Raw genomic sequence first — 72,089 nt, forward strand, 5'->3', positions numbered from 1 at the left:
ACACGGTATTTGTGCAGACCAGCGTGTTAGCAGCGGAGGTGGCGGGACGTATTTTGATCCTGGGCATGTGTTGAAAGGACAGCCAAGAGAATTTTCCGGTGGATGAATGTTGAGCATAAGAGAAAGAAGAGGGTCAAGGACGACTGATGATTCTGGGCTGAGCAACTTGAAAGATAGACTTGCTGCCAACGGACATGGGAGCTGTCAACGAAGGAAGCTTTGAGTACCGATGAGGAATCCCGTGTAGACTTGTTGAGCTCACATGTCTTCAGGGCCTCCAGGGGGAAGGCTCAATCTAAACTCTGGGACAGACATATCGGCTGCAGGTATAAGTTTGGGATTCATCGACACGAGCCCGGAAAGAGATTACCAAGGGAGCCCGTGTAAATAGAGAAGGTGGAAGGACCAGGTGGAGCCTGGTGTGCTCTGGCGTTCAGGGGGCGAGAATAAGATGAAGGGGGTTTTGCTTCCCGACGGAGAAAGGCCACTGAGCCAGGAGAGGAATGGAGAGAATGTGTTGTCCCAGAAGCCGAGAGAGCACGTCAAAGAGTGAAAGCTCTGCTCGACGTAGCTGACGGGCTAACATGAGGACCGTGAACCCTACGATGTGCGTGCAACGTGAAGGGCACTTGCGTCCTTGGCTAGAGAAGTTTCCTTGGAGTGAGGGGAGCATAACCCTGATTGGGATGTGTTTATTGGTAAGAGAGAAAAAAAAATGAATATAGACAACTTTTTCCAGGAATTTTGATATAAAAACGACCAAATAAATGGGTAATTTGATAAAGTGGAAGTAGGATAAAGATAATTTTCTTTTGATTTTTATGTTTTATTTTATTCCATTTTAATGATTTTATTTATTTATTCATGAAAGACAGAGAGAGAGAGAGGAGAAGAGGCAGAGACCCAGGCAGAGGGAGAAGCAGGCTCCATGCAGGGAGCCCGACGTGGTACTTGATCCCGGGACCCCAGGATCAGGCCCTGAGCTGAAGGCGGCGCTAAACTGCTGAGCCACCCGGGCTGCCCTCTTTTCTTTCCTTTTCTTTCTTTTTCTTTTCTCTTCTTTTCTTTTACTTTCCTTTTCTTTTCTCTTTTTTCTTTTTTCTTTTCTTTTCCTTTCATTTTCTTTTTTCTTTTCTTTTCCTTTCCTTTTCTCTTTTGTTTCCTTTTCCTTTTCCTTTCTTTTCTTTTCTTTTGTTTTCTTTTCTTTTCTCTTTTCTTTTTTCTTTTCATTTTCTTCTTCCTCTAGGATTCCTCTAATGTAAATGCTACAATACATTTGATGGAGTCACTGAGTTCCCTAAGTCTATTCCATTTTGCATAATTCTTTTATCCTCTCTTTTGTTCTTCTTGATGACTTTCCATTACTCTGTCTTCTAGGTTATCAATTCATTTCTCGGTTTCATTGCAACAAGCATGCTTCTAATCTCATTTTTGCACTCTTCATCTGTGATTGGTTCTTCTTTATGACCATGTTTAGGGTCTCACTAATGTCTTCCATTCTGTTCTCAAGTCCAGTGAGTAATTTTTTTTTAAAGATTCCATCCATTTATTCATGAGAGATACAGAGAGAGATACACAGAGACACGGCAGAAGGAGAAGAAGGCTCCATGCAGGGAGCCCGACGTGGGACTCGATCCCGGGTCTCCAGGATCACACCCTGGGTTAAAGGCAGCGTTAAACCTCTGAGCCATCTGGGCTGCCCTCAGTGAGTATTTTAAATACTCCATCAGGCATATAACATCTGTTTTGCTTAGATCTCCAGCTGTGGCCCTGTCCAGTTCCTTCATTTGGGACAAATTTCTCTGTCTTCTCACTTTGTCTAAGTGAAGCTACATTTCCTGTCCTTGAGGGTAATGGCTTTGTGAAGAAGAGGTCCTGTAGTGCCCTGCAGTGTAGTGTCCCTTGCTCGGCCCGGTGCTTCTGGGCGTATCTCAGTGTGTGCTGAGTGTGCTCTGCTGCTTTGTCCTGACTGGTGTATCCGTCAGGCCAGTTGTTTACGGGGGCTTTCTTTGCCTATTGCGGGCACTCTTTGGTCTCTGGCGTATGTTTAAGTAGGCGTACCAAATAGTCTGCTACAGAAATGAGACCTGTCACCATTGCCACTGGAACTGAGGCTCCGCAAAACTCTGAGTAGGAGACGTGGTGTTGACCGGGGTTTGGGCCCGTCTTCTGAGGGATGCACTGGGACCGAGGCAAGGGTGCCTGGAATGGGCTATTCCACTGGAGCACAGGGGAGTGGGGGTGGTATAAGGAAGTTAGGTGGAGTTTGGTCCTGAGCTGGTTTCTGCAGGTGGCCTGTGCTTACGTGAGGTAGGGAAAGGAAGCCGCGTCTTCCAGTTCCTCTGTGCCTGGAGGAGTCTCTCCATAAATGCTGTCTCTCAGGGACTCAGGTAAACTCCCCTCTGTGCCCCAGGTGCTCTTCAGATTGCCATTTGCCACCCTGTTCTCTCCAAGAGCAGCCCCAATGCTACGGGCTCTCCGAGGGGAGCCTGCTGATCCCTGGAACTCCAGGAACTCATGAAATTTGACTCGTCTTGCCTTTCAGGCCAATTACTATGGAGACTTGCTCTCCCGGTGCACTCCCCGGTGTTAGTCTGTTCCTTGTCCTTCTCCGTGGCCGCAGCTCCCTCCCCGCAGCTCCCTCCCGCAGCAGAGGCCGCCGGCCCCATTTGCTTCTCCCAAACTGCATCTCAGCACTTTGTACCTTTAACGTGGGCTCTTCTCTGCCTTTAGTAATGGAGCTTGTTCTGCTCATCTTCAGGCTGATTTCTGGAGTATTTAGGATGATTTGACAGTTATCCAGTTGTGTTGGTGGGACGAGGCACCATCCTTCTCTGCCACCATCATCCTCCCACTCAAGAAAAAATACTTTTGTGAGGATAAGTTTGACTTAAATTGCCGAATTGATATGCTAATTACCTCTTAGACTTTATCTTACATGACTTTCGTATACCATTTTTACTAACTATCCTCCTCTTCTTTTAAAAATAATTTTTGTGGGACACCTGGGCGGCTTAAGTGGTTGAGTGTCTGCCTTTGGCCCAGGGTGTGACCCCGGGGTCCCAGGATCCAGTCCCACATCAGGCTTCCTGCATGGAGCCTGCTTCTCCCTCTGCCTCTGTCTCTGCCTCTCTCTGTGTCTCTCATGAATAAATAAATAACATCTTTTTAAAAATAGATAAATAAATAAAAATAATTTTTGATTTTCCTACATTTTTCCACTTAACATTTTATAATGAGCTTTCATTCATTTTATTAAATATTCTTATAAAATCCATTTTCAATTATTGTATGAACTTTGGTTAATCTAACAAACACTTCCCCATGATTAGACAAGCTGTTTTCATCTCTCCACGCCCCAACACGCCTGCACTAATACAAGGAATACTGCAAGTATGTTAGGTATCATTCTTTATCTATTTTTCTGGTTTTTTCCTTAGATCAGATTCTTAGATGTAGGATTATGGGGAGATATATATATATATATATATATATATATATATATATATACACACACACACGTATATACACATATATAAATACATATATAATTCATTAAAATAAAGATATCCTTTTCTTCATTTAAAAATGAGTAAATTAGATGAAACCAACAATTCATCAAAGAAATGCAAATAAACAAATGAAAAAATGAAATGAAAATCCATATATATGGTGAGAGCTGGAACTAGATACCGCCGTCAGCTGTTCTTGTTTCCTGCAGTCCGCATATATATGGATTTTCATTTCATTTTTTCATTTGTTTATATATATATATTGTTTATATCTATCTATCTATGTATCTATTATCTATCTATCTATCTATCTATCTATCTATCTATCTATCTATCTATCATCTATCTATATATCTATCTATGGCTTCCTATGGACTAGCTCAGATCAACTTCAGATTTTAAATTTCATTGCTGTAAGCACATGGCTTGAAGAGGCAGTTCTGTTCCTTCCTGCATATGGCCCTTAGGCAGCGAAGCCTTGGCTCTCCCGCCAAACACAGGCCTGGGTGAGGATGAACTGGGGGGGGGGGACCCAGCCCCGTGTTATTAGTGCACAGTGGGGAAGTGGCTGAAGTCATCTCTGTGGTACTGCCCGTTACATCCGTGCACAATGATTGGAATTCCTTGGAGCATGGTTAAATACACCCATCTTGTCATGAAAACTCTTGGACCTCATCTCTTTGTATCCAAATTCTTCCTGGCCTGAGGGTGGTGACAGTGACATGGGAACAATTTATTGAGTTGCAGAGTGCTCATTTGTATCTTGAGTGAAGCAGCAAAACCTGAGGGTGTGGTAATGTGGAAGGGTAGGAGCCAATCTGAGTGCCTGTAGCCTCTACTATGACTTCACTGTTGAGACCTTATAACAAAAATATTTAAAGAAACTGATTTTATTTTATTTTTTTAATATTTATTTATTTATTTATTTGTTTGTTTGTTTGTTTGTTTATTTATTTATTTTATTTATGATAGTCACACAGAGAGAGAGAGAGAGAGGCAGAGACACAGGCAGATGGAGAAGCAGGCTCCATGCACCGGGAGCCCAACGTGGGATTCGATCCCGGGTCTCCAGGATCGCGCCCTGGGCCAAAGGCAGGCGCCAAACTGCTGAGCCACCCAGGGATCCCCAAGAAACTGATTTTAAATGCAAATTAAAGGGCCAGTATTTTCACACACGGGCAAAAGTACAAACACACAAAGCTGTGGTAACAAGGATACTTCTTATACTGCTGGCAATTTACATTGAAAATCTTTTTTTTTTTTTAAGATTTTATTTTATTTACTCATGAGAGACACAGAGAGGCAGAGGGAGAAGCAGGCTCCATGCAGGGAGCCCGATGGGGGACTCGATTCTGGGACCCCGGGGTCATGCCCTGGGCTGAAGGCAGATGCTCAACCGCTGAGCCACCCAGGGTCCCTACATCGAAAATCTTAGAAGAAGGGAAGTGTGTGTGTGTGTGTGTGTGTGTGTGTGTGTGTGTGTTATATTTGGCAGTTGTAACAAAAAATGTAACTGGGTTTTCTTAACTACTAGTAGGATTGAACATTTTTTCATTTGCTTATTTGCATTTCTTTGGTGAATTGTTGGTTTCATCTAATTTACTCATTTTTAAATATGAGTAAAATGATATCCTTATTTTAATAAATCTCTAAATTTTAACATAGCCAAACAAACATTATTTTCCTTTATAATTTCCTTCTAATGCTTCAATGAAAACCAACACCATTCAGCCAGCTTACTATGTGCTGGGTTAAGATGGGTAATTCTTGGTCCCCTGCCTTTAAGGATCTTATAATCTATTGAGGTAGGAAGATGTGTGGATAACCAGAAATAACACAATATAATGAAGACTCCTAACTCTGGGAAACGAACTAGGGGTGGTGGAAGGGGAGGAGGGCGGGGGGTGGGGGTGACTGGGTGACGGGCACTGAGGGGTGCACTTGACGGGATGAGCACTGGGTGTTATTCTGTATGTTGGCAAAGTGAACACCAATAAAAAATTTATTATTAAAAAATGTAGTCATACGGTATGTATAAAAATAGAACATACAGTATGTTCCAGTAAGATCACTGAAAAGGGACCCCCTAGTCCTTGCTGGAGTCAGAGCAGCCTCCTCAGATGTTCATAGATATTTTCCGACATGGGACTATCTGTTAGCAGAGAGTTGAAGTGGGATAATTAGGAGCATCATAGAGCAAGAAGATTGTCAAAAAATGAGTCTGGAAAGCCCTAAAAGCCCAATTTCCTGAGATCAAAATTTGCCCGAAGGTAACCTTGTGTCTCTTTAGAAGGTTAAGAGCTGTGATTGCAATTTTCATTTCTCCTGGTACTTGACTATCCCGAAAACTCTGTCAAATAAATGAAAGGAGACAGACCCCCCCCCCCACCAGTTCAGCCTGTGGAGCTCAGGTGGCCTCGAACCAGCTGCTGAGGATGAGTCACAGAGTATTCCCTGGTGCTTTGTTGCCTGGAAATGGGAAAGGTGCCCCTGACTATGGCTGTGACATTTTGAAGGAATCCCATTAGCAGTCTAATTGAAACTATCCCAAGGTTCACCTCTTGGATCCTTACATTCTTGACCTTAAGAATGAGTTGCAGTCTAAACGTCCAGGGGGAGACGTGGGGTGGGAAGCTCAAACCAGGGATTTTGATGGGTGTCCCCATTGAGCTCAGCTGTGTTTACAGGCTGTTGGGAAGAAGGTCAGGGGCAGGTGTCTTAAAGGGCTCAAGAAGCAGTGAGACGTTGATGATGTTCAGGGAAGTGAGGATGGTGGGTAAGTGGGAGAAGAATGAAGACGGGATGGTTTGGGGTCATAGTGAAGATACTGGGATCAACACATGGTAGATGACGGGTGTTAGTCTTAAACTTGATAAATCTGCTTCATGGGCCTCAAGGACGGAGGATAGCTTTATCTTGTTTCCCGCAGTCCGCAAGCATTCATGGAACCGAGAAAGCAGCTCCATTCTAGGCACTGTCCCTGACCACCAGGAATGTTTCACAAGCACAAACCTTTAAAAATTGAAGCACATTTGAAATTTGAAATTCAGATATCAACATTAGGGTTGTTTTAGTTCCCTTGTGTACTTGGAGTTTGGAGGTTCAGGACTTTAAAATTGCAGTTGAGACTTTTAGTTTCTTCCTAGGAGATTTACCTCCCTGCAGGTGGCTGCCACCAGGTGAGAGCTGGAACTAGATACCGCCGTCAGCTGTTCAGCCTTCCTGCTCTCCGGCAGGTGCAGCTGAACACACACCATCACAGCCCAGATCCTCACTGCGCTCACCTATAAATGAAACACGATGGACAGCGGAAATGAGCCCTCTTACTAAATCACAGATTCCCCCCTACCGAAAGCACAGTTGCAAAACAACAAGGAAATAGGTAAGTGCTAACTGATCCATTACCTGTTGGAGATGATGACTCTGATCTTGTTCCCTGGTAGCATTTCTTCTTCCCCAAAGTCTCTTTTCTGAGAAACTTCCCCGGCAGTTCCACTCTGTCGGTATTTCGTCAGTTTCTTAGGCCAACACATCACTAATTTAGATAAAAGTCTTTTATTGGATGAAGTAGCCTAGTTATAGTGTTTTTGAAGATTCTTTAAACCTATTTTGAAATAAAGTAGGGTGTAAATAATGAGCGGTGCTCTAACTCAGGCTGTCATTCTCCCAGACCTGACCTGACAATCTGAACGCAGCTGAGAAACTCTGGGCCTCGGATGAAGTTCTGGGAAGGACTCATAGAGCCAAAGCTGGGGGTGGAGACTTGAGCAATGATGTAGGGTCTATAAATGTGGACAGTTCACAGCTTACCCCTCTCTTAGGAGAGCATGGTATGTGCTGCACTATCTAGGGAGCAGCAGCACTCTGGGGTTAGTGTCCACCTGTAGGTCTTGGGGTCTCAGAGAAGCTACGGCAGGAAGAATAAATAACAAACTGAATTTGTCCAAAGTAGAGGAGCCTTTGCAACAATCAATCTATTTGAGTAGAGCAAATTCCTGGCGGGCTGAGACTCTCTCTGCTCAAGAGCCATGGCTGACGTCTTAACCACTCATGATGTCCCCACATGCCTGTGCCCATCGAGTCCCAGGACTTCCTCGTGATCCTTCTGAGCCAGAACGCCAGACAGTGGCTGCGTGACCCAGTCTCCCTTGAGGAAAGAATTGCTGCGCAGCTGCCCAAAGTCTGGTCAGTTACTGGCCTAAGGATCCTCCAGGGTCTGGGTCTGTTTCACCTTTTGACCCGAGGTCATGCTCCTCTGGGGAGCCCCTTTTCAGTCCCACAGCAGGGCTGTGGCATAAGGGCCCGGACATTCCTGCCCAATCTGGGACTCCCAGAGGAGGCACTCTGTGCTCCGGAGCTGCTAGATGGGCTGGCAGAGCTGCCTCCCTCTGATCAATCCTACTTCTCCGCCTCCTTTCACAGATGTTACTCCTTAATGACCCTTTTGCTTTCCTGTGTCACATCTGCCAACACAACTACTAGTCAGCTTTGCGAGAAAAGACGTGCCGGCACTTACTGAGCACCTCTCCTATGTCAGGAATCGTTCTAGATTATCGGTCTGTACTCTCTTTTTGAATCTTCACGTGACCTTATGTGCTAGGAACTATTATTATCTTCATTTTTTTAAGATGGAGAAACTGGAACAGATGGCATAAATTCCTTGCCCAAAGTCAACCAACCAGGCTGACTCAAGATTTGAATGTTGACAGGCTGAAGCTAGTGCTTCTAACAGTTCTCCTCGTTCTCCGTATTTGCCAATCCTGGGCCAGTTCGAGCACGGCAGCCACCTTTCAGTACCAGCATGTAAGCAGGCAGATTTGCTAAATTTATATTTCCAGCCCCTAGTACGTTGCCCGGCACATTAAAGGAGCCCAATGAAGTTTTGATGCTGAAGTGAACAAAGGGGAACTGCACATCCCAGCATCCCAATTAGGTAAAGGAACGTAGCACAGAAGACAGTGAATACTGTGGGGAGGAGATAATGACTGTGTATGGAGTAGACGTGACACGGAAGGAGACAACCTACAGATTGTGAGACTGTGCACGAGCTTTTATAATTTTGAGCTCACTCCCATTTTAGCCTCCACTAGTCTGGGGGGACATGCCGATGTGGGAGAGAATATGGAGCAGTTAACTCTACTATGTTGGACCTTGTTGTATGGATCTGTACTTTCCCTTAACCAAAACAGAACAGCGTCCTTTAAACTGTAATTGAGATATTGAAAGTTAAGTCTTTCCTTCTTCCCTTTTTCCTTTCCTTTCCTTTCCTTTCCTTTCCTTTCCTTTCCTTTCCTTTCCTTTCCTTTCCTTTCCTTTCCTTTCCTTTCCTTTCCTTTCTTTCCTTTTGTTATTATTATTATTATTATTATTATTTTTGGAAGGATAACAAGTATTTCTGAAGGGAAGTTGATTTTGTGCTTCAAAGTATTGTTTGGAGTCAGCTACCTTCTTTCTCATCCTTCTTCTCATCCTCACGTTGAAATCCATACTAGGCTGGGAACTCTGGGGGTACAGGTTAAGATTCAGGAACATCCCTAGACATCCACGCCGGTTGTTTGCTTTAGGGATTGGATCCCTGGGGCCCTGCTAGTGACGTTAAGCCATGATATGCTCACAGGTGGCGTGCTTATCAGTTGATGAGGGGTCAGAGGTGCATCTTTGAAATCTATCCCCTTTTGAGAATCTCTGCGCCATTTTAGGTTGATAAGGAATAATATTCTTTTGTTACAAGCTTGTAGAAAGCGTAATTGATAGGATATACATATTCATGTGCTTCATAATAGGGATTTAATATCCATTTCTTTTTTTGTTTTCTTTTTGTTTTTTTTTTTTGGTCTTTATTTATTTATTTATTTTTAAATATCCATCTCTTTAATCTTTGATAGAAATGCTATCTTAAAGCTTTACTTTAATTGTATTCTTAAGAGCCAAAGAAGCGGTTTTTCGCTTCTGTCTTGGGCTGTTGTGTTTTCATTTCCACCGTTTTGCCAGTTTCCATCACTGACATTTAAGCTTTTGTGCTCCCTTCAATGCAAATAACAGGAAATGCTACAACCAAATCCAATGCGGGTTAACTAAGAAGCAGACTTTCTAATTTGAGATTTGACACCCATCTCACCCTAGCATAAGGTTTGGTAAATATTCAAATGGATTATATTTCTTGAAGGGACTTCTATTGAATTTTAGAAAGAAAGATCAAAGCGTTGAGATTTAAGTTCTGATTCTGCATATTTCCTTCTTAAACTATACTGAAATCCTCTGAATATTTTTCCCACAAGAAAGTTTTAATGAATCCTCAGTAAGTCATTTCCACTAGAGATTTTGTCTTTATTACAGTGAAGAGACTAGATATCTTAATTCATGGTTGGGTTCCTGTTCCAGGGCATCTAAATGCTCTATTTTTTAGAACATGAATGATCAATTGGCTAACTATATTTCGTGATTTAGTATAACTCCCTATAATTCATATAGGGAAGACTTTTAACTAGTTTCTTCTCCATATCCTTGGAACATGGTCTAAAAGTACAAATATACCCTGGAATGTAATAAGGATGATAGCAGTAGCAAAGCAACATTAATTGTGGCATCTAATGTTTATTGAGTGCTTAATATGTCCTAGGTACTTTGCCAAGAACTTTACACGTATATGCACGTGTATATATATGTGTCCGTCCATGCATGTGTTTTCCATCTAAGCTTCATAACAACTCCAGAAAGTAGTTACTATTATTACCCAGAAACTGGAGATGAGAAAATGGAAATTCAGAAAAAATATATATATAACTTGCCCAAAGCAATGCTATAGTGACCTATCTGGAATACTGTGCCTCTGATTCATTTCAGATCACAGGTTCTTGACCATTAAGTACTACAGCTAACAAAAAAAAAAAATAGAGGTTGCTATAGAAGGTCTATTGTAAAGAATATATTTATCTGGGGACTCCTAGATCTCAGCATTAGAAGAGACCTTAAAGGTCATTTAATCCAGTCACTAATTATTTGTGGAATGAGATTTATTTAGTTAAGGTCTTTGCAAGTGCATGGCATGGAGGAGAGGAGACCGGTTTCTGTCATGGATTGGACAACTTGTTATAGGTCTTCTTAAAAAATCTCTTTGTGTCTGAGCTTTTTAATGCATAAAATGCTCATAATGACATTAGCCAAACTATCCCAGAGCTGATACGTGAGTTGATAGGTGTGGAGATGCTTTGAAAAGCATCATATATTACATTACTGTATTACAGAGATGCCTTTACGTCCTTACCCCATAAGGAAATTCCAATTGACTTTGATGAAGGTCTTGAAGGAAGCAGTCCCTTCCCTTATCTGCACATTTAATTACAATAAAACATCGTAGAAAGATGTCTGTGTCCTGTACAAACCTCTAATGTAATATGTATATCATCCAGGTTATATTCAGAGATTAATAGTATGTTAAGATTAAAACATTAAGTAAGAATTATCACACGTTAGTACATCTGGAGAATATTTATAGCATTAAATTTTTTGAAAAATCATTCCTAAAACTTCAAAAGCCAGTCTGTGCTTGGCCTAACCCTCCTGCTAAGTGATTAGATTGAACACAAATAGAGAGGATGGTTACGTTTCTATTGACCCTGAAGTAAATATCAAAGGACACAACAATATTAAATTCCAGACATAATAATCCAACTGTATGAAAATACCTGAATCCCGAGTAACTGTGTCTCCTTGTAAAAAGTGACCACATTAAAGAAGGATAAGACATGTCTGACAGATGGGAACGTCACTGTCTTTAAAACTCATCCCTTCCCCCAAGCAGGAAAGACAGGAGCATGGACTTTTTCAACGTCAGCTGCTAAATTCTTATTTTATAAAAAAAAATAATAATAAAAATAAATAAATAAATAAATAAATTCTTATTTTATTCTGCTTGGTACAAAACAGCATTAGTTCATTCATTCAAAAAGCCATTTTTTGAGTACCCGCTATATACTAGGCAGCATGGTAGGCTCCAAAGGGTGCCGGACATAAATCGTAGAGATTTTTCCCTGAAGAGTCCACAGCCCAGGGCAATAGGTAGACACAGAAACCAACTTCGTAGAGAGAAATTGCTAAGGGGGACATTGTCCTTGAAACATGGTGGGACCAGAATACGGATGGCAAGTGGAAAGGGCATTCCCGTGTGGGAGGTGACGTGCCTGAAGGGACGGAGGCCACGGAACTCTGGAGCACCCAGAACAGTTCTGTGCTGCTGATTCTGAAGAGTTTGAAGGTCACTGAAGGAGATGAACCTTAAAGGGGGTTAGAGTCTTGACGGTGGCCTGGAGCCGAGGGGGAGGTGCAATGTGAGAGAGGCTGTGGAAGCGCGGCCTGTGCCATGCATTCTCCGACGTGGGCTTCGGCGTTGTGGGCCACTCGCCTTCAAACTTGCCTGTCCCCATTCTCTTATTATTGCCCTAGTTTTTGAGTCCTGCCTCTCCCTCTGTTGCCCCTCCCCTGCCCCGTCATTGACTCCTCGTCTACTTGCTCTCCTAGGGTGAGCACATTTATGGTTGCACGTGAATGACCCCCCGAGTGTTTGCCTCCAGGCCAGTGGGCTCTGCTCAGCCTCTGAGCATTCTCTGAAAATCTTACCAAGGATGGACGTTATAATGGGCCGAATTATGTCACTCTCCCGGTATCCCCCCCAAATTCATGTGTTGGAGTCATAATCTCCAGTACCTCTGAATGTGACTATATTTGGAGATGATCTTTAAAGAGATTATTTCGTTGTTGAAGTTAAAACGGACTTACTAAGGTGGCCCTAATCCAATACGTGTGGTGTTTTTGGAAAAAGAGATTAGGGTAGAGCATGGACACACAGAGGGGACCCTTCATGGAGGCACAAAGGGGAGACAGTAATTCACAAGCCATGAAGACAGGCCTCGGAAGGCTCTAGCGCTCCCGACACCTTGAGTTTGGACGTCTAGCCTCCAAAGTTGTAAGAATATTAACCTTTGTTGCATAAGCCCCGACGTCCGTGGTGCTGTCCCAACTAGCATAGACGTCTCCCGCCCGACACACCTAAAGTGAAACTGCACCATTGCTTCCCTCCCGGGCATTGAAAACCAGACATTTATAGGGGATAAAGCCCAGAGGTAGCCTGAGAGGGAGTAGACCTCCCCCTACAACGTGCACCAGGGCAGCCAAATATGGGAAGGACACTTATGAGTCCCTGGGGATCAGTACCAGGCTGGAAGTCAGGATTGACGTCAGGGCCATGAAAGGGAAGTAAGAATATAGAGATAAGCAACTAGAAAAAGTAGTCACCACATGAAATCCCACATCCACATACACGTTTCCCGACTTTCTGTCATGTGACTAATACGCATTTTGGGGGCAATCGCAAAACATGTTACTATCATATTATATTATTATTATTTAATATGCTTTTTTTCACTTGTCAACGTGCTATGACTATATTTATTTTTCAGTAGATATAGACAGACAGACAGATAGATAGACAGTAGATAGACATACAGATAGATAGACAGGTAGACAGACAGACAGATAGGTAGATAGATAGACAGACAGACAGATAAATAGATAGAAAGACAGACAGATAGATAGGCAGATAGATAGACAGATAGACAGACAGACAGACAGATAGATAGACAGACAGATAGACAGATAGATAGGTAGATAGACAGACAGACAGATAAATAGATAGAAAGACAGACAGATAGATAGGCAGATAGATAGATAGACAGGTAGATAGACAGATAGACAGACAGACAGACAGATAGATAGGCAGATAGATAGACAGGTAGATAGATAGACAGACAGACAGATAAGTAGATAGAAAGACAGACAGATAGATAGGCAGATAGATAGACAGGTAGATAGACAGATAGACAGACAGACAGATAGACAGATAGACAGACAGATAGACAGATAGATAGGTAGATAGACAGACAGACAGATAAATGGATAGAAAGACAGACAGATAGATAGGCAGATAGATAGACAGGTAGATAGATAGACAGACAGACAGATAAGTAGATAGAAAGACAGACAGATAGATAGGCAGATAGATAGACAGGTAGTTAGACAGATAGACAGACAGATAGACAGACAGATAGACAGACAGATAGACAGACAGATAGATAGACAGATAGATAGATAGACAGACAGATAGACAGACAGACAGATAGGCAGATAGATAGATAGATAGTCATATAGGATCTATCCCCAAGCTAATAGCATCTCTTGCCTGAGTTATTTCCATGGGCTATTACCAAATCTCTCTATTTTTTTTCTCGCTTTCTGGCACCGTTGACCATTTAGCCACCAGAGCACTATTTTTAAATGACGCTTACAGTGTAATAAAGGACTAGATCGTCTCGTTCCCCTCCCTAAACTCTGCCTCCGCCTCCCATCTGCTGGCTGCTCGCTGCACTTCAGACACAATCTGTGCTTCTCGCCAGGACTGCAGTGTCCCCGGGGCTGCTTTCTGACCACATCCCACCCTGAACCACTCTTGGTTTTCAGCCTGTTGTAAGGCTTCGGGGCCTGTGGGTTTCCCGGTTCCCTCTGCAGAGCCCTCTTCTCCCTATTCTTTGAACGACTTGCTGTAGTTCAGTTCTGGGATGGCGTGCGGCCTCATCACTGGTGTTGCCCTTCCTGTGTAACCTAATGAGAAACGTCGTGGGGTCACTGTCTGTCACAGTCCCCTGTGTTGCTCCTTAGTCCCCTTAACGCCCGGTGAAGCGGCCCCTGTGCGATTCTGGTCTGTGCGGGCGGCTTTCCTCCGCCAGGGCGGGGGCTCTGCGGGCCTTGCCTGTGGCGCCCGTGAGCACCCGGCACGCGGTGGGGCTTTCTGTACCGAGACTGTCCCTGGCATCTGGTTCTTACTTCGGGGCCACGTCTCCCTTAACTCCAGTCCTACTAATTCTCTCAAATGGGACATCTCGATGGACTAGTGACTAATCAGCCCGTGATCACACATAACTGGTGTCATGCATTTGGTATCTTTTTATTTTTCGGGGGGGAACTTGCTATCACTCAGCTATGACCACAACGGCCATTAGCTCAGTCATACGTGTAGCCAAGGAACAAAGGAATCAGACCCAGTCTTCACTGTGGAGTGGAAGTTGTCTCTTAAATCCACTGTATTTTTCGGTTGGGGGATAGTTCATGCACCCACGGAAGACAAGGGGATGCTATAATCAATGCCTCCATACCCATCAGCTAGCTTTATTGCTTTTAATATCGTGGATTTTGTGGGTTTTTTGTTCAGATCTTTTCTAAGAGGTCAAACATTATAGTTGACAGTCCCTGTAAACCCCTTTTAATCCCTTTCCCTTTCTTTTGAAATCTCTTGGTGGTACCAGGACGAGGGAGGGGAGGACTGTTTTTTGAATAACTGAGACCGTCCGTAGCCCTCATTTTCTGAAGGGTGTGACGTCATGTGAAAGGTAATTTCTGGTGGCAGAAGAATTGTATTCTGGCTCAAGAGTTTCAGAGGTGAACAGGCAAAGATCCCTGCGCCCCCTCGGTGGGTCCCTTCCCTGTTCCTCAGATCTGGCCTTGCTCAGTGACCAGGACCCGCTTGGGGTACGCTTGGGCCCGAAGGACACACAGTGAGGTCTTAGTCGCCGGTCCCAGAGATGCGATGGGGACACCTCCCGGGAGGGGTGTTACTGGGCTGGAAGCAGGAAACTGGCCCGGCCGCGGCCGCCGCGCACCTGCTGCCTCCCGGGACGTCGCAGGGTGTGACCAGGGCCTCTGAGCCCCGTTCGCGGCTCTGTCACTAGCCTCTCACTTTCCTCGTCTCGTAAAGGAAAAGGAAATTGTCCTGGGCCAGTATTTTTTTTTAAATTTTAATAGCAAAGTGCTTTTATTTATCTATTTATTCATAATTTATTTATTTATTTATTTTTAGTGCTTTTATTTTTTTATTTTTTTATTTTTTTATTTATTTATGATAGCCACACACAGAGAGAGAGAGAGAGAGAGAGAGAGGCAGAGACACAGGCAGAAGCAGGCTCCATGCACCGGGAGCCCGACGTGGGATTCGATCCCGGGTCTCCAGGATCGCGCCCCGGGCCAAAGGCAGGCGCCAAACTGCTGTGCTAATAAAATAGGAAAAGATGAATTTTCCTGGCCTCAGTGATACAGTGTGGCTCTAGGCAACAAGGGTCAAGTCCCTCATACTTCCCTAGATCCGCGCGCTCAGCCGTCACGCTGGGTTGAACCGTGTCCCGTCCAAATGTGAGTGTACCCGGAGCTCCAGGGGTGACCTGATTTGGGAAATAGTGTCTGTGCAGACGCAGGCGGTCAAGACGAGGTCAGAGTGGATTGCAAGGGATCCCTCACCAAGGACTGGCGTCCGCACCGGGACGGGGACACGCCGGGAACAGCCTGGATGAAGGAGAGGGAGAGGGGGCCGGGGTGGTCCCTCCACAGGCCCAGGGCCATGCGGGACTGCGGAGCCCCCGTGAGCTAGAGAGGCTGGGCTCTGTCCCCCGGGGGACCAGGGCGCAGGGGGGCTCAGGCCCGGGTTCAAGGCGTAGCCCCTGTGGCTGTGACCCTGAGGCAGCCTTGTCCTGCGCCACGGGGCAGCCTCACCCACCAGGGCATTGGCAGCGGGGAGGCCAGCAGAGGCCTGAACATGGTCCTGCAGGACGCTGCATGGCCTTGGCTGCGGACTGCGCGGGGCCCACCTGCGGGCGTGGGGGGGGGGGGCGTGGGGGGTGTGGGGCGCGCAGCAAGTGCGGCCCCCGGGGCAGGCCTCTCCCTGCAAACTGACTGGGGGGCCTGGCGGGGGCAGCAGGCTTCCTCGCAGAGCCCATTGGTTGCAGACGCAGAGTGGACACGTGCTCACTCTGTGATCCTTGCTCGGCAAGCTCATGGTGACGGGCAGCCGACAGGGAAGGGGCGCAGTGAGGGGGGCAGCGCGCGGGGGCACGTGTGTGGAGCCCCGTCCTGGGCTTGCACACCCCACCCTGGGCTTGCACACCCTGCCCTGGGCTTGCACAACCCACCCTGGGCTTGCACACCCGTCCTGGGCTTGCACACCCACCCTGGGCTTGCACATCCCGTCCTGGGCTTGCACACCCTGCCCTGGGCTTGCACATCCCGTCCTGGGCTTGCACACCCGCCCTGGGCTTGCACATCCCGTCCTGGGCTTGCACATCCCGTCCTGGGCTTGCACACCCCACCCTGGGCTTGCACATCCTGTCCTGGGCTTGCACATCCTGTCCTGGGCTTGCACATCCCGTCCTGGGCTTGCACACCCCGCCCTGGGCTTGCACATCCCGCCCTGGGCTTGCACACCCTGCCCTGGGCTTGCACACCCGCCCTGGGCTTGCACATCCCGTCCTGGGCTTGCACACCCCACCCTGGGCTTGCACACCCGCCCTGGGCTTGCACATCCCGTCCTGGGCTTGCACATCCTGTCCTGGGCTTGCACACCCTGCCCTGGGCTTGCACACCCGCCCTGGGCTTGCACATCCCGTCCTGGGCTTGCACACCCCGCCCTGGGCTTGCACATCCCGTCCTGGGCTTGCACACCCTGCCCTGGGCTTGCACACCCGCCCTGGGCTTGCACATCCCGTCCTGGACTTGCACACCCCACCCTGGGCTTGCATATCCTGTCCTGGGCTTGCACACTGCATCCTGGGAGGGCTTGGCATCCCCCTGGTTTTGGCCTTCGTCCCTACCAGTCGCGGTCGCAGCAGCGCAGGTCCTGTGGCTCCTCTGAGGGTCATCCTTTCAGGCGCCCACGTTTGGGCCCAGACACTCACGGTGCACAACACTCTCTGAGCCGCGGGTCCCGCATCCCTACGGGGGCTGAAGCACACAGGCATGGGAGGACGCATCGCCCCGGAGCCCAGGGCACCCTCCACCCCCCCGCCTGCACACCTGGGGGGCTCCTCCGCATCCGGGCACCCCGCAGACACGCTGTCAACTTGTTTGCCGACAGCGGGAGTGACGCTAAGTGTGTGTGTGTCGGAGGAATGCGCACGACTCTGCGGGATCCTTACAGTGTCACCCGGGGGTTCAACGTCTACACAGCCTCCAGCAGGGATGGTGAGTTCTGTGCACCCGCCGTCTGTAGGCTGCGGGTCGGGTGGGACCGGGTCCAGGAGGCCTCGGGTCATCAAGGGGACTGCTCCCCCACCTCGGGTCGGGGTTCGGGGCACGGGAGCTGTTGGGCACCGCAGCCGTCGGGCACCGAGGGGGCTCCTTAGTGCATCCCCCGCGGGTGTCCTCCAGGGGCTGAGGGGACCCAGGGCCACACCGCAGGCACTTGGCGCCGCTTGCTCAAGGCCACTCCTCAGTGTGAGCTCTTAAGACCCCAGTAGGGATCCTTTGCAATGGGCCAGTGTTTGAGTTTCCTTAATTTGATGAGTTTATTGTTTTTTAAGATTTTATGTATGTAAAAAAAAAAGATTTTATGTATGTATCCATGAGCGTCACAGAGAGAGGCAGAGGGAGCAGCAGGCTCCACGCAGGGAGCCCGACGCGGGACTCGATCCCGGGACCCCTGGGCTGAAGGCGGCACTAACCGCTGAGCCCCCGGGGCTGCCCGGGCAGCGGGAATCTGGAGGAGAGGAAGCGGTGACCGCAGACCCGCCGGTCCCCCCGCCGTGTGCTTCCCGGAGAGGGCGCGGCGGTGGGCTCCAGGACGGCGGGGTTCCCGGCGCCCGGGTCATTCTCCTGCTGCTACACAATAAAACCACCGGACTTAGTGGCGGAAAAGAGCAGTCACGCCGCTCGCCGCATCCTGTGGATCCGGGATGTAAAAGGTGCGTGGAACTAGGTTGCTTCTGGCCCGAGATGTCTGGAGCTGCGCCCCCTCCCCCCCGCCCAGGGCCCCAAGGCTCAGGGGAGCCCGACGGCTGGGGCTGTCTGCGTGGCCTCTGGCAGGTCCGGGACCTGGGCCTCAGCGGGACCCTCGGGTGCAGCGCTGGCCTGGTGGGTGCCCGGCCTCCCTCGAGCGCCCGGCCTCTGTCCCATCAGCACAGCCCGGCAGCCCAGGTGGAAGCCGTGTCACCCTCCGTGTCCGGAGGGCCTTGCAGGTCCCAGGGCGGCACCTTTGCCCCAACGCAGCCCGTCCGCTCAAGGGGAGGCAACAGCGTCACGTCCCAGTGGGCAGAGCGCCAGCCTCGCATTCGGAGCATCGGCGGTGGCAGCGGCCTGGGCACCTGCAGCCTCACGGGAGCCCTGCCGAGCGGCTGGAGCGGGCTGGGGCGCAGGCCTCCCCACGGACGTTATGTCAGAGGACATTAGAACCAGAGGGAGGCCCGCTGTGCACGGCGACGGCCTCGTGTCTAAAAGAGGCGGCGAGACCGGACCCGAGGACCCCCACCCACAGCAAGTTGTCGCCTTGTTTGTGAGCTTTACGGTCCGTCGGGGGGCACGTTTGTAGGAACATCAGTACAGATCCGGGGACCGTGCTTGGGCGTCGGGGCCGGCGGCTCTCAGAGGCCTGAGAAGCGTGACCTGAGCTTGGAGAGAGGAGAGCGGCTCCGGGGGCAGGAGCGGGGAGGCCTTGCGGCTGGAGGCTGTGCCCCCCCCCCCCGTGTACTGCGGGGGCACTTTATTTTCTCAGTATTCTTTAAAATACGCCCACAGCGGAGCGCCTACGACACGATGACGTTGCTTAGGAAGCGCCGTGGCGTGACTCCAACCTCGACGCTCTGGGACGTCTTGAACGTGAAGAACCACGAACGGTGCGGACAGACTCTCGTTGCCCTTTGCAAAAGAAAATGCAAACAAAACACCCAGATTTCCTGCTTTGAGGACTTATTTTGGTTCTAGGTTCTGGTGGCTTTGATCGCACCGGTTTGGTTTTTGAGGCAAATTGATCGAAAACTGTTGTTTCTGCTTTGTTGACCTAGATTGCGCTTCGCCTAAGGGAATTTCCCTCCGGACTGATCGACGACGGGCTGTCGCGGGGCCGCTGCGGGGGAGGGTCGGCCAGGTGGGAGCACACCCAGGAGACCCCAGCACGCCTCCGCCCCTGCCCCTGGAGGAGGTGGAAGGAAGGGAACTGGTCTCTGCCTTGGACATACGTGGCCTATTTACGACTCCTCGCCTCCGCGTCCGTGGCTGCTGTCGCAAGGGTCCCAGACGTGGCTCCAAATCCATCTTAAGGCCCCCAACAGCCACCGGTCATGGTAGAGCTCCCGGTGTTCATGCCACCAACGTGACGACCTCCGTAGGCCCCTAGCAAAGGACCTGGGAGAACATCCTAATGTCTGCTTCCACTCACACACGAGTGAGAGCTGTTTTCAGCTTTGCTGGAGGTCACGATGGGCCATCAGAAAGCGATTTGGAGCGAACTTGCCCCAACCTCGCGCCCGTTCCCGTGGATGCTTTCGCCGAACACTTAGAGAGAGACGACGGCATCGAGCTAATGCATTTTCCGGAAAACGAGCTGGGATCGTACTTGGTCATAAGACCCCCGAGTCCCGGTAAGCCCGAGTGAAAGACTGAGCTGCCCGGCTACGACACAGCTGATTAGGAAGGATGTCAGCTCCGCCCGAGTCCAACAAACCCATAATCCGAGCCCCGGACAGGTGAGGGCGAGGCTTACCGGGTGTTTCGGAGCCAAGGTCCCGCGAGTGGCTCGTTGGGCAGACGGATGCCTTTCAAGAGCTGCTCTGCGGGAAGGAAGCCTCGCCCCAGCCTGCTCGCGTAGGGGCCGCCCGGGGACGAGGGTCCGCATCACGGAATTTTGGAAAATGTGTGGTTAAGTTCAAGTCAACCGGTTTCTGTGTTGCGAGACAGGGACAGGCCCCAAGGTGCGCTAACGCGTGTCCCAACTCTACAGAGCAGCGTTTCCCATTTCCCAGACCTCCTGAACCACAACCCCTCTCCCTGCCGGGTGACGCCCCGCCCGTGTGGCTCCCCGGGGACCGCTGACCCGTTACTCAGCTGACTCAAGGTCACGCTTAGCTGACGACGACCGTCGCGCACCCCCTGCCGCGCTCTCCCCACCGAAAGCCCACAGGATGGTAGAGGACGCCCCCCCCCCCGTTACACGCCTTAGGCTCGCTCGGTAGGCGGCCCTCAGGGGTGCTTGCTGGGAACCGGGCTCAGAACCCCCCTGGGCGGGGAGACCGGGTCGGGGAGGGCGGGCAGCTGGCCTGGGGCAGCGGGAGGGCCACCTCCAGGGTGAACACACGCTCCTGCCACGGCTGCCAAGGGGCTTCTGGCGCTTTCCATGCTGAGAGCTCCCTGAGCCACCCTAGGAAACCCCAGGGGACCTGGCCCCGCTCGTGCCGGGGAAGGCGCGCCAGGGGCCAAGCTCACGTCGGTCCCCCTGGAGGGGGCTACGAAACTGCCGGGGCCGGCGGCTCCTGACACCTGCCACAGAGCGGCCGGACCCACCGGGCTCGGGGGATACGACCAACACTCCCGGGCGTGGAGAAGAGGGAGCAGCAGCTCTGGGAGGCGTTGATCGCCGCCCACAGGCTCCCGGGGAGCCCCGGCACGGCTGGCCACGAGCCGCCCCCAGAGCCCGAGGGCCCCCCAAGGGCGCGGTCGCTGCGGGGAGCGGGAGGGCCACCTGGTGTCAGCCCGCGGGCTCCCGACGGCATCCCTGTCCGAAACACTGAGGCCACCGCGGCCCGGGCGCTGGCAGGCAGCCCGAGAGTTCAGGAGCCTTGGAAGGCGTCAAGATCCAGGAGGATTTAGCAGATCCTTGACTATAATGAAAAATGTTCAGAAAAAGGTCCGTGTCCACCATCCGGTTACAGGAATCACAGTAAAGAAATCGTCCAGGAAAACACTTTGCGGTCAACGAAAAAGACCCAGAAGGAGGGGGTGTTCTCTTACAGAGGGAAAGCCCTATTAAATCCCAGGGCACGTGGCCACGGGACCCTTGAAACACGGCCACGGGACGGTGAAACGAGAGCTTTAGTCTAATGTGATCGTAAGTAATTTGAATTCACGGTAAACGCGAGTGGCTGCGAAGGGCAAGTGTCTGCGTGGACGGAGGGCGGAGGAGTGAGGCTCCCCTTCCCCTCCGCGCAGGTCCTGGTGGCTTCACCCTACACTGAAATCCTAAGGAGCAGGTGCTGGCTCCCTCGAGGTGGGAACGTGCAGTCCCACGGGGGCAGGAGGGAGAAACAGGGCTTGCAAGGTCGGGGGGGGGTCAGGGGAGCGGCGCCCCAGGACCTGGGGACACCTGAGGCTGCCCCAAAAATCGCCCACCGCAGCCGAGTTCTGAACCGGATGAGAAACCGGGAGAAAGATTAAGCGATTAGTGGCAAAGCATCCCCGGCCTCAGCACCTTCCTCCCCAGTGAGCTGCCGCCGCCAGGTGTGCCGAGCATCCCGTGCTGGTGCGGCTCCTGGGGACATGGGCCAGTCAGGGCGGTGCCCCCGTCCTCGTTCTCGGGCGGGTGACCTCGGAGTGGGGGAGGGTGACTGCGGGGTCAGGGCGGGTGACCACGGGGTGGGGGCAGGTGACCTCAGGGTCAGGGCAGGTGATCTCGGGGTTGGGAAGGGTGACCTCGGGGTCAGGAGGGTGACCTCGGCTGGGGATGACCTTGGGGTCAGGGAGGGTGACCTTGGGGTCGGGGCGGGTGACCTCAGGGTGGGGGAGGTGACCTCGGGGTCAGGGAGGGTGACCGTGGGGTGGGGGTGGGTGACCTTGAGGTGGGGGAGGTGACCGTGGGGTCAGGGAGGGTGACCGCAGGGTTGGGGCCGGTGACCGTGGGTGACCTCTCACAGCGGGGAGGACATAAGCTCTGCAGGTGGCCCCCCGGGAAGGGCGAGGCTGGGGCGGCTCCACAATCGTGCAAACAGATGCCTGTGACCTCCGGGGGGGAGTAAGTCTAGTTCGTAGGTGGCTGCAGACCCTCCAGGCCCAGCTCCCCCCAGGACACAGCAGGGGGCGGCCGTGACTGTCGTGGAGCCACCAGCTCGTGACGCCTCGGGCCCCGCGGTCGCTGCTCTCTCTGGAGCCCTGGCAGCCGTCTCTCCGCCAAGTCCTGCTCGTTCTTCTTACGGGTTGTTTGTGTTTATTTATTGGTGAGCGACAGAGAGGGGCGGGGACCGAGGGGGGACCGAGGCGGGGGAGGAGCAGGCTCCCCGTGGGCCCAGGTGGGGCTCGATCCGACCCGGGTCACGCCCTGGGCCGCAGGCAGACGCTCCAGCGCCGAGCCCCCGCGTCCCTGGGCTGCGCCCTTCTTCCCACTCGTTCCCACTCGTTCCAAACCTGCTCGTGGGACTTCCCGCCCGTTGGTGCACCGGGTCTTCCCCAGAGTCCGCCCCGTGCCAGCCACGTGCCTCTGGGCCCCCCAGCACGTGCTCGTCCACGTGAGCAGCTCAGCAGGGTCGTGTCCTCAGCGCGGAGGCAGGTGCACTCGGCGGGGCTCTGCCGGGCCCCCCCGACGGCCTGGGAGTGTGGGGGCCTCCGTCCAGGCGGCCTCGCCCACTCTCAGCCTCGGCCTCCGCTTGCCCACAGCCTGGACCTGGATTCCACGGGACACGATTCCCTGAGATGCGGCTGGAAAAGCCTGGATGCCACGGGCGCGGCGTCTGCCGGCCGGGTGACAGTGCTGCCCAGGCTCGGGCGGGAGGGAGGGAGGCGGCCGTCCTGTTGCGGGGACCCCTGCCCGCCCTCGGGTCCGGGAGCCGGGACCACGACATCCCCATCAACCCAGTGGAGCCCTTGTCACAGCGCTTGGCCCCAGCGTAGGGGACACCACGTCGCGTGTTCCGGTGTCCGACGTTTGTCCGGCGCCCTGTCCCCGGGCGGTGAGTGGCCGCGGACAAGTCCCCGTGGGCCCCCGGCACTGCAGGATCGCCCGCGTGAGCACTGCATCGCGCAGCACGACAGCCCACGGCCTGCGGGAGAAAGCAAACAGCGTATTTTCCTTTTCGCTGCTCCCCGCCTGCCTCTAATACTGTGTAAAAGCAAAACGTCTAAAGATCACCCGACGTGCCCGCTCCCGTGGTGCGGACGTGGGCAGCTTGGCTCCTGGCTGTCCTGCGGGCGTCGCGGAGGCGAGCAGATCTTCTCTGCGTGGCTCACGGGCCTCTGGCGTGGGGACCCTGGACATCTGTCCCTGGATGCTGAGAACTGGTTCTCCCGTCGGTTCCCCCGAGCTCGGAACGGTGTCCGGCACACCAAGGGCCATGAGGTACGCGGGGTCTCTGGGGGGTGGGCTCCCGGGTGAAGAGGGGTTTACAGGAGCCTTTAGTTCTGGTAACACCGTTTTATGTCGCGTGTTTCCCTGGTGGCCCGGCCGAGGAGCCGCCCCAGGACGCGCGCCCAGGTCCTTCGTTCCCATCAGAGCCTCTTTCCCGATCCGACGTCTGAGCAGCTGGGCGCGAGCGCGCTTCATGGTCCCGGGCCGAGCGATGGCAGGGGCTTCCGTGCGGCCACCACGGCACAGGCCTGGGCCGCCGCGTCCACCCAGAGGGCGGGTTAAGGTCGCGGCCACCGCCTGCCCCCCCCCCCCCCCGACTCCAAGCTCTTAGGCCTGGTGCGGGTTAGGGCCGCCGGCTCCCGTGGAGGGACAGAGTGGAGTCTCCGTGGGCGGCCCGGCGGGTGTGGCCACTGTTCACCTGCGTGGCTGTCGCCCAGAGCATGGACACATGTGCCCGGCTCGCCCGCGTCACTGGGGAGCACCTGGTCGGGCCGGGACCGCGAGCCCTGGGCTCCTGGCATCTGTTTCTGTGACTTCATTTTTGTCTTGTATTTGTTAGTTTTAGATTCCACATATGAGTGAGATCCTACAGCATTTGCCTTTCTCTGTCTGACTCGGCTTGGTCGATCATGGAGGATCCAGATTGTCACAAATGGCAGGATTTCCTCTCTTTTTTTAATGGCTGATATTCCATTGTATCTCTCTCTCTCTCTCTATCTCTGTCTCTCTATCTCTATTTCTCTATCTCTCTATCTCTATCTATCTCTATATCTATCTCTATCTCTCTCTCTATCTCTATCTCTTTCTATCTCTATTTCTCTATCTCTGTCTCTATCTCTATCTCTCTCTCTCTCTATCTCCATCTCTCTCTCTATCATCTCTATCTCTCTCTATCTCTATCCATCTCTATCTCTATCACATTTTCTTTACCCGTTTATCCATTGACGCACGCTTCCGTTGTCCGCACGTCCTGGCTATTGTGAATAGTGCTACAGTGAACGTCGTTCGCATCACGAGCATCAGCACGTCTTCGAGGCGGTGGACTTCTCTCCTTCCCATATACGCCCAGAAGTGACATCGATGGATCACATGGCAGCTCAGTTTTATTTTTCAAGAGATCTTTGTATTGTTTCCCATAGTGGCCGCCCCAGTTTACATTCCCCCCCGCAGGACACCACAGTCCGTGCATTCTCGCCAGCGCCCATCTCTTACCTGCTTGAGAAGAGCCTTTCTAACGGGCGAGGGGATGTCTCACTGTGGTTTTGACTTGCATTTCTCTGACGATGGGTGACTTTTCATCTCTTTATGTACCAGCTGGACATGTGTATGTCTTGTTTGGGAAAATGTCTATTTAGGCCCTTGGCTCATTTTTTAATTGGATAATTTAGGAGGATCTGTTATTTGTTTCTGCGTCAAGTTGTAGGAGTAAAATTTAGATGTTGATCCCTTGTCAGATGAGTGGCCTGCAGATCCCTTCTGTGACTCTATGGGTGACTTCTGCTTTCTACTGATCATTATTCTGTTGTGCAGAAGCTTTTTAGCTTGCTGTAGCCCCAACTTGTTTATTTTCTATTTTGTTGCTTGTGCTTTAGGTGTTATATTAAAAAAAAAAAATCATTACAAGACCAGTGTCAAGGACCAGGCCCCGTATGTTTTCTTCTGGGAATTTTGTGATTTTAGGTCTTACATTTAAGTCTTTAGTTCATTTTGTGTCAGTCAGTTCTTGTGGGTGGTGTAAAACACAAGTCCAGGCTCATTCTTCTGCATGTGAATATCCAGCTTTTTCCAAAACTATTTATGGAAGAAACTAACTTTTCCCCTTTGAGTATTCGCAGCTCCCTCATCCTTGACTGTGTGCGTGTAAGTTTATTTCTGGGCTCTTGATTCTGTGTCTGTTTTTATGCTAGTTTCATACTGTTTTAGTCACTATAGTTTTGTGAAACAGTTGAAATTAGGAAGTGTGATGCTCTAGCTTTGTTTTTCTTTCTCAGGTTCCCTTTGGTTGTTCAGGGTCTTTCGTGGTTCTATATGAATTTCAGAATTTTTTCTCTTGTTTTTTTTTTTTTAAACACCATTGAATTTTGATAGGGATTACATTGATAGTATGGACATTTTGACATTGACTCTTCTGATTCATGAACGTAGGGCATCTTTCCCTTTTTTCGTATCTTCTTCAATTCCTTTCATAATATCTTACTGTTTTCAGTGTACGGATCTTCTACCTCGTTGGTTAAATTTGTTCATAAGTATTTTATCATTTTTGATGCTATTGTGAATGAGATTGTTTTCTTTGTTTCTTTTTCAGACGGTTTGTTTTAGTATATAGAAATCAGCTGAGTTTTGTATGTTGATTTTGTATCACAAAATTTTACTAAATTTGTTTATTCTAACAGTTTTAGGGTGAAGTCTTTAGGACTTTCTATATAAAAGATCATGTCATGTGCAAAGAGAGAAAATTTTATTTCTTTGATTCTGATTTGGATTTTTTTTTAAATTCCAGAGTAGTAAGCATTTGATTTGGATGATTTTTCAAAAATTATTTCTTGCCTGATTATTCTGGTCAGGACTTCCAGGACTATGTTCAATGGGAGGTGATAAAAGTACGTATCCTTGTCTTGTTCCTGATCTTAGAAAAAGAGCTTTCAGTTTTTTTACCATTAATATGATGTAAACTGTGGGCTTTTCGTATGTGACTTTTATTATGTCAATGTAAATTCCTTCTATATCCAATTAATTGAGAATTTTTTTGTTTTATTTTATTTAATTTTTGAGAATTTTTATCATGAAAAACTGTTGAGTTCTGTTAATGTTTTTTCTGTATCTACTGAGAAAAATATTCCTTGAGATCCATGTACTGGAAAATACATTAGCTCTAGTACATTTATTTATTTATTTATTTAAAAAAATTTTTTTTAGTTTATTTATGATAGTCACACACACACAGAGAGAGAGAGAGAGAGAGAGAGAGAGGCAGAGACACAGGCAGAGGGAGAAGCAGGCTCCATGCACCGGGAGCCCGACGTGGGATTCGATCCCGGGTCTCCAGGATCGCGCCCTGGGCCAAAGGCAGGCGCCAAACCGCTGCTCCACCCAGGGATCCCTCTAGTACATTTATTATTATAATTATTGTTGTTTTATTAAAGTATAGTTGACACACAAGGTTATGTTGTTTCAGGTTATGAGTGCTAGTATTTAACTAGATCCCAAAGGTTATCAGGAAGACTTCTACTGAGTCTGAGCTGTAGAAAAATAAAGATATGTTAAGGGCTTTCTGAGAATAAATCAATTTTAATGTAGACCGGGGGGGGGTGAGGTGCAATAGAGATTTTTTAAGAAAATGACAACTGCCTACAATAACAGAAGGTTTTGTTGACGCAATTTTGGTAGATATATTTTAGGAAGAAAAGACCACTAAAGTCCAGGAAAATTCTTTTTTTTTTTTCCAGGAAAATTCTTATTGATATTTCCAAGTCAGCAATGAGTGCAGGTAGTATTTACAGACACATTTGACTCCTAATACTGTGCCCACTGGTATTATAAAATATACATGCTTGTGTTGTGAGTAAGTAGCTCAAGAATGTAGAAAATTCTGAAGTTGTACCTTTAGTAGATAACATGCAGTTCATAAAAGAGTCGGTATCTTTAAAAGTAATTTAAGGCATGAAGCACTTTCAGCGTGTACGCTTTTGAAGGAAGTCATGGATTTGGGAGAACAGCTAGTCAAGGGATAAAGCAGATGTAGGGAGGGCCTAGAAAATACCGCTATTCTCTCTGGGCTCCTAACTCTTTTTAAGAGAACTGTTTCTCTGAAAAGTCAATTGGCAAATAAGTTACTGGCCTGTCAGCAACCTCTTTGACATAGGATGTAGCAACTCCTTACTAGACAAGTCTCTGAGACAAGGAAACAAAAGCTAAAATGAACTATTGGGGGCACCTGGGTGGCTCAGCGGTTGAGCATCTGCCTTCAGCCCAGGGCGTGATCCTGGAGTCCCGGGATCGAGTCCTGCGTCGGGCTCCCTGCATGGAGCCTGCTTCTCCCTCTGCCTGTGTCTCTGCCTCTCTCTGTGTGTGTCTCTCATGAATAAATAAATAAAATATTAAAAAAATAATCTATTGGGACTTCCTCAAGATAAAATCTGCACAGAGAAGGAAACAGTCAACAAAACCAAAAGACAACCTTCAAAATGGGAGAAGATAATTGCAAATGACATATCTGATAAAGGGTTAGTATCCAAACTCTCTGAAGAACTTATCAGAATCAATACCCCCCCCAAAAAAACCCCAAATAATCCAGTTAAGAAATAGGCAGAAAATATGAAGAGATATTTTTCTGAAGAAAACATATAGATGCTAAGAGACACAGGAAAAATAGTCTCAACATCCCTCATCATCAGGAAAATACAAATCAGAACTACACTAAGATATCACCTCATACCTCACACACATTTTAGTCAGAATGGCTAAAATTAATAACACAAACAAACAGCAAATAACAGGTGTTGGCGAGGATGTGGGGAAACGGGGGCCCTCTTACGCTGCTGGTGGGAATGCCAACGGGTGCAGCCACTGTGGAAAACCAGGTGGAGGGTCCTCAAAAATTTAAAAATAGAGCTACACCAAGACCCAGCAGTTGTATACTACTAGGCATTTACCCAAAGGATACAAAAATACTGATTCGAAGGGACGCATAAACCCTGACGTTTGTAGCGGCTTTATCAACAACAGTCAAATTATGGAAAGAGCCCAAATGTCCATCAACAGATGAATGGATAAAGAAGAGGCGGTACATGTACATGATGGGATCTCACTCAGCCGTCAGAAAGGATGAAATCTTGCCATTTGCAACGACGTGGATGGAGCGAGAGCGTATGATGCTGAGCGGAATAAGTCAATCAGAGAAAGACAAATATTCATTCATATGTGGAATTTATCTTGACAGCTTCTTCTTCTGAGTCTAGGTTTTCTCACCTGTGAAACCACAGGGTTTCTCTGGGGATCTCTGTTAAAAGTGGGAACCAACTCAAAGCCCCTGAATTCAAGTTGAGTGAAACGGACAGAGCCCAGACCCAACCATACAGGGTGGAGTGGGGACAGGTGACAGGAACTCTCCATTCCTGGAGAACCGGGGGCCGGGTCTGATGATCCCGGGGCCTACAGTGCAGCCTGGGCACATGTATACACACAGAGGGTACCTGATCCTCTAGGTGGCTGCTCGAGTGTCCACTGCTCTTTATTCTTTTATTTCACTGAAGGAGCAGGTCGGGCCCCGAGCCTCACATCGTGCACTCAGCAGCGTTGGTGTCACACTTGCCATGTGACCTTCAGTGGCCTCTGGGTCCAGACACAGGGAGTCTGTGTGGTGAACACGGCTAGGCATGCTAACCCAGTCATACATCATTGAGAGTACATGTTTTCTGGATATTGGGGCTCCCTGAGTCCTTGGGCACCAGGTTATAATAATTCTAGAAGTTTCTTTGTGGCTCAGTCAAAATAAGAAAGGGATTTAGGGGACCCCTGGGTGGCACAGCGGTTTGGCGCCTGCCTTCAGTCCAGGGCGTGATCCTGGAGTCCTAGGATCGAGTCCTGCATTGGGCTCCCTGCATGGAGCCTGCTCCTCTGCTGCTCCCTCTGCTCTGTGTCTCTCTCGCTCTCTCTCTGTGTGTCTCTCATGAATAAATAAATAAAATCTTTAAAAAAAAGACAGGGACTTAATACTGCTTACTCTAATATTTGTTCTCTGAAGATCAGCTTCTAGGATCTTCTAGGTCCATAGGAAATGTGGACCTCATAAAGAAATTTATGGTACACCACTTTTCTGAACTGTCATGGAAATGTGTAGAAAACACGACTGCCTCCTTCCTCCCCACAGCGGTCATATCCACGTGCTTAATATTTACAAAGCTCTGAAAAGTGACTCTCTATGGCACAAAAGCATGCAAAGATAAAGGAAGAAAGAAGACACAACCTTGGAAATAGGAAGATTTTTTCTACTTAACAATCTGAAGCTATGTTAATGACAGATAAAACCATATAACATCTGGGCTTCATTGCTCAGAAAAGTATTTCCAAGTACTCTTTCTTACGTATACCTAGAAGAGGAGTAAGAGTCATAAGCTGAATTATTGCTACTTTGCCTAACACGTGAGGGGAGTCTCATCTTAGATTCTGGACCATCCATTGCTTTTTAAGTTCTTCCTTGCCATTGCTTTAAATTCTATATATTGTTCTTATTCCAAACGTGTATGACACAGCTTCAATATCAGTACATTTCCTTCAAACCAAATATACTTCACTCTTGTGTTTGCCCGATGAGAAAATAATTGGCTTTAAGGGAGAAAAGGAGCTGCTGGTTAAGTCCTTTCCCGGGCTGGCCACCAGGTCTCTATCCCACCTAAGTGCGTGTGAGCTAAGTTTCATTGATCAAATTCATTTAATATCAAATAAAGTACATTCATTAAAATGCAGCCGCCTAAGGAGCCTCGGTGTCCACCGACAGATGATGGATAAAGAAGATGTGGTTTATGGATACAATGGAATATTCCTCAGCCATTAGAAACGACAAATACCCACCATTTGCTTCGACGTGGTTGGAACTGGAGGGTATGATGCTGAGTGAAATAAGTCAATCGGAGAAGGACAAACATTTTATGTTCTCATTCATTCGGGGAATATAAAAAATAGTGAAAGGGAATAAAAGGGAAAGGAGAGAAAATGAGTGGGAAATATCAGAGAGGGAGACAGAACATGAGAGACTCCAACTCTGGGAAACGAACTAGGGGTGGTGGAATGGGAGGTGGGCGGGGGTGGGGGTGACTGGGTGGTGGGCACTGGGGGGCACTTGATGGGATGAGCACTGGGTGATATGCTATATGTTGGCAAATTGAACACCAATAAAAAATAAATATATAAAAAATCAAAAAAAATTAAAAAAAAATGAAATGCAGCCACCTTCAGTTTCACTTTATTGAACTCCCACACAGCCAAATGCAGCAGAAAAATGACAAAGAAGAAAGTGTCCCTGGTACCCCGCCTTCTGTGAAGAAGCCGTGAGAATGCCTCTGTGCCTTGATTTCCTCAACACCATTAAGAATGGAGTAGATTTACTGATTCCTTTTGGTTCTAGTCTACAGGGATTGATTATTCTCAGGATGCTTCCTGGCATTTGTATTAAAGGTAGACCAATAAAATAAATTTTTTTAATTGGCTACTTGCATTTCTATTTGGTTTTAAAGACATGTTAGAACTATCCCTGGTTCGGGGTTGCCTTTTATTATTGCAATTGGCTTTTGGAGAGCATTGATGATATTCCGTGATTCAATATAGATATATATTCATGCGCGTGTTTATCTCTCCATAGGTGAAGCTGGCAGAAAAATACTCTCTTAAAATGCAGAATCGATACATTACTGCAGCATCATTTACATCAATCTGAGCTGTCCCAAATTTATCCAAATTAAATCTAAACCCAGACATTGAAATGGTATCATGGTAACTAACCCTTAATCACAATGCAGACAATTTTGCTAAGGGAGACAAGGCTATTATTGAGAGAGAATATTTATATTAATATCAATATCAATATTGATAAATTGGGAATTAAGGAAGCCTGCCGTCGTCTACAGACCCTCCGTACCCTCACTTGGTGTAGCAGTAGCCGGCACTCCAGGTGGCGTTGAAGCTTATGCAGAAGCGACACTCCTCCTCCTCCACCGTGATGGTGACGTTGGTCAGCTCAGCTCACAGCCCGCGCCGCAGGTGGCCCTCCAGCAGCAGAGGAGGAAGCAAAACCGGACCGACCTCATCCCACCTCATCCCGGGCTGGGAAGCAGACAATTAGAAACTCAAGATACTTTAACTGTCGTGGACTTCGACCCAATCAGGTTGAACTAAAACAAACCTCCCCAGACTCCACAATCACATCCGAGTTTAGCAAGCCTGTTTTGGCAAAAGAAAAATAGGTTACAGATGAGAACGCCTCATAGAATTCTTTGAGTGAAGGTGTATTTTTTAGGGATTATAATTCCACCAGGGGGATGTAAAATCAATACACAGAACTCGGTTGAATTTCTATACAGCAACAGTGAGACAGAAGAAAGAGAAATTAAGGAGTCGATCCTATGTACAATTGCAACCTAAACCATAAGATACCCAGGAATAAGCCTAACCGAAGAGGCAAAGGACCCCCCGTACTCAGAAAACTATAGAACATTCATGAAAGAAATTGAGGAAGACACAAAGAAATGAAAAAAAACATTCCATGCTTATGAATTAGAAGAACAAATACTGTTAAAATGTCTGTGCTACCCAGAGCAATCTATCTCTCCATTCAATGCAATCTCTATCGGAATATTATCAACTTTTTTCACAGAGCTGGAACAAATAATCCTAAAATTTTTATGGAACTGAAAGAGACCCGGAAGAGACCCCAAATAGCCGAAGAAATGTTGAAAAAGAAAACCAAAGCTGGCGGCATCACAATTCTGGGCTTCAAGCTGTATTACAAAGCTGTGAACAGACACACAGATCAATGGGACTCAGAAATGGGCCCTCAACCATGTGGTCAACTAATCTTTGACAAAGCAGGAAAGACGATCCACTGGAAAAAAGACAATCCCCTCAACAAATGGTGTTGGGAAAATTGGGCAGCCGCATGCAGAGGACTGACACTGGACCATTCTCTTACACCAGACACAAAATAGACAAAATGGGTGACAGGCCTACATGTGAGAGAGCAATCCATCAAGATCCTAGAGGAGAACACAGGCAGCAGTCTCTGTGACCCCAGCCACAGCAACGTCTTCCTAGACATGTCCCCGAAGGCAAAAATAAACAATTGGGACTTAAGATAAAAAGCTTTTGCACAGGAGCACCTGGGTGGCTCAGTCGGTTAAGCTTCTGCCTTTGGCTCTTGGAGTCCTAGGATTGAGCCCCTGTATCAGGATCCCCGCTCAGTGGGGAGTCTGCTTCTCCCCCTGCCCCTCCCTCTGCTCCTCTCTCTCTTGCTCACACTCTCTCTTTCATTCTCAAATAAATAAAACCTTAAAAAAGCTTCTACACAGCAAAGGAAACAGTCAACAAAAGCAAAAGACAGCCCACAGAATGGGAGAAGATATTTGCAAATGACCTATCAGATAAAGGGTTAGGATCCAAGATCTATAAAGACCTTATCAAACTCAACACCCAAAGAACAGATAATCCAACCAAGAAATGGGCAGAAGACATGAACAGACATTTCTCCAAAGAAGACCTACATGTGGCCAACAAGCATATGAGAAAACATCCACATCACCTGCCATCAGGGAAACACAGATCAAAACCACAATGAGATCCCACCTCACACCAGGGAGAATGGGGAAAAATAACAAGGCAGGAAACCACAAATGTTGGAGAGGATGCGGAGAAAGGGGAACCCTCCTGCACTGTTGGTGGGAATGTGAACTGGTGCAGCCACTCTGGGAAACTGTGTGGAGGCTCCTCAAAGAGTTAAAAATAGACCTGCCCTATGACCCAGCAATTGCACTGCTGGGGATTTACCCCAAAGATTCAGATGCAGTGAAACGCCGGGACACCTGCACCCGTTGTTTCTAGCAGCCATGTCCACAATAGCCAGACCGTGGAAGGAGCCTCAGTGTCCATAGAAAGATAAAGGGATAGAGAAGCTGTGGTCTCTGTATACAATGGAATATTAGTCATAAAAAAATGATATCTTTACCATTTGCAACAACATGGGTGGAACTAGAGGGTATGATGCTGAGTGAAGGAAGTCGGTCAGAGAAAGACAATTATCATACGGTGTCACTCATATGTCGAATTTAAGAAACAAAAGAGGATAATAGGGGAAGGGAGGGAAAAAAAAAACAAGATGAAATCAGAGATGGAGACAAACCATAAGAGACTTTTAATCATAGGAAACAAGTTGAAGATTGCTAGAGGAGAGGTGGGTGGGGGATGGGTCCTGGGTGACGGGCATGAAGGAGGGCACGTGATGTCATGAGCACTGGGTGTTATATAAGACTGATGAATCACTGAGCTCTACCTCTGAAACTAATAATACTCTATATGTTAATTAATTGAATTTAAATTAAAAAGAGAAGAAAAAAATAAAATGCCACAGGAGATTACCTTAAAATGAAAATGATTAGTCTGGAACAAGGCAATTGTCATTGTTAATGGCCCCTTCATTCTCAGTTTTAAGGATCATTTTTATTTTAATGAAGCAAATTTTGTGCATGAGAACTCATTTTTTGATTTTTGAGTTAACCTAAATATGGGCATATGATTTTGTTCACTTTTGATTAGTAGAGGAATATTTCAAAGACCCAGTTAATTGGTCTATAAAATTAGTTTTTCGCTATTCCTGTTTGTAATAGATACATAAATTTTGAGAAACCAAAGAGTCATAACTAGACTCCCCACAAGGCAGTAATGGGAAGCTCTTCCTTAAGAGTCTCAATTTGTTTTTTAGATCTTGAAAATCAATAATTCAAAAAATAACTGCCTCCAATTAGTCATTCTAGAATCAGAGACCCGTAGTATTGTCTTGGTTAAGGAATGTCATATTCAGGCAAATCTCAAATACGCCATTTACACAAAACCATGGGTACCTAATACCTGGTCAGTTTGTTGGGTATTAAAATGTTCCAGGGCTTAACTCGTGCTTAAAGTGAAGAAGTTTTGAATAGAGTGATCGAATCTTTTTAAAAACTGTCTAAACACAACATATTAGGGAGAAGAACATTAAAAGAGATAATTTTTCAGAATCAAATTCAGTATGATAGCTTATCTACTCCTTTACTTTGTTGGTTTAAACATGACTATAAATTTTTCTTTGGCATCTTTCATTTCGTGAACTCAGAATCTCTTCCAAGTGTTGACTTTGGCTATGGTGAGAATGGCGGCTCAGAAAGATGAATAAAACATTCCTCGGGCACCTGGGAGGCTCAGTTGGTTAATCATCTATCTTCAGCTCAGAGCATGACCCCGAGGTCCTGGGATCGAGTCCCACATCGGGCTCCCTGCATGGAGCCTGCTTCTCCCTCTGCCTGAGTCTCTGCCTCTCCCTCTCTCTCTCTCTCTCTCTCCCTCTCTCATGAACAAATAAATAGGATCTTAAGAAATTCTTCAAAGAGTAGATTGAAATTTCATGACCTACATCACCAACCTTATAACTCTTTGGGCTCTTGCCCCAACAGTCTCACTAATCCCAACCCCACTAACCAATTTAGCGACAGATCACTGTTCTATCTTTAATTCCCTAAATGTGCCATTCATTGATCCTTTTTCCCTCGTATCTACCCTGGAGCCAAAACTAAAGACAGGGAACAGTGTGCACAGATTCTTCACCCTTCGTGACCCGTGTCAGGTGCCGTTCCGTCTGGAACACTAATGAAAGCAGAGCAATGCTATAAAGGAGAGCCTCCTCCGCCTCCTCTCTGACTGCCCGGGCCTCTGGCCTACGCTGCTCTGGTGCGAGTCGTTTCCTTGTCTGTCTCCATGGCGTGTCTGTGTGTCTCTCTCTTCAAATAATGCATTTAAAGGTAGGAGTCAAAACTTATTGATGCAGATTTCCTTAGCAGTTAGCAAAGGCTGTATGTAGTAGGCATATGATAAACGTTAGTTAATACATGAAAGTGAAACTACAAGTATTTAGTACGCCATGAGACGTGGACACAGATGGACATATATTACTAATGCACTATTCTAGTTTTCTAAATATATTTCTTAATTCAATTTTACTGGCTTTACTTTTCTCTCTTTTTTTTCCAACTTTTTTTATATTTATTTATTTATTTATTTATTTTTTAAAGATTTTATTTATTTATTCATGAGAATATACAGAGAGGAGAGAGAGAGGCAGAGACACAGGCAGAGGGAGAAGCAGGCTCCACGCAGGGAGCCCGATGTGGGACTCGATCCTGAGTCTCCAGGATCATGCTCTGGGCCGAAGGCAGCGCTAAACCACTGAGCCACCCAGGCTGCCCCCCAACTTTTTTAAAATGGAAGTTTAGATAATTTATCTTACACCTATTTTCTTTTATAATATAAGCATGTAAACCTACAAAATTACTGTTAAATCGCTTTGGATTCATTTTCAAATCTTAATTTATGTTGAGTTGTCATTATCATTCAATTAAAAGTATTTTCTAATTCTTCTCTTGTGTTATTCCTCGACCCATGGGTCATTTGAAAGCATGTTGTTGAATTTCCAAATTCTGGCTATTTTTAAAGATTTTTTTTTGTTATGGATTACTTAATTCACTGTGTTTAGAACACATACTTTATATGATTTCTATCATTTAAAATATTTTTGAGATACAGTTTTTAGCCCAGTCTAGTCTATGCATTACTTTGTTGAACTTTTCTATGCATTTATAAAGAATGCACATTCTGCTCTTGTGGGGTGGAGTGTCCTACGAATGTTTGTTAACTTCATTGATAGTGTTGCTTGACTCTATATACATTCTCACTTTCTGTCTGCTTGTTCTAGTGATTCCTGAGAGAAATGTTGAAATTTCCAACTATCGTTTTATCTGTTTATCTTTTGAGTGTATTCGGATTTTTTAAATATATTTTGAAGCTCTGTTATTAGGTGCATGCATATTTTGGATTTTTATTTTTGATGAATTGACCATTTTATTTTATGCAGTGTTCCTCTTTGTGTATAGTGATGTTCCTTGTCTTGAGTTCTACTTCGTCTGATATTAATGTGGTCACTCTAATTGTGTGATTAGCATTTGCAAGATCTATCATTTTCCATCCTGTGTCTATTTATTTATTTATTTATTTATTTATTTATTTATTTATTTATATTTATTTATTTATTTTTGTGTGTGTCCTTATATTTAAAGTGCATTTCATCCAGGCAGCATATAGTTCAGTCTTCCTTTTTTTAAAAAATTTTATTCATTTATTAGAGGGGGTGGGGCATGAACACAAGGAGGAGCAGAGGGAGAGGAAGAAGCAGACTTCCCACTGAGCAGGAAGCCCAACCACATGGGGCTGGATCCTGGAACTCCAGGATCATGACCTGAGCCAAAGGCAGACGTGTAACAGACTGAGCCACCCAGGTGCCCCTTTAGTCTTCCTTTAAAAAACAAAACAAAACAAAAAAAAAACACATCTAATCAGATAATGTTTGCCTTTTTGTTGTGGTGCTCATCTTTGCATTTAATATAATTTTGATATTCTTGGGTTTATATTAATCATATTGTATTTGCCTTGTCTATCTTCATTTTCCTATTTTTCCTGCCCTCTTTTGAATTTGTTATTTTTTAGTGTTTGTTTTATCTCCATTACTGGCTTATCAGATTTATTTATTTATTTATTTATTTATTTATTTATTTATTTACTTGCTACTTACTCTCAAGTTTAAAAGACGTATTTTTATCTCAAATAATATTATTCCACTTCACATATAATGACAATATCCTATAATATTATATTTCCATTTTTTTCCACCTTCATCCTTTGTGCAAATTGTTGTCATTTATTTTCCTTTGACTGGAAAAAAAAGTCTTTGTTTACCCACATTACCTTTTCAACATACATTATTTTCCTTCTGCCCAATGAACATCCTTTAACATTCTTTGTCATGCACATTTTCCAGCAATACATTCTGCCAATTTTAACTTTACTAAAAGTTTCCTAATTCAGTTTAAATGTTCAAAGGGTATTTTTCCTAGTTATAGAATTCTGTGTTAGTCAGTTTGTTGGCTGGTGTTTTATCTGAGCACTTCGTCTTCATTGTTTGCCATGTTTCTGGTTAAATTCTAACCCCCTCTATGTAATATGTCTTGTTTCCTCTGACTGCTTTTAAGATTTTATTTTTATCATTAATTTTCAGCATGCCTTGTTGAATTTATGCAAATTCATGACAGGTGCGGTGTGAGTTGCCTTGGGTGTATCCTGCTTGGATTTCAGTGAGTTTCTTGGAGGTACAGGTTTATAGTCTTCATTACATTTGAGAAAATGTATGGCTAATTGCCAAATACTGCTAATCACTGCCTTGAATAAACAATTCAGTTATTCTTTGGCCTCTGTCTCTTGGTGTTCTGAAATATCTGTCATGTTTATTTTAAAAAGAATCAAAAGCAAGGTTTAGAAAGAGATCAGTCTCAATTTTGATAGGGTGAAAGATGAGCATTTTTAATATAATATAATATAATTTTATATAGTATAATAATAATCTTCTTAATGTCATGCTCCTCTGCTACATACTAAGAAACTAATAGGAACAAAGAAGACACTCAGTAGGTGTTGGCGGTTTTTGTTTTTGTTTAGCGAGTGAATAACGTGCTTTTTTCATTCAAAGAATGAGACAGTATGAATTTCTCAGAAATACTGAAATGAACGGGGAGATAGTCAAGCCAGGGGAAGGTGAGGCTTCACAGAAGCAAACCACACAAGACATATTGTCAGAGGTTTCCTCAAATCTCAGTCCAGACTCCAGTAAAGGTGTCTAACTAGGAGTGTGGGACAAGGACAGCAGGGAGCCCTGCCCACCCAGGCTGCATGACTTAACAGAAAAGCAGATTTTTGGAACCCGACTATATTAGTCTGCTAGGGATGCCATAACAAAGTACTACAAACTGGGCAACTTAAACAACAGAAATGTTTAGTCTCACAGCTCTGGAAGCTAGAAGTGCAAAATCAAACTATATCAAGAGCTGGTTCCTTCTAAGGACAATGAGCAAGAATCTATCCCAGGCTTCTGCCCTAGATTCTGGGGGTTTGCTGGCGATCTTTGGAGTCCTTGGCTTGTGGACTATCCCCACGATCTCTGCCTTCATGTTCACATAGCATTCTTCCTGTGTGCATGTCTGTGTCCAGATTTCCCCTTTAATAAGGACATCAGTCATGTTTGATTAGGGATCTGCGCCACTCCACTGTAACCTCATCTTAACTAATCGTATCTCTGATGACCCTGTTACCAAATAAGGTCACATTCTGATGTAGAAAGGGTTAGAACCTCAATCTAGGACTTTTGGGGGCACACGGTTCAACCCATAGCACCAACAGATCTTTTTTTTTTTAATAAATTAATTTTTATTGGTGTTCAATTTACCAACAGATCTGAATTGAATTCTTTTTCTCTTAAGTGTGACATGTTTTCACATCTGAAAAAGGGGTTAATAGTGCTTTCCCTTCAGGGAAATTGTAAAGATTAAATGAGATAATGTTGGCAATGCACTTAGCTTGGACCTGACGTGTCATACGCACTTAATATATGGTGGCTTTTACTGTTTTATGCTAAGTGCTCACTGATTGATTGAATATATTGCGTTCCTGAATATAACTGAGAAAGAGGTTCATTTTTTCATTTGATTCCCTGTCCATTAGCAATAGATCTGGCCTCTGTGAAATGTTTGCCAGTTTCCCTCTCAGATTGTTTTCTGGAGAGGCAGGAAGATAACTACTGAGTCTCAAGTGCTTAAATAATTAAGCCAAAGCAAGAGAAAGTTGATAATAAACACTTTTCTGTGCATTATAATTGCAGAGCAATATCATGTAGACAGTTAACCCTGGAGGCTTTATCGATTTAACCGAAAACTAATCAACTAACAACTCAGAACTACTGTTGGAAGCACTTCTCCAGAGAGCCACTGTAATTAGCAGCTGGCACCCTTCTGAGCAGTGGAGCTGCCACCCTGGTTGCGTTGGGTCAAGTAATTTTTCAGCTGAGTGATCATCCCAGAGGACATCGTTTCCCTTAATACAACTCCCTGAATTTCACTGACCACAGCAAATTAGTCCCATCTTTACTCCTCAGAATGGTCAAGACTTTAACCTGAGCCTTCCTTCTCTTAGAATGCGAAGGGCACACATTTAGAAATTCAGAAAGTTTAAAGGAGCAGTGTGATCATCGTGACTGTTCACGTGGTCAAGTTAGAGTCTCAGTTGCCTGGACCTGCTTCTCCCGCGTGTAACTGAGACTGGTTTTCAGTTTGTTCATTTATTTCTTCCATGATTTTCTGGATGGACTGTCTTTCATGAATAAAAAGAATGCCTTGTTTTCACTCCTGGTTTTCGTATGGAGGGATTTTCCTTAGGACCCGTACTAGCCTATCTCAGAATCTTTACTATTGTACCTTTGCAGGAATGGAGGGTTTTACCTGATTGTAAACTTGGAAAGAAATGCTGGGTCTGCGTGGCCTTGCTCTGCCTTTCTTTCTCTGAGACACAGACTTGCCTACAGAGGACGTTCCTCGACTGTTCCTTTTCTTTTGTAAGGGAAGACGAGCTTCGATGTCAGTAGGTGTCCCCTTAATCCTGGGGTTAGTTAGTAGGCCAACGTTGCTTCTCACAACTCTGTGTTCCAATTTAATTTCCACCAGTCAGGAGGGGGACATGTAGGATTCCTTCTGATACCCTCTTGGTTCTATTTCTCAAAATTTTGAGGACTCAGGAAGGGATGTGGGGTGTGGTTTATTTGGCTCTTATAGGAGACAATGTTGGCCAGCCTCTGAGAGTTATCAACAAAGTTGGTCTATTTATTGGCTGAATTGAGATAATCTGATCGAGAACAATTCCCATGTATCTCCCATTACAATCTCAACCGGGAATTAGAGAATGTCCGCTTAGAAAGAACAAGTCCAACAAGGCAATTGAATATTAGACACTCAAGATCCTTAGAAAAAACAGGATGAAGAAGTAATATTTATGAGTAGTGATTTATTAAATGCCAGATCCCTGTGGTGAGCATGTTGTTCGCATAATTTCATTTAATATTGAAAAGGCTGTGGAACCTAGTAAAAAGAAAATATGTCTCTTTACCTTGGTTTGTAAGAAAAGGGGGGGGGAAGCTAATCCTTTGTCATTAAACACAGTCTTGTAAAGAGTATGCTAACACTAAGTGGACCATCTCTAGGCACAGAACCGAGTTTTTCTAGTTTCTTTCTTAGGTGAATGACTCTTCTAATACTAATCCCAAACTTGACCTGGTGAGTTGCTCATGGTTTAGTGATGGAAAAAATGTCAGAAATGATGAAATCCTAGTACTGACTTCTTTTTACAGAGGAGGAACAGATCCAGAGGTCAAGGAACTTGCCCAAGGTCACATTCCTGCAACGGCAGAGCTGGGATGAGAAGTGAGGTCTTCGAGACCCCACGCTTGTGCTTCTTCTACTCTGTCCTGTTGTCCTCTTACCAGGCGGTTATTGATAGCAACCAACCACTTCCACCACTTATTCTATTTTTAGGGCTATCTTCTGGAGGTGAATGGGAAAATGTCTGCATCCAAATATAGCACTCTAAGGTGTGCCCTTCACTTAGTGACTATTTATTTCTCAGTAGCTTACAACATTCCCACCATTGCAAAGAATTGGCATCTACTCCCTTTCCTTTAGGATGCCGGGCAGCACAAAACTACCTGAGGGCCGCTGCAACTTGTCTTTTTGACAAGATAGATAGTATCTCAGCAGAATAATATTCTGTAGCATGGATCACTGGGGCAGGATATATGATAGTAATTGGGATGCTCGTCATGCACCCCATTACACTTTTAAGTCCGCTGAGATTTACCTTTTTCCAATTACCCTGTCTTTTTGGCAATTTGTTGAAATTCTCCAATGGTGTAATCATTTCTTTGGTGCTCTGCCTTTGGTATATTTAAGAAATTTAGTGCACATATGTAGCTGCTGACAGTTACTTTGGAATGATTCGAGAATCATTTGGAAGTAAGTCCCAACATCAAGGCCACCTTCTCTGGGAGTGTTAGGAGGCTGTTCTTGATTTCCCCAGACTGGACCAGGGCTCACCTTTGGCCTTCCATGGACCTTGCATTTCCCTCTATCAGAGCCCTTAGCACTTTTGCAGTGTTGCTGTTGATGAGTTTTTCCCCTTTCTTGAAAGGTGGGTTCCTTTAAGGTGAAGTTTTTAAAGTTAGATGGACATGGGTTCAAGTTCTCATTCTGCCACTTACCTGCAGTGCATCTTTGGGTAAGTTACGTAAACTGTTTAAATCTTAGCTAGCTCATATGTACAATGGGCATAATCATATCCTTCAGAGAGAATTTTCGAGTATTAAGTGAAGATCTGGGTGTCAAATGCACGGCATAGGATTGTAGAAAGGAAGCATTCAAGGAATGCCAGCCAGTATTTACGTCGTTGTTCTTGTCCTGGCATACTTATGAAATTTCCCTTTCATTCTCCAGATTGTCCTCATTTAACTCATAAATTACGTGGTTTCCTTTATATGACATAAGCTGTTAAAGACATAAACTTCATTACTGTCCACGAAAACACTTATCTAGGTGTACAGACCATAAATAAATGTTTTAATACCCACTCGGGTAAATAATTTCTTTCAAATTAATGTATTTGGCTGACTGAATTTTTGCCCATGCATGTTTTATTCCTAATTCGAGGTGAAGACTTATGTGGTGGCTTGTTTTGGCGGCCAAATCCCCTCCATACCCAGAAGGTTGTACACATCACATACACAAATCTAGAGCATGGCAAACTAAGTGGAAACAATAGGTAGCGAGGCTTGACGCATTTAAGTGCTATGCCATGGAGTTCTCATTCTTATACAAAGAGTAAGTCATATTGAACATGACACTAATGAAAGGGAGTTAATTTTATCTCTCTTCATGGCCTAGGAAAGATTATGCAGATACATGACCATCGTGGTTCCTCTTTATATTTCCAAGCAAGGCCATATAAGTACGTCCCAAAGACAATGAATCTGGTTCACTTTGGAATCTTATAAAACATTTTTTTTTTAAGCAGAGTTCTTTTTTTTTTTTTAGTATATATATCAACATATATATGTGTTGATTAAATACATATATTTATAATCAACATTTTTATTTATTTATTTTTTAACATTTTTAATATGATTCAACATTTCCATGTCTATTTTACAACTTTAAAAAAAAAAAACACTTTAAAAAAATTATTATTAACCCAGGGCAAAGCACAATGCCTGTCACATGTTAAGTGCTCAAAGTGAATGCATGTTGAGTAAACAAATGACCCTCTTGTATTCTGATGTTATTTCCCATATTTACCTAATATTATAGTTATGTTGACCCATCTCACTCTCTTTCTTCCGGGAACTTCTAGTCCAGGAGACCTTGATTGCATCCTCACCAGATAGAGAAGTAGATGTGAGATCAGTGATACAGATGCAACACAGGCTTGGTCTGGCCTCTGTCTGGCTTCTCCCCAGATACCTGTGACAAAGCCAGTTCAGGCAGCCTCCAGAGACGTTTATTAACACCCGGGAGGACCAGACTGCAACCGGCAAGGGTCAGGATAAGTCCCAGAGCGTGTTCCTGAGCTTGCGCACACATGCACATGGTTCCTTCCGAGAACTAAATGGCTCGGGCCTGATCTTCTCTGGTTCACACTGAAGCGGCTATGCTAGTTGTTAAAATACGGACGCACTTTTTCTCCAGCGTAAATAGTTCTGCCCTTAGCCCCCTGAATAACCCCACACAGGTGTCCTGCCACAGCAGACCCTCTCTAGGACCCCCTGGAGCTCCCCACGTCCAGCAGCTGAAGGCTTACCGGCACCATTCGGGTTGCTCTGGTGCTAGCTTGCCGGCTGCTCCGGGTTTAAGCACCACCGCCTTTCCTGGGAGGAACCGGCCTGCTCTCTGAACTCCTTTTGGTCTTGGAGATCTCTCCGTCTTCCCCTGCCGGCCGGGGTTCTGTTTTGGTCGTGCCAGCTCCATGTCGGAAACCTGGTCCCACCCTTCCTCACGGTACCCAACATCCTTGTCTTTCTCTGTCCGACCCGTACCTGCTGCTGCCCACATATGGCCTGTCTGCCAGGAGCTGAAGCTTCCTTCCCGATCCAAGCTCCTCTCAAAGCTCCTGTGAATGGGTGGGCCGTGGGCCCCCTCTTAGAGCAGACTTGCCGGGCTTCCTTAGTAGAGCAGACGTGTCCTGTATTTTATGATTGTAACTTGCGTTCTACGCTGACTTCATCAGAACATTCTAAGGATCCTGATTTCAACCCTTTTCCCCCAAAAAAGTGCAAAAGTATGATAGGACTATTTTTTCAAATCACATTGAGTATCTTTTTTTTTTTTTTTTTTTGCACCCTTAAAACCTGGCAGCTCTTCCTGCCCTGAGGAAAATAATTTTACTTTCATTTCTTTGTGTTGCTCTTACTTCATCCTATTCTTTTTCTCTATCTGGGCCAAGTCTTTTTCCTTCGTCTACGATGATCACATAGCCTGCAGGCCACTAGCTGGTCAGCACCAATTTCCTGCTACTTAGGACACAAATAATATTTACTGAGTGAATGAATGAATGAATGGATGGATGAATAAAAGAAAAGAATTTGCTCCATAGAATCCTCTTTCTCTTTAAGATCTGATTCAGAATACAACAGGGCTTTGAGTCCAAAAAACACGAAACTATGATAGAAGCTGAGCCCAGCTCTGGGGAAGCCAAGCTGCTCTACAATGCTGCTGTCCTCTAGATTTTTTTTGTTGTTGTTGTTGTTGTTGTTTTTTTTTTTTTTTTTTTTTTAGCAATTAGTAAAGTGCCAGTCTGTCTCAGATGCGCTAAAGAGAACCAAGAGAAGATGTTTTTGTCCACACTTGAGCCAACGTGTTAAAGGAACAGGTGGCACACTTGGAGTGGGGGCTGCGAGAGAGTGGAGATGAAAAGTGGTTAATATTTATTGAGCAACCACCATGTACTTTTTAAGATATGATCTCATCTTATCCTCACAGTAACCTTGCAAAGTAAATTCTGGATAATCATGGTCAACCAGGCTATATCGAATCTTTGAGTTATTAAATAGCAGAACTCGAATGAAAGCCTAGGCCTCTCCACACAACACCATTCTGTCCCTCGCTGCTGAAAGCATCACGGTGGTGGCAGCAGCAGGGATCAAAGCCAGAGGACCCAAGGGGAGGGCAGCGCTCCAAGACAGCCAGGCCCACTCGTTCTCTAACTCCTTCTCTCTCTCTCTCTCTCTCTCTCTCTCTCTCTCTCCTTCATGCCTTCCATTCATTCTAGACCATTTCTGGCCTAGTTTTAGGCTTTCAGGATACCAATGAGCTGGTGAATGATGTAAACCCTGTCCCTGACCCTCCTACAGTGCTATCCCAGGATAGATGATAGAGACTGAAGAAGTAATTTCAAGCTTGATGTAATTATTAAAGTTACTCTGGAAGCACGTAAGGAGATACTGGAAGATGGCAGTTGTTGGCGGGGTGGGGATCACCAAGGGCCTTGTGAAGATAGCAATATGTGGGTTGAAATGTGAAGGATAAGAATAATGTAGCTGCGCCAAGAGTTAGGGGAACAGTTGTTTCAGGCAGGAGAAACTGCTAGAGGATGGAGATGGGATGCATTCAAACGTGTAATGAGATGGCTTGTCATTCCAAAGGGAAAGCCAGAGGATCCCAGTGTAATGTCATTAAGGAGGGAGCCTGTCGCAGGAGGGAGAGGTCATGAGTGCTCAGGAAAAGCTATCATCTGGAGAAATATTTGGACAGAAAATGGAGCAGTCACACAGGCTGGTTTGATTACAAATAGGTGAAGGAGGCAGAGGCAGAAAGTAAGGATAATGACACAAGCAAATGAAGGGCTGCGGAGGGACGCTTACGGTTGAATCATTTGATAAAATCTCCATCTGCAGCGGCAGCTCTGACTTCGCCGGTTTTGAAATTGCATTTGGAATGAGGATACAGTAAAATGGTAAGAGAGCCACCCTGCGCTGGCAAGGAATATACTGAGTGGCAGTTGGGAATGTGATCAAATCCAGTCTCCCCAGTTTTCCAATTATAAACTGTTTCCCAAAAGTGTAGGTAGGCAGGCTGATTAAAGTACATGCTCCAAAATAGCCAAACGCTTCCTCCAATGTCGAAAATCCAAGCGAGTCCTCCATCACAGAACACTTTCCGTATTAAATATTAATCAAAATAATTTCATTTTGCAGACTCAATACTTAAAATATCAATTTAGATGATGGATCATAGTCTTTGAAGCTGGAAAAAAAAAAAAAAGCAAATGGATCTCTCTCTCCACTCCTTGCATTTGCAGACAAGGTAACTGGAACCTGGAAAGGGTAAGTGAGAGCTCGCCATCACCACGCTAGGTTTGGTAGTTAAACCAGAATATTGCATTTTCCTTGATAAAAATAAAGAAAAGTAGGTTGCTACTGAGCTTCCACTTTAACTGAGATGTCCACTGATGGGATATGGAACTTTTCCCGATATTTTGTCCCTTGACAAATATTTATTTTTCTGCCTTTTACCTCTACTGAAATCTCCATACTGAAGTGATTATGTTAGGAGTTAGTTGGACATTTAGGTAGTCAGGGTCAGGGCCCCATCAAGGGCAGCTGGAGTAGGGACAGCTAAGACAAGGCGGCATGAACACCCTGTCTTGCAGCTTGGACAGGACCACACTAGCATTCTGTTTTGAAGCCTTTGCAGAAGTCACTTGTGCAAGACATCCTAAAATAAGACAATTAACCACAAAGCATTTGTCACTATCATGGGCAAGAGGCATGAAAGACCTAAGCCTCCAAGATGTCGGTCAAAGAAGACCATCAGCACGGAGGCATTAGCCTAATAGGTAGACAGATACGTGGCCAAAGCCCTGATTGGCATGACTCAGCATGCTCTGATCGCTTCAGAGACTTCCACAAACCAGCTGGAGAGCCAGGCTTTTTTTTTTTTTTTTTTTTTTAAGATTTATTTATGAGAGACCCAGAGAGAGAGGCAGAGACACAGGCAGAGGGAGAAGCAGGCTCCATGCAGGGAGCCCGATGTGGGACTCGATCCCGGGACCCCGGGGTCACACCCTGAACCAAAGGCAGACGCCCCAGCGCTGAGCCACCCAAGCGTCCCGAGAGCCGGTTCTTATCTCACAGAGTTGAAGAATGAATCTTGTGGACAAGAGGGAGTGAGTAAAGTGATAGAGTTTTATTAAGCAAGAGTAGAGAGAAGGGTCTCAGGAGTAAGAGGGGTCCCGACAGGGTCACCACCAAGGGCTTTTAGGGTTTGTCTTTTATTGAAAACCAGGGAACTTGAATCCTTTTAGCATCTCTATTGAATCGCCCTTGAGCAAGGACTGATGGTAACACTTTAAGGCTTACTGCCTTTTAAGGGTCCTGTAATTTTTGTTGGTCACAAGTAACTGTTCTAAGAAGACCCCACCTCCGACACCCAGCGCAAGGTGGTCTGGTTTGTTCCCTTACCTCTGGTTTCCTTACACCTCCACACTTTTGGGATTTCCGAGTCTGATCCCATATCCTCCTACCTACCTCCTCCTACCTAGCCCTGCCTGCACCTTATTCATGAGGAGAAGAGAGTGTTTATACACATGGCAAGTGGAATTAACTGTGGATCATGGAATATCCCAGAACCATGTGCTCTCCTATGTGTCATGGCAATATGCCCCTTAAGCTTGAAAATCATGAGATAATAGCCCCGCTTCCCCCTCTTTTACACTCAACCCAGATCAAGTTCCTGTTTTGACCTCAGTTCTCTCCTGGTTACAAAGTGTTGTGGCCGAGGCCGGGTTTAGAGACACACTCTAGTCTTAGGGATTTTACCGTTCCGATCATTCTGGGAATGAGTAGACAAAATTGGACATTTGTACTGACGCGGGAGAGCGAGGTTCTTGTCTCACAGGGTTGAAGAACGAATCTCGCAGACAAAGAAGCGTAAGTAAAGCGATAGAAGCAAGGATACAGGGAAAGCTCTCGGGCGTGAGCGGGGTCCCGACAGAGTCGCCAACGTGGGCCTCCACGGACAGTCTTTTATTTAGAACTGAGCTAAGCTTGCGGCCTCATCATTCGTGTGATGTCTTGGCTTGAGGCAGGCCTGGTGATCACGTCTTCAATGGCTTCCTTTTCCGACTGGTTACTCTTCGTTGGTCACAGACGACGGTCATCAAAGAAATATCTTCCCTACACCTAGGGCAGGTTTCCATGTCTCTGGTTTCCTTACAATCTCAGCATTATGGGGGATTTTGTGAGCTTGATTCCATGTCTCCCTACTTATCTCTCCCTACCTAGCTCTGCCCGTCCTTTATTCAATATTGCGGATAAAGGGGGCAATTAAAATTGCTAGTAGAGTTGGAATCCATATTTCTGGAGTGCATCTTGAGGATAAAGAGAAATGAGACAACCAACACCGGGCGCCTAGAGCTATTTCTCCCTTTGTCAGGTAGGAGGATGCTGAAAATCAGAAGGATGAAGCCAGTCAGAGGGGTCCGCTGAGCTCTGACTTGAAGTTAGGGGGATGCTGAAGAACCTAGTCAGAGCTTTCTCTATCTTCAGGATTCATGTTAGTCCATTTCTTTAGTAAGATGAGAGCAAGTGAGAGAAAAAGTGGGATATATGTGCTACACACCGGTTATAGGGAGCCAATGGCCCAGAACCCATTAGTAAATCCTAAGTAACTTCTCCGTACTGAGCCTACTGCAGATACTTCCGATCCACCAGGGCATTCATTTCCCCTCTGAGGCTCAGAATCTTTTTCAACCCCATTTTTTTTTTTTTATCTAAACACTAACAAATGATGGGAGTTAGCGCATGAGATGAAACTGAGTTCCAATCCTTGTGCCAAGTTGTATGGCACGGAGCAGAGGGGCATCAGTAGTGCTTGGAGCATCCGGGGTGACCCAACAGAAGAGATGCCACGAGCTGGGCATTGAAGGGTGAACACATTCTGGGTAAGAGGAGAGTAATCTTGGGAAAGAGTGTTAGAGGAATGGCGCATAGAGGCGGCGATGAGCGTAGCTATTTCTGGGAGATGCAAGATGCTGACCTGGAGAGAGGAACAGGTCTGAGTAAGGAGTAGGAGGAAATGTAGTTGGACAAGACGAGTGAGTCAGGTTATGCCAAACATTCTGAATTTGTGGTAGGAAACCAGGCGGGTGCCTGGGATGCCGGGCTTAATGGCACGAAGCTGGATTCTTCTATCTTCTGCATCCAGGTGGTACGTCCGTCCGTGAGAAAACAAGGCCGAGAAAGGCAAATAGCACGTTACTGTTATTATGAAAATAGCTTTGGCCTCATGAATCCCCTGAAATGGTCTCAGGGGCAGCTAGAGAACGGAGGTTCTTGACCCTGCTAAGGAGTTTGGAAGGAGGAGGAGGTAAAACAAGGGTGGTGACATAAATCGGCGTACGTGTTAAGCGATTACCTTGGCTGATGGACTGTGAGGGGCTCGTGGGCAGGAGTCCCTCGGGCAGAAGCGGCAGGCGTACCTGGGGGTTGCATCTTCGTCCTGGGGCCGCCGCGCTGGAAGGGGCCGGAGGCGGGCCTGGCTGCACAGAAGAGACCTCTTAAGCGAAGAATCAGTGGTTCGTTCCTGTGTCAAACGCATCCCTTCCTGTTGTGATGGAAAAGAAGAAAAGAAGATCAAGAGCAAATTTTTTTTTTCTAAAAATTAGGTAACCCATTAGTCTACTGTCTTAACACAGTGAATATTTTGCTTTTTTTTTTAAAGATTTTATTTATTTATTCATAGAAACACAGAGGGAGAATGAGAGGCAGAGACCCAGGCAGAGGGAGAAGCAGGCTCCATGCAGGGAGCCCGACGTGGGACTCGATCCCAGCACCCCAGGGTCACACACTGGGCCCAAGGCAGGCGCCAAACCGCTGAGCCCCCCGGGCTGCCCTTGCTTTTTTATATTAGCTGACATTGCATCGATATTTTTATAAGATTGCAATCAATGTATGCTTTGCTCTGTCGTATGCTATTGTAACCTATCCCACGCACACACGATTGTCCCTGCTTCTATATAATTTAGTTGTTTTTTTTATATAATTTAGTTTTGAAGGCCTGATTTCTTGTATCTTTTTACTATGTCCTGATTTATAAAAACTCTGTCTTCAAGGGTTAACATTTCCATTATTTACATTGTTTCCTCTTCTAGACAATGCTGTTAGGATTCTCACAAATGGGGGCACCTGGGCGGCTCAGTGGTTGAGCATCCGCCTTTGGCCCAGGTTGTGACCCCAGGGTCCCGGGATCGAGTCCCACGTTGGGGTCCCTGCATGGAGCCTGCATCTCCCTCTGCCTGGGTCTCTGCCTCTCTCTCTCTCTCTCTCTGTGTGTGTGTCTCTCATGAATAAATAAAATATTTTTTTAAAAAAGGATTTTCACAAATGTATGTTTTCAGTTGTTTTAAACCATTCTGTGTTTAGGATAGATTCTTAGATATGGAACAAAGGAATCAAAAAGTATTGCTTTTTTCTGAACTTTCCAACTTGGGTAAACGTTCCTCTAGGTATTAAGGAGTATCCACTTCAGCAAGAGAAATACACGAGTCACATCCATGGCCCCAAACGTTGGAGTCATTCTTGGGGAAAAAGGGTGAAGGGTTTATAGATGCTTTTTGTTCCAGCCTTGCGATGTGTCTATGAATTTGGAAATAGTTAGATATCAAAAATCAAACAAACCTTTTTCCTGAGGCCAAAAGGTGAGACATAAACGCTAAGAACATAGAGACACCCAGAGCATGGACGAGCGTCTCTGTTTCACATCTTCCGTCTAATCCTTCAGTAAATCCTCTCAGTTTACTTGTCAAAATCAAATTGAGCCAGAATCTGCTGCTCCCCAGTGTCTTTATCATTAACAGCCGCTCCTGCAGGATCGTTTCGGTGGCCCGCCCACCAGTCTCCTTGCTTTAGCCCTGAATCTACCCTCTTGACAGAAGCTGGAGTCATTCATTCATTCATTCATTCATTCACAAATATTTATTTATTTTTAGTGGTGGGGGGGCAGGAACAAAGAGAGAGGGAGACAGAGAGAGAATCTCAGACTCTTACCTGAGCACACACCTGACTCGGGGCTCGATCCCGTGACCCTGAGGCCGTGACCTGAGCTGAAACCAAGAGTCAGACACTCACCAGCTGAGCCACCCAGGTGCCCTCGGAGTGATTATTTGAAAGGAGAAGCTAAATCCCGTCAGCCTTCTGTCTAAAATCCTCTAAGGGCTTCCCTTTTTACTTTCTTTCTTTCTTTCTTTCTTTCTTTCTTTCTTTCTTTCTTTCTTTCTTTCTTTCTTTCAGGTTTGATTGATTTTGTTTTTTTTTTTTTACAGCTTTCATTGATTTGTTTGAGAGAGAAAGACAAAGAGGGAGAACAGCAGGGGGAGAGGGAGAAGCAGACTCTGCCGGGCGGGGAGCCTGACGCGGGGCTGGATCCCAGGACCCCGGGGATCGAGACCCGGACCGAGGGCCGACTCTGAACCAACTGAGCCACCCAGGCGTCCCCGAGTTTCCCATTTTAATCAGAATCAAAGCCAAAGCTTTTGAAGCCTACAAGTAGAGTGATCCTATAGTGTATGATCCAGGGTGGAGCTATCTGGGGACGAAACAGGTGCTGCTAGTAATTACGTCCAGATAACAGCGTGAATGCACCCCGCCAGCTGCCTAGGCACGGTCTTCTGAGGCCCCATCTGTGCTCTGCTGTCACCTCCTCATCTCGTCTCTATCACCCTCTGCCCCCGGCCCGCCCCCCGGGGCCTCACAGACGCTCCTCGCTGACCCCCCAACCACCACCTCTGAGGCTCCTCGTCCACACAGCCTCAAGCTCATTCTTCGGGCCCCGTCGGGTCTCCTTGCAAACACGGCTGTATTAGACGTGCTCTTCCGACCATTCCTGTGAGGTAGCCCCCGCCCTCAGCTCCCAGCTGCTCCACCTTCCTCTGGGCGCTTCCCGGCCTGTGACACACTCGCTTCTCGCTGTGTTTTGTCGCTTTCCACTGGAGCGAGCGTTCTCTCCGCTGTCTATTCCCAACAGTTAAGCAGGGCCTGGCACACGTGGGCTCAATGATCCTTCGTTGAAATAGCGAAGGAATGTGGGACGGTGAGCTGTGTCTGTGTCTCTCACCCTGGGGTCATGCCCTGGGCCGAAGGCAGATGCTCCACCGCTGAGCCCCCCAGGCTGCCTCCTCCCTGAATCTTTTCGGCGTAAAATCTGCCTGCCAAGTATATTTCAGTAACAAGCACACCTCTTTTTAGTCCTTCAATTAATTTTTTTCAAGACAGGTTAAGTGTTTCCTAGAGCAGCAGCCAGCATCGCCTTTTAGCCTCTTTGCCTCTCTCCCTGCCCTCCTGCCTCATGCCTCTTATGTCACAGAGGAAAGGAATGCTCTGACGTGTCACGCGACGCCGTCTTCGTCACATCGTTCTTGTCCTGAATATCCTTAGACGCTTCTAGTGGTCCTTTGATTCTTTAAAGCACAACTCAAGCAACTCCACCAAATGCCCCTTTTTGACTCACTTAAGCCGAGTTCACCGCTCCTTCCTTCGTGCCGTCAATGTCCTTTATTACATATCTGACATGCTCACCATATTCTATTGCAAATGTTTCCAAAATATCTTCCCCATTAGACAATGTAAAGACAAGGACTTTAAGGGCAAGGACGACACGGTATCCCCTCTGCTCGACAGCACCCGGCACAAACTAGACGATACAAGGTCAGAGAAACTAGAAATGACGTGTCGAGGTGGCTTCAAGGTCTAGGAATCATAGAGACGTTCTGGCAAAAGACATGATCTCACGTTGATACCTCTAAACTGATGCACCTGAAATATGCTGTGTCTCGGTCATGCTCTTTGATGCTGAGAAGGGGATGGAATAAGGAAGGGCTTACTTTTACATGGTCCTTGATTTCATTAGCATGTAGAACCCTCGCCCTTATTGATCAGCACATTTTTGTTATTTATTCTCCAAAGAGTTTTTATTTGCCATTGTTTTCCCTTCGTACTTCAACAGGTGATGCTTTACTTCCTCGGTTGATAAAGCTTTTACCTGTTGACCCTTGCAGGATGAGAGGATGAGACGGTGTATCTAATCCTGAGAAACAAAAAGCCTAGCACATACAACACGGTTGGCAACTTCCCGTGGGAAAGACAGTGGGACATTGTGGTGACGCAAGGGATGTGTGGCCAGACAGAAGCAAGCGCTGGCTTCATAATTTTCTTATAAAATGTGTGACTTTGGGAACCTTTGAACTTTACTCACCTATTAAACAGAATGATTTCAGTTCTATAAGGCAGTTATGAGAACGTGGTATAGTGCTCAACACATAAGCCATTGAGGATGTGGCTACACCATCATTTTTAGGGAGCCTGGATTTAATGGGAAGGCAAAGATCGTGCCTGAAATGTTTGGAAAACCATCCTGGCGGGGTGCGACTGAGAAAGTCTGTTTGTGGGATTCAAGGGTCAGGAAAACTTCCCAAAACAAAGGACTAATTTCTTGAGAAGGAGGAGAAGGACCTCAAAGGGTGAGCAGGAAGGGACTAGACTGGAGGAGATGGAGCCTTCTCAGGAGCCAGTGGTAGTCTGCAGGGGTTGGATGAGTAGTCATGGACTGCAGGATCTTGAGGCCTCGTCCAGTGTCTGGAAACACAGTGTGTTGCTGCTGTTCTGCTCCCCCCCCGGTGAGGACAGCTAAGGCCAGCAGTGCAGAGTACTGGACCAAAGACCGCACAAGTGCAGAGAGTCCTGGACTCCCAGCCTTTCCTGGTTCCCTCAAGGCTCCCCGTGGAGCTTCCCGGGCCCAGCGCATCAGAGCTGCACACTCTTCCAGCTGTCGGGCCAGAGAGAGGATATTTGCAGCTAAGGATCCGTGGGGCTTCCCTTCAGCCCGGCCTGGTTGACGTGCAGAGCCAGGCTGCGCTAACGCTCTCTGTGGTCAGCTACAGGAGGCCTTCGGGGAAAGTGAGGCATGGGAGAGCTTCCTTCAATTCCTGCTCAAAAGCAGCAGTGACAACTCATACGTGCGGATGGAACAATATAGCATCTGGCTGCTCTCTGCAAGGTTGCAAAGGAGGGATGCCCGAAAGCCTTCCCCAGCGCAGGTCAGCGGTAGCTCACCAAGTTGATCCGCAGCTCTGCCATCTGAGGCTTGACTGGAGGTGGACGTTCTCAGCCATAACCACTTGCAAATCGGCCGTTTGTGATCCACTTCCTCAGCCATCCGCCCTCTCCAAGAGCACCAGGCAGCTCATCTCCAGGTTTGAAATGCAGTGACTTTCTCAGATTCCTTGCGTGAGGTGCCTCAGCTTTTCTCTCCTTCGAATTTCTCTTTTGGAAGCTGTTGGTTGCTTTTCTTACGGTTGCTTGAAGGTGGGGAATGTGTGTTGTTTATCTTCCTAACCTGCCCATCACTGTCACTTCCATGTACGAATATTTGAACTGATAGATGATGGCTTTGCTCCTCCCACATGAGTCAGGGAGTTCAACAGCAAGTCACGTTGCTTGGTCTTCCTAATTTGAGCTCATCACACATTCCTGATGGGCCTTTTCTTCTAAGCACAAGCTTGTGTCTTTAATTGCTATCACTGTCAACGCAGACGGCCCTGATGGCCACAACATCATCCATAATTTTGGAAGAGCAATACTCTTGCTTGCTTCTGGTTTCTTGTAGAAACCTTGAGCCATCAGGACTTACGGAGCTGAAGGAGAGGTTTAAAGCGCCCGTCCACCAGAAGCCAATAGAATTGCAGTCTCCTATCAGGGAGGTTGAGTGACGCAGTGACTTCGGCCGGGTCATTTGTTTTCATCCTTTTGGAGATGAACAAACAAAGCACTGGGGAATATTTGCCTGGGAGGTTTGCCGTAAGGGGCAAATGAAAATATTTTTGTGAAAATGCTCTGTGGTATGTCAAGAGCTGTACAGGTTGGTTCAGTGGGAAATTGCTGGGCTCCCGCGCTGGCCTGTGTCTTAAGATGGAGAAAGTTCAATAGAGGAAAAGCAGGAGCATAAACTGTACAAATATGTTAAAACAGAGGAGTCCGGGGGGGGGGGCGCAGGGTCGGTCAAGCATCCAGCTGCCGGTTTTGATTTCAGTCCTGGTCTCGGGGTCCTGGGACTCAGCTCGGCATCGGGCTCCGCACTCAGCACAGAGTCTGCGTAAGACTCTCCCTCTGCCTCTGCCCGTCCTCCTCCTGCGTGCGTGCTCTCTCTAAAATAAAAATAAATCTTAAAATATATATTATTTTCGTTAAATATGACTTGATTTTGTGCAGGAAACCATGTTGTTAGTCTCCATCAGTGGTGTCTAAGGTATTTCCTATGGCTACGTGAATGGGAATTACAGAAGAAAGCATTCCTCGGTCGTATAAACTTGGAAAATACTGAATTGAAGTTCTTCATCAAGATTCTATTCTTAGGGGCATCCCCGGTGGCACAGCAGTTTAGCACCACCTGCAGCCCGAGGTGTAATCCTGGAGACCCGGGATCAAGTCCCGCATCGGGTTCCCTGCATGGAGCCTGCTTCTCCCTCTGCCTGTGTCTCTGCCTCTCTCATGAATAAATAAACAAAATCTTTAAAAAAAAAGAGATTCTATTCTTAGAACTTCTGAGACCTTGGAATATGCCAATTTTATTGAGAAATTCAAAAAAAATTGTGTGTATTGTATATCCTAAACATATATGAATATGAATTGCCCTCCCCACTTCTCTTTTTCCCCAGAGCATCTTGGGTTAGGATTCCATAGAACATGATTTTATTTTATTTTATTTTATTTTATTTATTTTATTTTATTTATTTATTAATTAATTAATTAATTAATTATTTATTTTTTAGAACATGATTTTAAAAATGCTGCTCCAGAGGACATGCAGAGCTTTTTTTGTGACCCACATATTGAGCTGAAAGACAGCCCTGGACTAACCGTGTGGTGGCCACAAGTGTACCTGTTACAGACACTATGTTCCTGAGATGGGACCCGGATGCTTGGTCAGGTCTTCAGTTGATTTGGCCGAGGAGGCCCTCAGCGGGGCCGTCAGTACCCTCAGCAAGAGGGGGGCTAACGGGGAGATCCAGATGGTCATGCCTCGGTGTGGACTGGACGGGGTAGAGAGAAGTTCTAGGCTTTTCTACGATTACTCCAGTGCAACCGTAGAAATCAGTCCTGCTAACTATGCCTGGCATTCGCCTCCCATCGCTTGCCTTTCTGCACTAGACCTAGGAGACGACTTAAAAGAATGTGATTTCATGGAATTCTGTTGGGGCAACACTTTCTTGTCATTCACGTTTTGCTGTCAGAATCTGCAAGATATGTAGACCAGCGGAAGCCGCAGATCGTGGGCTCTAAAATAAAGGCCAAGCAAAAATTCAGGCTAGGGCAGCTTCGGCCGTCATCTGACCAGAGGGCTTCCCTGCGAGACAGGCTGAGAGCGGTGACAAGTCTGCAGAAGAGCCACAGACTGGCAGCTCACCGGCTGCATCTAGTGCACGGAGACTCCGGCTTAGGCCACGCGGTGTGTTTAAAACGAGGTAATTATACTCACTTGAGGTTTCTACTCTCTCTCAGAAGTGTAAGCAGGGCTTCGTCGCTGCCTGACAAGCATCAGCGAGAGCTGGGCGACACCTGCCCGGGTTAGACGGCTGTGCGCGTCCAGGTTGCCAGAGCCTCTCCCTCTCTTTCTTTTTGACCCGAGCTGCTCAACTCAAATTTTATTTTTGAACCTGCCTGGCCCCAGCCGACTTTGTAGCCGGGGCCCCCGCGGGCAGTGTTCTTCCACAGAGCCACTGAGCCCCGAGGAGCATGGGGTGGAGGCAACGCTCCCTGAGTGCGTCGGGCCGCGGTGAGCCCGCGTGCCGGATGACATGCTTGGGAAGGCAGCGGCTTTCTCGTCCTCGTTGTCCTTTCCAGCCAGCGGGGGACATAGCGCCCCTTACATGGACGTGGACGACACTCAGAAGTTCGTTGAATGACAAAAGGGAGAAAGATGAAAAGAAAGAAATAAGGAATGAAACACAGAGATAGAAGGAAAGGGCAAAATAGCGACGCACAGAAAGAGAGAAAAGGAAAAGACAGGAAAGAAGGGAAAGAGGAGGAAGGAAGGAAAGAAAAGAGAAAGGAGGGAAGAAGGGAGGAGCAGAGCAAGCAAAAGGGACATAAAATGACAATATATGCGTTTCCGGAGGCAGACGATGAGGAAGAGAGTAAGCCGGTTAAGAAGCCAGAGGCCCGTCGACCCCTCGCCGTGTAGGGAGGCCGTGGCTCTGTCCTCGAGCTTGGTGGCAAAGGGTCACAAGTGTGTGCTGTCTGCTCCTGAGTTCGTGGCGTCTTTTTCTTTCCCGTGGCTGCTGAGGTAGAGATGTCCTGACATCAGCGACGTCCAGGCAGGCGCACCTGGTGGGCCGGTCAGTTAAGCACCCGACCCTGGATTTTGGCTCAGGTCATGGCCTCAGGGTCGTGAGTTCGAGCCCTGGGTCAGGGAGTCTGCTTGTCCCACTCCCGCCCCCTGCTTCCACTGCCTCTGAAATAAATAAATTAAACCTTTTCTTCTTCTTCTTCTTCTTCTTCTTCTTCTTCTTCTTCTTCTTCTTCTTCTTCTTTTCTTCTTCTTCTTCTTCTTCTTCTTCTTCTTCTTCTTCTTCTTCTTCTTCTTCTTCTCTTCTTCTTCTTCTTCTTCTTCTTCTTGATTTTCCAGAGCTAAAAGCAAAGCAGAAAACCCCAAAGAGGTATTTTTAAGTGGAAGAAAGTTTTTAAATGGCAAGGTCCACGTGATTATATGCAACCTCGTACTGGCTTTGTTTCCCCGAGTGTCCTAGAACGATGAGGCTCGAGGTACTAAGGACAAGGATCTACTTGTCCATTTGACGTGCGGGCACATCATCTGGAAAGCTCTGAAGCCCCTCTCCTGCCTCTGGCCCCTTTGACCGCACAATCCCACCGCTCGTGTACAGCGTGCCGTTTTGCTCATCCAAAAATACAAAGATGCATCTTAAAGGATGTTTTTCGAAGGATAGTTTGTCATTGTTATTTGCTGCCATTTCTGGAAAAAAAAAAAGGCAATCGGGGTCCGGGTAAATAGCGTGTGATCTGTGCACAGAATTCATGACGTGCAGCCGCTCGACAGTGAGGTAGATCGTAGGAGTTGGTATTCGGCACCTATCGCCCAAAACGCACTCTCTGGAGGAAACAAGGGTCTTATTTGCGTGGATGTCTCGACGTGGTTACACACGGAACCGTACGCGGAGCACGTCGGGGTGAGAAAGGGCACGAAGGCTCCCTTTCCATCCTAGATTTCTGTCTACTCTTTGTGTTTCGTTTAAAGCCAGTACACGCACTGATTTTACGATGAAAAGGGAAACTCCAGGTCTTCTGGCTCTTTCTCAGTGTTTTGGCGGGAGGAAGATAAATGGGAAGAAATGGAGTCTTCAAGGTACGTGGAGCTTTCTCTGTGGTCTCTCCCTCTCGGTTTTACTACATTTTCCCTATAAAGTCGTCGCTGTGCAGCTACTGGGGAAAACTAGTCTACAGGGTCAAAAAACCACGGTCAAGCCCGCCCTAGGTTCACACAGGAGACCTCGGGTTATTCCCCGGCTCGGGCTCCGTGTTTCGGGGGCTGGGGGGCGCGTCCAGCAAAGAGCCCGTGGGACGCAGGTCTGTCTGGCTAAGCAGAAGGCCCGCGATCCGCTCTGACGGCACCGTGGCGCGGAGAGGCCCGGGGGGGCCGGCGAGGGCGCGCGCCCCGCGAAGACGAGCCGCCTCTAAGATTGTTGGGCCTGAAACCTCGATTCCGCCCTCTGCGGCGTCACGGGAGGGAAGTCACCCTTGCTGAGGACAGCGCCGTCCTTGCCTCTGCGGGGAACGAGGCAGCATCGGGGGAAGGCCCCGCGAGGCGACGCCAGGTCCCTCCAGTGAGGCCGTGCGCTCCCAGGGAAGTCGGGGACACAGGCCGCTCTGGGGGAGTCTGCACCTCGGCCTGGCCCGGTGTCCTCGCTGGCCGCAGGGCAGGGGGCGGAGAGGCCCTCTCGCTGGGGGGCGGCCACTGAGCCCACCGGGGCACATGGGAGCCCTCGGGGCGCCAGAGGTCGGGGAGCCGGAGGAGCCGTGACGACGGGAGGGCAGGCCTGGCCACCAGCGACAGGAGGGACACGGGGTCCAGACGGTGACGGGCGATGGCCTGTGCGCATGAGAAGCGGCGGGTCGGAGGGCTGAGCGGGCCGGGCAGGCGGCCTGGCCAGGAGGAGTGGGTGCCGGGGTTGAGGGGGCCTGAGGGGGCCTGAGGGGGGCCTGAGGGGGGCTGAGGGGGGCTGAGGGGGGCTGAGGGGAGCTGAGGGGGCCGAGGGGACTGAGGAGGCCTGAGGGGGGCTGAGGGGGCTGAGGGGGCCGAGGGGGGCTGAGGGGACTGAATGAGGGGGCTGAGGGGATTGAAAGGGGCTGAGGGGACTGAGGGGGCTGAAGGGGCTGAGGGGGCTGGAGGGGGCCGAGGGGGGCTGAGGGGACTGAGGGAGCAGGGGGGGCCTGAGGGGGGCTGAGGGGGGCTGAGGGGGCTGAGGAGGCTGAGGGGGGCTGTGGGGGCTGAGGGGGGCTGAGGCGACTGAAAGGGGCTGAGGGGGCTGAGGGGACTGAGGGGGCTGAGGGGGCTGAGGAGGTTGAGGGGGGCTGTCGGGGCTGAGGGGGGCTGAGGGGGCTGAGGGGGCTGAGGGGGGCTGTGGGGGCCGGGGGTGGCGAGGGGACTGAAAGGGGCTGAGGGGACTGAGGGGGGCTGAGGGGACTGAGGGAGCAGGGGTGCTGAGGGGGCTGAGGGGGCTGAGGGGACTGAGGGGGCCTGAGGGGACTGAGGGGGCTGAGGGGGGCTGAGGGGAATGAAAGGGGCTGAGGGGGCTGAGGGGCCTGAGGGGACTGAGGGGCTGAGGGGGCTGAGGGGCTGGAGGGGGCCAAGGGGGGCTGAGGGGACTGAGGGGGCTGAGGGGGCTGAGGGGACTGAGGGGGCTGAGGGGGCTGAGGGGACTGAGGGGGCCTGAGGGGACTGAGGGGGCTGAGGGGGGCTGAGGGGAATGAAAGGGGCTGAGGGGACTGAGGGGCCTGAGGGGGCTGAGGGGGCTGAGGGGGCTGGAGGGGGCCAAGGGGGCTGAGGGGACTGAGGGGGCTGAGGGGGCTGAGGGGGTCTGAGGGGGCTGAGGGGGCTGAGGGGGGCTGAGGGGAATGAAAGAGGCTGAGGGGGGCTGAGGGGACTGAGGGGCCGAGGGGCCTGAGAGAGCTGAGGGGCGCCCAGCCGACTCTAGCACCTTCTGCGGCGGGTACAGCCTCTGTCTCACACCGCAGGCCCCGCAGCCGCGCACCTTCCTGTGGAGGAGCAACCGCCCCGAGGGAAGCCCCCTTCCCGCCGCCCCGCGGCCCAGGACGCTGAGCCCCGCGCCCCGGCGGGGACTGGGGGGCCCTCCTCAGGCGCCGGTGCCCCCGAGCGACGAGCGACGGCAGGAAAGCCAGGCGGTGGCCGTGGGGCAGTCGCGGGGCTCGGGGCTCCCTCCGCTTAGCGAGTCACAAGACAAGAGCGCCCGGACCAACGACCTAACCTCCAGAGGGAAAAGTCGAGAACACGCCAGGCCCTCGCAGCCCCTGGTGACCCTGGTGACCCTGGTGCCCTGGTGCCCGGCGCCCGCAGGCAGAGGCCGAGGTCCTCCGGGAGCGCCCGGCTGCCCTGCCGCAGGGCCTTGCCAGAGCGAAAGCAACCGTGGCTGAGGGGCCAGGGCCTCCGGGTCCTGGGGGTCCTCCCGAGCACGGGAGAGTCCTCGTGACACCCCGCCCTGCGCCCGCAGTCGGCCACCCTCCAGGACCCCGGCGGCAGCGCTTCCTGCCCACGCCCGGCGAACACCACCGCGCTCCACCCGCGTCCCCGGCTTCTCTCCCGCCTGCGGCTCCGGAGCTCGGCCTCGGCCGAGACCACGTCAGCGTCACTATGAAGTGACGGACCCGGCTTTCGAGCCTCTTGTATGGATCCCGGAGCCGCTGGTGTCTCTCCCGTACCCTTGGTTCATCTGCGTCACACCGCGGCACCCTAAGGCGCCTTGACCATTTAGCATCGCCGCGCGGGCGCTCTACCTTTCCAGAATCTCTCCCTCTTCCCTCCTAGTGTCCCCAAGCTCCCCAGGTCCAGCACCTAGAACCACGGTGACCCACAGAACTGCCCTGAGGGGCTGCGGGCTGAGGGGCGCCCGCACACAGGAGACCCACCGGTTGTGGTAAGGCCACAAGGCCCGTGTTCCTGTTGGCACCAGAAGGGTTCTGGAACCGGGGATGGAGCAGCTGGCTGGCGGCTCCCGCCGGCGGCCCGGGCTGCGCAGTGTCCACTAGAGGCTCTGTGGAAAATGCTTTGAGATCCGGTGGCTTTCCGGGAGCCGCCGTTCCCTGGGGAGGAAGGGGCGCCCCCAGGGAGGCTGGGCCGCATTCTCCTGAGCGCCCACCGCCGGCCTCTCCTCGGAGCTCCCTGTTCTGAGGATCCCCTGAGCCCCGCTGTCGCTGTCGGAAGCGGTCCTGACTGAGTCCCTACTAAGGATCCACCCGTGCCCGCGACTGATCTTCCCAGCCTCTCCTTGGGGGTTCGCTCCCCAACGAAGCTTATTCCCATGAAAAGTGTCCTCATGCCCCTTCCTAGGCCACGGGAAGCCTCCTGGCCTGGGTTGATCTTGGAAACTCGGGGAACTGTCCCAAAGTCAGTAACTGGCTCTCCACCCCCCTTTAGGGAAGGAGACGGTGACCCGGCGCTGTGCCTTGGGTCAGGGAGCCGGGGCGACTCTGGAGCCAAACTGTGAAGCCTGACAGACCCCGGGGTCAGATAAAACTGTTGCCGTTGGGGCGGCTGGGGGGTCGGGGCAGTCATGGTGGCTGGGGAGTTGGGTCAGTCAGGGCGGCTGGGGGGCCGGGTCAGTCAGGGGTCTGGGTCAGTCAGGGCACTGGGGGGCCAGGTCATTCAGGGGTCTGGGTCAGTCAGGGCGCTGGGGGGCGGGTCAGTCAGGGGTCTGGGTCAGTCAGGGCGGCTGGGGGGTCGGGGCAGTCAGGGGGTCTGGGTCAGTCAGGGCGCTGGGGGTCGGGGCAGTCAGGGGGTCTGGGTCAGTCAGGGCACTGGGGGGCCAGGTCATTCAGGGGTCTGGGTCAGTCAGGGCGGCTGGGGGGTCGGGGCAGTCAGGGGGTCTGGGTCAGTCAGGGCGCTGGGGGGTCGGGGCAGTCAGGGGGTCTGGGTCAGTCAGGGCACTGGGGGGCCAGGTCATTCAGGGGTCTGGGTCAGTCAGGGCGGCTGGGGGGTCGGGGCAGTCAGAGGGTCTGGGTCAGTCAGGGCGCTGGGGGGTCGGTCAGTCAGGGGTCTGGGTCAGTCAGGGCGCTGGGGGGCCAAGTCATCATGGCGGCGGGGGGCCCGGGTCAGTCATGGCGGCAGGGGGCCCAGGTCAGTCAGGGCGGTGGGGGACCCGGGTCAGTCAGGGCAGCGGGGGGCCCAGGTCAGTCAGGGCAGCGGGGGGCCCAGGTCAGTCAGGGCGGCGGGGGGCCCGGGTCAGTCAGGGCAGCGGGGGGCCCAGGTCAGTCAGGGTGGTGGGGGACCCGGGTCAGTCAGGGCGGCGGGGGGCCCGGGTCAGTCAGGGCGGCGGGGGGCCCGGGTCAGTCATGGCGGCAGGGGGCCCAGGTCAGTCAGGGCGGCGGGGGGCCCGGGTCAGTCAGGGCGGCGGGGGGCCCGGGTCAGTCAGGGCGGCGGGGGGACCCGGGTCAGTCAGGGCGGCGGGGGGCCCGGGTCAGTCAGGGCGGCGGGGGGCCCGGGTCAGTCATGGCAGCGGGGGGCCCGGGTCAGTCAGGGCGGCGGGGGGCCCGGGTCAGTCAGGGCGGCGGGGGGCCCGGGTCAGTCAGGGCAGTGGGGGGCCCGGGTCAGTCATGGCGGCGGGGGGCCCGGGTCAGTCAGGGCAGCGGGGGGCCGGGTCAGTCAGGGCAGCGGGGGGCCCAGGTCAGTCAGGGCAGCGGGGGGCCCAGGTCAGTCAGGGCAGCAGGGGGCCCGGGTCAGTCATGGCGGCGGGGGGCCCGGGTCAGTCAGGGCGGCGGGGGGCCCGGGTCAGTCAGGGCAGTGGGGGGCCCGGGTCAGTCATGGCGGCGGGGGGCCCGGGTCAGTCAGGGCAGTGGGGGGCCCGGGTCAGTCAGGGCAGCGGGGGGCCCAGGTCAGTCAGGGCAGCGGGGGGCCCAGGTCAGTCAGGGCAGCGGGGGGCCCGGGTCAGTCAGGGCAGCAGGGGGCCCAGGTCAGTCAGGGCAGCAGGGGGCCCGGGTCAGTCATGGCGGCGGGGGGCCCGGGTCAGTCAGGGCGGCGGGGGGCCCGGGTCAGTCAGGGCAGTGGGGGGCCCGGGTCAGTCATGGCGGCGGGGGGCCCGGGTCAGTCAGGGCAGTGGGGGGCCCGGGTCAGTCAGGGCAGCGGGGGGCCCAGGTCAGTCAGGGCAGCGGGGGGCCCAGGTCAGTCAGGGCAGCGGGGGGCCCGGGTCAGTCAGGGCAGCAGGGGGCCCGGGTCAGTCATGGCGGCAGGGGGCCCGGGTCAGTCAGGACAGCAGGGGGCCCGGGTCAGTCATGGCGGCCGGATTCCGCCATCAAAGCACCGTGCGCACTGGTGGGTCATCTAACGTGAACACGTCCGTGTGCCTGGCCCCTCAGGACGGTTAGCGTGATGACTGTCTCCCTCACTGCCGAGCCCGCGGAGCGCGCTGTGTGCAGGTCTGAGGCGTACTTGGTGGGTGCATGTGCGCTAAAGCGGGAGTGTGTGTTGTGGCTCTCTCCAGGCCGCGGCTGAGGAACCCGGGCCCCCTGGCGAGGCCCGTCGCGCATATCCATAGGGACCGCCGTTTCGGAGGACACCGGGGCTCGCAGGGTGAAGAGGGCGCGCACGTTGCCCGGGCCGGGCCGAGCCTGCTGGACGCACGGTCGAGCTCCAACAGAGAACGCTTCCTGGTGTGACCCGAGCAGGGCGCCCACACGTGACTGCTGCTGGAACTGTTATATTGCAGCGTCATCTCTTGGGGTTTTGATTAAAATGACAGTTGGAGACACGACTTCCAAATTCTGCTTGAATCGGCGTTTCGGGCCGGCCGGCTTGAAGCCCCTGCTATCGTGTTTTGGTTCTTCTGCGTTTGATTGCTGTGTGGTTGTGACGCGTGGCTGGCCGCGTGGTCTTACGAAGCCACCTGCCATCTCGGAGCCTCCTCTGTGACACGGGGACCCGGTTCCCTGAACAGCGCGGCCGGCAGCTTGGGCCACGGCCCTCGACGGTCTCGGCGCGCGCATCCCCAGCCCGGGCAGCCTCTCGGCCCGCACGCGGCTGACCCCAGGGACTGGCTTGTGAGCCCAGAATATGGCGAAAGGTGATGAGACGTCACCTTCCTCATCGCCCTCAAGGACGCTGGCTTCCGTCCCGCCGCCCGGCCACCGCCTGTCCCCTTGGCTCCGATGGAGCAAGGCAGGCTACTTGAGAGGACCGACGTGGCCAAGAACGGAAGGGGCCTCACCCCGAACTCCCAGAGGACTAAGTCCCTCCGAAAACTGTGTAGGTGCCGTGGAGACAGACCCTTGCCCCCCGAGTCTTCGGCTGAGGCCTCGGCCTTGCCACCGCCTCCGACGCCGCTACTGCAGGCCCGTGAGAGGCCGCGAGGAAGTGGGGGTGAGCCACGCCTCAACTCCTGACGCGCAGACGCGGAGACATAAACGTTCACTGTTTGAGCTCAGAGGTTTTTATTTTATTTTATTTTTTAAAGATTTTATTCATTTATTTGAGGGAGAGCGAGAGAGAGCACGGGGTGGGGGGGAACTTGCCACCGAGTGGAGAGCCCGAAGCGGGGCTCGATCCCGGGACCCCAAGATCATGGCCTGAAGGGAAGGCGGATGCTCAGGACACTGAGCCCTAACCCTGAGTTACGGGTTTGAGCCTCTCCCTCCCACAGCCCGGGGCCTCCGTCCTTCCCGGGGGGCCGGGGGCGCTGGTATGACTTGAAAAGGAGCGTGTTGGGGGCAGAATCTGTTACCAGCAGCGGGCAACGACGCAAGTGGCTTTCCGGCTGATCCACGGCCTGGTGGCTGGCCCCTGGGGCCGCTGTCCCAAGCCGTGTCCCCGCCTGTCTCCCCGTCGGCCTCAAAGGCCCGAAGCACCCGCAGCCCCGAAATGCCGCCCTCTTTAGGGCGCACGAGCGGCAACCTGTGGTAAGGTCTGCAGCTGTCACGGGGCAGGAGGCCCTTCCCCGTGAGCCGCGGGCCGTCGGCGGGCTCTCGGAACCCTCGGGGCCTCATCCGGACCGTGAGGGGCTGCACTGGAGCGGGGCGCTCCCAGGGGGACCCAGGGCAGCAGCGTCAACACGGCCGGGAACTCGGTAGAAATGCGAGTTCTCGACTCACCGCAGATCTGCCCAATCCGAAACTCTGGAGGTGCGGCCCCGGATTTAGGTTTTAGCCAGCTGTCTGGCTAATTCTGACACATACGAAAGTCCGAGAACCCCTGGGCTCCAAGTCCTCTAATCCCTTACAGCTCCATCAACACTGATCTTAGTAATTACGGGAAGCGTTTGTTGATCACGCGCAGGAATCGTAAAAGGACGTTATAGTCACTAGCACAGTGCCCTATGAAGCAGATACTCGGTATCTTCATCCCAGTACTATCTCTAATATCTTGGCTTCTTAAGGGCAGGGGTGATTCTTTTTTTTTTTTTTTTTTTTTTTAGATCTCTGAACTTCTTTAAACCTTGCGTAGGATTCACAGTTCCTTTTTATGTGTTTCTGTGTATTTGAGTTAGTCGGTCCTCAGTGTTTACAATGAATGAATGGGCAAACGAACTTATGAATAAAAACAGTAGGAACGGGGATCCCTGGGTGGCGCAGCGGTTTGGCGCCTGCCTTTGGCCCAGGGCGCGATCCTGGAGACCCGGGATCGAGTCCCACGTCGGGCTCCTGGTGCATGGAGCCTGCTTCTCCCTCTGCCTATGCCTCTGCCTCTCTCTCTCTCTCTCTCTGTATGACTATTGTAAATAAATAAAAAAAAATTAAAAACAAAAAAAACAGTAGGAACGCACAGCTGCGATCGCTAAGCACCGAGGCCCTTTAGAAGGTGGTGAGATGAAGGCGGGGACAGGTCGGGTGTTCTCAGATCCTCTCAACTCGGTATTAAGAGGACGCCAGTCTGCTTCCCGCTGAGGCTGGTCTTGATCAGAAGGTAGCCAGTCTCTTGGTTCCCACTGATTTCAATTCGTGGGCATCAACTATGGAAGAACCCAATATGCGATTTATTCATGTTCTCTGGAGAGTGACCCCGGGGAAGAAGTTATTTTACAGAAATTAATTCACATCTCAAGGGAATAAAGATTTGAAATGGTATTTCAGACATATTCATGAGAGTAAGCCCTGTGCCTTCTAGAAACTAGAGGAGGGACCCTGAGGCCGTGGTGGGCTCCGTGGCTCACTCCTTAGAGCCTTGTGGTTGACTTTGTAAGGTTACGTGGGGTGGTCTCCGCATCCTCCCCAGATCCGGTCTTTTTGTCCATTAAAGGGAACAGCAGCATGTCTGGCGCTCGCAGGCAATCAAGTCTACATTTGGGACTTCCTCCGACCTCGGCAGCATGTCGCAAATTACTTCGGGTTACTGTGGCGTTACCCCGTGCGTGTGCGCGTGTGCGTGTGCGCGTGTGCACACTTCTTTCTTTCCTCTCTTCTTCTTTCCTCCGTAACAATGGTAAACACTGTTCCAAGCTCATTGCAGATCTTTCCTCAGAATTATCCTGTAGGGAAGGTCTAGTTGCTGTAGGGATGTTGCTGACGAGGACACGATGAAGTGACAGCACCTTGCTTCACGTCACAGTGCGGAGTTGGGATTCCAGCCCATTCCGTCTGACGCTAAGCCCAAGGATTTTAACTGTTATTTTAAATGCTAATCTGACTAGATCAGAATTTGGGATTCTGACTGGGTCCATTTAATAGTGGGTGTGGTCACTGCCTCAGAATAGGCTAGAAACCCATGGACTTGTGTGACCCTCTTATTCTCCTTGTTTCCATGCAGCAGATGTTAAAGTTAAGTCTACATGACTTGGTCTATCCTCCCTGCCTCCCTCCCTTCCTCCCTCCCTCCCTCCCTCCCTCCCTCCCTCCCTCCATCTCTCCCTTCCTCCCTCCGTCCCTCCCGTAGGTACGTACTAAACTCTCATCGACTCAGTCTTGAGCAGCTAACGGTAAGTTTGGCTTTCGAAGAGCTTCCTCTTGGGTTTAGGTTTCAAGCTGAGGCCCAGGTTACTAGATGGGTTTACGCGGGGTATTAGGAACCAAGCCCAGTTATAAATAAGATGCGTATATGTTTCGTATAACAAGTTACTCCAAACTTGGTAGTTTCAAACAATATGAATTTACCTCCTTACAGGAGTTCTGGAAGTCAGAAGTACAAAGTAAGCTTCACTGGGATGAAATCAAAGTGTCAGTGGGGCCGGACTCCTTGGAACGGCACCGTCTTCTTTTCTGGCTACTAGAGGCCACCTGCACGCCTTAGTTCATGGACCTTTCTCCATCTTCAAAGCCAGCAATGCAGTATCTTTAAGTCTCCCCTTTGCTTCTCACCCTTTGCTTCTATAATCATATCTCCTTTCTCCGTCTCTGGCCCTCCTGCCTCCCTCTTTTAAGGACATTTATAATTGCATTTGATTAACCTGGATGGCACGAGATACTTCCTCCATCTCAAGATCCTTAAATGAATCACATTTTATAGTTTCTTTTGCTACTAAGGTACCATATTCACAGACTCTGTGGATTAACATAGGGACATCTCTGGTGGGTCATTTAATCTGTCCACTATAATTTGCCCTCTGGTCCTCAAAGATTCATGTCCATCCCTCATACAAAATATACTCACCCTATCCCAACAATCCCGAAAGTTTCATTCATTACATCATTAACTCAAAGTAAAAAAAAGAAAAAAAAAACTCATCTTAAACTTCCTAATTAAAAAGTCCCAAATCTCATAATCAAAATCAACATGACTCATGCAATCTATCCTTGGGCAACGTTTCTCATCATCTACGGACCTATAAAACCGGGGAACAAACTCTCTGCTCCCGAAATATAATGGTGGTACAGACATAGGATATCACTTGCAGACACGTTCAGGAAGGGAGCAAATGGAAAGGAAGAGGAGTCACTGTTGCCAAGAAAATTAGAAATGAAGCAGGAAAAGTCCACTGGGTTTCAAGGGCTAAGGATGATCTGTGACTTGAGACTTTAGTTGCAAGTCTGAGTCATCTTTCCTTCTTCATGAAGGGTCGCGTATGTTTGCAGCGGAGTGATTTTATTAGTCTGTAGGATTCTGGAAGTCAACAGCCTTCTTTCATTTTATCTTTTCCCTCTCCCTTTCTGTCTAAGATGGAAGGGTATCTGCTGGTATGAAGTTCTCAGGATCTTTGTGGGTGCCCTGTGACTGTCCTGGGATTCCCTCCACTAGACGGGAGGCTCCTCCACGGACAGATCCTGGACAAACCCATCTCTATTCCTAACTTCTGCTTAAATGGCGAAGGAGACCTATGAGGCATATGCATGATCCCCCTTAAGATCCCTCAGTGTAATTGAATATTGTGGTCATTTGCTCCTTCTGAGGTGGTAGCAAGGCTGCCCAGTCACATCACTGGCTTTCTTTCCAGAGCCGGCTTTCCTGACAGTGCATCTCCTCATTTTAGCATCTTTTGAATCTACAGAATTTCCCAAATCATCAAGTCTTAGTTCCTTCTAATAATCCTTCTCTCAACCTATGTCTGTCTTCTCATATTTTATTATCAGCATCGAGAAGAAAGCACTCTAGACCTTCGACAATTTGCATGGAAGTTCCCTCACGTTAAAGACCCAAGTTCACTGCTTAGAGCTCTACTTTCCACATTACTGTAGGACAAGTCCAGTGAGCTTTCTGCCATTATATAAAAAAAGATGCCTTTTCCTATAGTTCTTACATACCCCTCGTTACCTTCCGAGCCCTCCCTGGGAGTGTCTTCAATGTCTGTTTTTCTACCAACAGTCTTTTTATGAAGGTTTAAGTATTCTCTAAGGTGATGGAGTTCTTTTTTATACCAGAGTCCTCATTTCTTTTGGAATCCTCACATCCATATTAAAAAAAAATGATTTGTTTACTCATTTGAGAGAGAGAATGCACACAGGGCAGAGGGAAGGGAGAGGGACAAGCAGACTCCGTGCTGAGCAAGGAACCTGACTCAAGGCTCAATCCCAAGAGCCTGAGATCATGATCTGAGCTGAAACCAAGAGTTGGACACTTACCCGATTAACCCACCCAGGTGCCCGAAATCCGTATTTCTTCTAACAGTCTGTTCAAGGCGATATACATGTTTTCTATCATTCTGCTCAAAATTCCTCCAGCTTTGGCTTATTTCCCAATTCCAAAGCCATTTCTGCATGTTTGGTTATTTGTTACACCAACACTCCTCTAACATGTACCAGAGTCTGTATCAGTCAGGGTTAAACCAGAAAATAAGGAATCAGTAGCAGATGTATTTTGAGACTTATTGCAAGAAATTGGCTTAAGCAACTGTGGTGACTGGCCAAGTCCAAAATCTATAGAACAGGCTGTAAGGAAGGGCAGGCTGAACTCTCGGGCACAGCTGAAGCTGGTGTCCGCAGTTGGAATTTCTAATCTGGGAGATCTCAGCTCTGCTCTCAAGGCCTGTTAACTGATTGAATCAGGCTTACCCAGATTAGTTAGGAAAAAACCCATTTATTTAAGGCAAACTGATTATGAGCTCTAATCACATCTAAAGATGTCTTCATAGCAACTTCTAGACCATGGTGGGGATTACAGCCTAACCAAACTGACACGTGAAACTGACCGTCACACGATGGTGCCTAAATTCCCATTTGTCATTGTCCCTTGTTAGCAATATAGCTTTTAGAGCCTTGAATAAGACGAACAACTGTCTGGACCAAAAAAAAAGCAAGATGAGAACATTTCCTATGTCCCCTAATCACGATATCATCAACACCCCCACCATTAACACTAAGCAATATATTTAATGCAAGGATACTTAAAGCGATTAGAAAACAACATAAAATAACGTATGTTTCGTGGTTATATTATATGGAAAAGACTAAATGTTTCACGTGAGTTCATAGGAAGAGTTAACTGTTGATTAAATTAAGAAGGGAAGGATCGAGAAAGTAGAATATGGCGTAGCAGGGCTTGATTACAAGGTAGAAGGCAGAAGATACGGCTTATCAAGCAAGGGCATAGTTGGGAGATAGAGGTAAGCACAGAGAAAACACTGAGGACACTGCGCTCCCTCACCCTTATCCTCAGGACCACGGAGATCGGCTGTGCATGTTCTGGGGAAGCCTGGGCCGCAGGATTGATATCTGAAGTACCGTGTAAGGAAGAGTCCTGATGGAAACAGTCGACAAGAAAGGTGAATCTGGCGGACGTGGATACAATGGACGCGGAAGGGCAGCGGTTCCTGTACCACTGGGGTGGCAGGAGGAGTCAGGGGCCATACAGATGGGGTGGGGGTGCGAATGCACAATAGGAGGCAGATGCCAATGGCGCTTTGAAGCAAGATACAGAGGCACGTGATCGAGCGAACGCTGGGGATGAAGAGCTGGCATAAGGAGAAATCGATGCCAACTGTTTTGTATTGATCATACGTTGGATTGGGATTTTATGCTAATGCAATCAAGAGCCCACGAATCCTGCCTTCAGCCATCCAGGTTTCCTGCTTCCGAGGCCACTAAGTAAGATACTAAAGCCACTAAGAAAGGACGAAAGAGGAAGCAGAGTAATACTATTATTAGCAGACTTCTGCTTGTAATTCCAGCACAAAATAGCAGTAAGCTAGGATGAACCACGTGGAAAACTTTGTAAGGCACCAGAAGCAGCCTATATATAGCTTAGATCCAAAGCAGGCCAAACAGCTTTCTGTGTTTATTAAGTTCAGCCTGGAGAGGCGGCCCTCCACTGCCGGCGTGGAGAGACCGATGCAGAGTGCACCCCGTGCCAGGGGAAAGTGCTGATGTCTCCAGGCGTGAAGGAAAAGAAGATATTCACAAAGGAGAGAAAAAAGGGTTGCGCAGAGCATCTCTGGGCCTTGGCTCGTTGGGCCTAAATAAAGGAAACGGACTTGCAGCTTCAAAAGCAGTAAATGTTATTCCATCTGAAACTCCAGTCCTAGAAAATGTGGCAAACTCATCCCCGACCTTAACCAATCCCAGTATTTTTTGGTAGGTGGTCGTCTGGTCGTTTCTTTCTTGCCTTTTTCCCCCCCGCTCTGTCCTGAGAGATAACTAAGGTCTAGGGGCGCCATGAGAGCCTGCCTTTCTACAACAGGTACATCATTTTAAGGCTGGTCAGTTGGCAAGATAGTGGCAACATTGAGAAAAGGCATGGAGGAGGGAATTCTACTTGGAGCGAGAGGTTGGCATAGCAGACAACGTGTGTGCCCAAGATGACCTAGCACCTCACACTCAGTGACGCTTCAATGAGGGGACCACGTGGAACCACTTCGTGTCCTGCAAGATCAGCAGGAGAAAATAGTAGAGTCCAAGAGGAATGGCCTGCTGTGAAGAGAGCAGGCCAAAGAGAGCTACGGCTTTAGGCCGTAGTCCACCCTGGCGACTCAGCAGGCGGGGCGCTGGGGGCGTATGCACCCCTACCTCACTCCTCTCCTGCCCTCGAATCTCTGTCGGTGTCCCTATTGGCCACTGACCATAAAAAGCCCGCTCATGGGGTTCATATAAGTCAGCCTGTGTGGGCACAGAGGAAGGTGGAGGAGATTTCAAATGGGTAACCAGGTGTCGCGTGGCTAGACTGGGAGCTAAGTGGCGAGTGAGCTGACGGTTGGAAATGGCTCTCAGCTTGTAAGAAGAGCAGGCTTAGGAACAGGGACTTGGGATACAATTTACGGACTGTTCAATCAGGAGGAGAAGACCGCATTTTTACTGAATATTTATTACGTGCCAGGCGCGGTGCTAGGCACGTTCATGTTCCCTCATTTATTCTTCACAATAACTCACTAAAAAGAAGAATTGACATTCTGAGAGATTTGCTAGTTCATGGGCCTCATACTGGCAGCTCAAGAGCTCAGCATCTGTGTTTTCTCCGGCCTGCAGGGTGCTTTAAAAGTCAGAGGATTTCACATAAAAACGCAGGTTTCTGGCTTCCCTGGAAAAATCAGAAGATCTGGCATCCGCAAGATTACCGTCCTGCAGGCTGGAATGGTGCCGTGACTTTCCTCTTGAGATTGGACACGGACTTTGGCACATTCTCCGTCCCTGCCTGTTTGTGTTGTAACGTCCAGATGAATTGATTGAGATTTGCTGCCAATTATTTTAATTTGCGACTCTGATCTACGCCCCCTTATTTTACAGATGAATACATTAATTCATGGAGAGATCGGACGACTTGTTCAAAAACTTCACAGCCAGTAACGCCACAGCCGGCCCTAGAACTTGTCTTAGGTTTCTGCATCAAGCTCTCCGTGGAATGTAAAAGCTGATTACTATGAATTTTATGGTGATCAAGGCAGTGTGGTGCTGGCTTAAAAACAGACAAATACACCATCAGAACAAAATAGAATCCAGAAATAAAACCACACATGCGTGGTCAACTGATTTTCAACAAACATGCCAAGGCAATTTAACGGGGGAGAGGAAAATCTTTTCAACAAATGGTGCTCGGATAACTGGGCTAAATGCATGGAAAAAGTAACATCTACCCCTACGTCTCACTATA

The sequence above is a fragment of the Nyctereutes procyonoides genome, unplaced genomic scaffold, assembly GCF_905146905.1.
Source record: "Nyctereutes procyonoides isolate TBG_1078 unplaced genomic scaffold, NYPRO_anot_genome, whole genome shotgun sequence".
Taxonomy (NCBI): Eukaryota; Metazoa; Chordata; class Mammalia; order Carnivora; family Canidae; genus Nyctereutes; species Nyctereutes procyonoides.